This window comes from Callithrix jacchus, chromosome 10 (assembly GCF_049354715.1).
Source record: "Callithrix jacchus isolate 240 chromosome 10, calJac240_pri, whole genome shotgun sequence".
Taxonomy (NCBI): Eukaryota; Metazoa; Chordata; class Mammalia; order Primates; family Cebidae; genus Callithrix; species Callithrix jacchus.
In genome coordinates this window covers 122,255,198-122,317,129 of record NC_133511.1, presented here as the reverse complement: position 1 = coordinate 122,317,129, position 61,932 = coordinate 122,255,198, and the positions used below count along the sequence as shown (strand labels likewise).

The following is a 61,932-nucleotide window of genomic DNA, read 5'->3' as shown; positions in this document are numbered from 1 at the left end:
ACAGGGACACTTTGGTTTTAATTTTGTTACTCTGTAAGCCAGTCTTGGCACCTTAAACTTGTTTCTGTTTCTAACTTGGCTGAAGGGAAAAAAGTATAAGTGTGTAAAAGTGCACAAAAAATGTATTGCACGGTAGAGGGTGGGAGACTGAGGGTGGAGTGCAAAGGCCCGAGTTATTACATCAGGTAAAGTCAGTGAGCAGCCCCTCTACCTGTGGGAGTGCCGATCTTATCCTAACAGAGGGAGATGGGTAAAACGCAGAATAAACCCAGTCCGTTGAAAACTATGCTACCAGTTAAATGTACCAAGGGAAGCTCTTAAGGGCACCCAGGTCCATCTCAGATGCCTAAAAGCTTATGGTACTACAGTTCCTTGCCCAGTCTCCTTGGAACACGCCTCTCCTGTCTGTCCCCAAGCTGGAGACCAAGAACGATAAGCCAGTGCAGAATCTGCGCTTGGCCAACCAGGCAACTGTAACCTTGCACCCCACGGTGCCCAATCCGTATACGTTGCTAAAACTGTTGCCAGCTGCGGCCAGCTGTTCACTTGCTTAAACTTAAAGAATGCTTTCTTCAGTATCCGGTTAGCCCCTAAAAGCCAAAAACTGTTTGCCTTCCAGTGGGAAGATCCACAGTCAGGCGTAACAACACAGTACCCCTGGACTCGGTGTCCACAGGGTTCAAAAACTCCCCAATCATCTTCGGTGAGGCATTGTCCTGGGACCTCCAAAGCTTCCCCACCAAGGCCCTAGGTTGTGTGCTGCTTCAGTACATGAATAACCTTTGCTGGAACACCCGGTAGCAGCCATATGCGCCTGGGAAACTAACTTGTTGCTCAAATACCTGGAGACCTGTAAATACTAGGTCTCTAAACAAAAGGCCCAGATTTGCCAACAACAGGTGCGCTATCTGGGATTTACTATCCAGCGGGGCAGCAAAGCCTAAAAATAAAAAGAAAGCAGGTTATCAGTAACCTGCGGGTACCTAAGAATCAAAAGCAGGTACAAAAATTCTTGGGGGCAGTGGAATTCTGCAGGCTGTGGATTCCTAACTTAGCAGTTCTGTCTAGACCCTGTATAAAGCCACAAATCGGGGAAATAAAGAGCCGGTTAAGTAAAGCTCGGAGCAGCAGGGGGCCTTCTCACAGTTAAAAAAAACGAATGTCAGGCCAGGTGCAGTGGCTCACGCCTGTAATCCCAGCACTTTGGGAGGCCGAGGCGGGTGGATCACGAGGTCAAGAGATCGAGACCATCCTGGTCAACAAGGTGAAACCCCGTCTGTACTAAAAATACAAAAATTAGCTGGGCATGGTGATGTGTGCCTGTAATCCCAGCTACTCGGGAGACTGAGGCAGGAGAATTGCTTGAACCCAGGAGGCAGAGGTTGTGGTGAACCGAGATTGCGCCACTGCACTCCAGTCTGGGTAACAACAGTGAAACTCTGTCTCAAAAAAAAAAAAAAAAAAACACAAAAGAACACCAAAAACATGAATGTCTGCCCTGGCTCTGGGGCTGCTGAACTTAACAAAACTCTTTACCTGCTTCAGCACCTTCCCCTTCACTTTCCCTCTCTTGCCAGCCATGGGAAGATGTGCCTGCTTCCCCTTTGCCTTCTGCCATGATTGTGACTTTCCTGAGGCCTCCAGCCATGCTTCCCGTACAGTCTGCAGAACTGTGAGTCAATTAAACCTCTTTTCCTCATAAATTACCCAGTCTCAGGTAGTTCTTTATAGCAGTGCCAGAATGGACTAATACAGAGACATTTTAAGGGGCAGAATGGGGATGGGAAAGGAAAACAGTCTCTCCTTTGGTCCCTGGGACTGGCTTCTCCTGGTTTTCTATGCGTTTGTAATGCAGATTGGCTGTTGCTGGTGGGGTTTCACTCCAAGCAGCCCTGGCTTGTGTGTGGCTCTCTATGGGAGCCAGGATGCTTTCAGCGACCTTTCCTCCAGCTCAGCACCCGTGTCCCCAGGGGCTCCTGTCTGCACATGGCTCAGGTGCTGCGAGCAAGCCCCAGGTTCCAGGCAGCTTAGATGGTTTCTTTGAGGGGAGATGCTCTCAGCTGCTGAAGAGATATTTCTTCACTCTTCTCTTCTGCATGTTTCTTGGAAGAGCCTTCTTTGACCCTGTAGAAATGAAAAGGCAGAAGGCAGTGGTGAGGGGCAGGTGGCATGCATGTCGGGGGGGGGTGCCATATGCATAGGGTGCAGCTCCACTCTCCTGAAGCCAAAAAGGAGGTGGACACTGCAGCGGCCCCTTCTCTGGATTCTCTTGGGCACCCCGGTGGGCACCCTCCAGCTCCCTCCTTGCCCCATCACTGGGATCTCACAGCTGGCAGAAGCTGGCCTGGCTGGAAACACTTAGAAGAGCTGCAGGGTCAAGGGATCCAACAGTCTTACAGATGAGGACCTAGAGGCTGGACATGTGCCCGAGTTCACTTGGCTGGAAAACTGGGGCCAGCAGACACCCCCGGGGACTGGGACTACTAACACCCTCCTTCTCCCACTGGAGGAGGCTGGGAGGGACAAAGTCTGGGGCTCTGAGCCACTCCTGCCCTGCCCTGGTTGGCTCTTCAAGGAGTCAGGGGAGATTGAGGGTGGGGGGCTTGCCTGGACTTTGAGGCTCCCTCAATCCCAAATAACCTGAGGCTACCCCACTAGCTTTCTATCTTTTGACCAGGTCCAATTTTGTCTTTTTTTTTTTTGGGGGGGTAGAAATGGGGGTCTTGCAATGTTGCCCAGACTGCTCTTGAACTCTGGGCTCAAGCGACCTCCCACCTTGGTCTCTCAAAGTGCTGGGATTACAGGTATGAGCCACCATGCCCAGCGTACTGCCTTAAAAAAGAATCCTCTGTGCTTTTAAATGGTTTATGTTCATTTATTTTTATCGTTGTGCTGTGGACACTGGTAAGTGTTTTCCCACTTAGCAGTTTGTGGAGTTGGGTTTGGCCATGTTGCCCGGGCTGCCTTTCTGGCCGTTCTGCTGCCTACGTACGTCCCTCCCCACATCTCTCTTTTTCTGCCTGGGAAGCTGTTTCATCTTTTTGATTTCTGTCTCTTGGACACATTCAGCTTGTTGGTTTTGACTGTTGTGTGCCAGGGGGATGTGCTGCTAATGGTTACCGCCTGGGGCCTTGGAAGTTCCCACAGGTGAGGCTGCTTCCCCTCTGGGTCTTCCTGCCATAATAGGCTTCGAGAAGCTTCCGAGTTTCCCTAGCTCCTTCCCCAGCTTCTAGAACTGAGTGGGGGCAGGGGCTGGACACTGAAAAACTGCCTTGTTAAACTCTTTTTTTTTTTTAATTTAGAGACAGGGTCTCACTCTGTCACCCAGGCTGAAGTGCAATGGTACAATCATAGCTCACTGCAGGTTGGAACTCCTGGGCTCAAGTGATCCTCCCACCTCAGCCTCCCAAAGTGCCGAGATTATAGGTGTGAGCCACTGCACCTAGCCCCTGCTTCACCTTCGGCCACAAGTAAAAGCTCTCTGAGGCCTCCCCAGAAGCAGATGACACCGTGCTTCCTGTACGGCCTGCAGAACCAATTAAACCTCTTCTCTTATAAATTACCCAGTTTCAAAAGAAAAGAAAAGAAAAAATCATTCAGGTAGGCTTGTATATGAAAAAAAAAAAGAAAAAGATAAATTACCCAGTCTCAAGTATTTCTTTAAAGCAATGCAAGAACGTCCTAATACACCTACCAAACTGTTGGCTCTTCAGCTGGATAGGAACCATCGAATGGAACCTTGGCCAAGTTACTAAAGAAGCCTGTGGACCAGAAGGCTTACTGTGTCCTCATGTGACTTCTCGGGTGTCACATGAGGACACACTAAATGTGTACCTGATGATAAGGAGTCCTCGTGGCTGCTGGAATATATAATTTCAGAGCATGCATCTTTTGTTGCTGTTCAGAGGGGAGTCTCGCTCTGTCGCCCAGGCTGGAGTGCAGTGGCATGATTTTAGCTCACAGCAACCTCTGCCTCTTGGGTTCAAGTGATTCTCGCACCTCAGCCTCCCAAGTAGCTGGGATTACAGGTGCACGCCTGGCTATTTTTTGTATTTTTAGTAGAAATGGGGTTTCACCACATTGGCCAGGCTGGTCTCAAACTCCTGACCTCAGGTGATTTGCCCGCCTCAGCCTCCCAAAGTTCTGGGATTACAGGCATGAGCCACCATTCTTTTTGAGAGTGATATTGTCCCAAAAGGGCAAATACTGTTTCTTGGAGGGCAAAAAAAACATCTCAGATATTACAATGGTTTTTGGCCTTACGGAAGATTCCAGTGCATGGACAGATACATAGATCTTTGGTATTAAAATTTTATTGAGGTTGGGGAGTGTGATTAGAGAAAAAAATGTCTAAAAAGGGTTTGGGGGTGAGAATCAGAAAAGGTTCAGAAATACTGTTTTAGAAGAACTGCCTCAAATGCCCAGAACCCTAGGCTGAGACTCCACTTAGGCTCAGGTCGAATGATGCTAAGGAGACAGAACTTTTAAAACTGTAAGTCAGACCATATTAATCCCTTCCTCTCAGCCCTGCAGTGGGTTCTCCACTGACTAAGAATTCAGGTGTAAATTCTTGGCTGGGTGTGGTGGCTCACGCCTGTACAGGTGTGGTGGCACAGGCCTGTAATCCCAGCTACTTGGGAGGCTGAGGTAAGAGAATCACTTGAACTGGGGAGGCGGAGGCTGTGGTGAGCCAAGATCCAGCCTGGGCGAGAGAGTGAGACTGCGTCCCCCACAAAAAGAATTAAAGTGTAGATTCTCACCTTGGCCTCTAAGACTGCCACTGCCCACTCTCCAGCCTCATCTTGCAAGTCCATGTCTGGCTGGCACTCAGCTCCTCCCAGCTCTCTGGGAGCTCAGAGGGCTTCATAGGCTGTTTCCTCCCCCAAGGTGTCCTTCCCGCTTCTCAGCCTGCCTAGCCCTTCTTCCTCCTCCTCCTTTACATTTAGACTAAAGTCCAGAGGCATCCCCAACCACCCACACCTTCTCTCCTAATCCACACTTATCTGTGTGTATTTTTCTCTATGTGTCTCCTCTACTCCATAAGCTCCAAGACGGCAGAGATCACATCTGTGTTATTCATTCCACACCCCGCACTTAGCACTGTGTCTGCAGTACAGTAGGAATTCAATGACTGATAGTGGAATAAAGGAATTACATTTCAGAATGCCTACATCAAACACCAGGTAAAATCCTTAGCCTCCAGAATCTTGCAAAGGTCACTGGTCGCCCTCTTCCTCAGGGCACGGCTGCATCTGGATGTGCTCCTGCTGGTGTCTACCCAAGGGTAGGGCTTTGCTTCTTTAAGACCTCAGCTTATTTGTGTGTTCTAGTTGCTACATAAGCACCATGCCTGTTTACTCTTCAATAAACTGCAAGTTTAAGTTTCTTTTCTTTTCGTTTTTTTTTTTTTTGAGATGGAGTCTCGCTCTGAAGTGCAGTGACCTGATCTCAGCTCACTGCAACCTCCACCTCCCAGGTTCAAGCGATTCTCATGCTTCAGCCTCCTGAGTAGCTGGGATTACAGACACATGCTACCTCCATGCCTGGCTAATTTTTGTATTTTTAGTAGAGAAGGTGTTTCACTAGGTTGGCCAAGCTTGAACCCAGGAGGTGGAGGTTGCAGCAAGCAGAGATCATGCCACTGCACTCCAGAGTGCAGAAGAAAAGCCTTCCATATCTACGTATATATGGAAATATATTCCATAAACATACATATTTTGAAACAGAGTCTCTCTCTGGGCAACAAAGACTCTGTTTCAAAAAAATTATATATATATGGAAAGCTTTTCTTCTCTTCTGTTTCTGAACAATTAAATCCCAAAGCCATTGCATGGGGCAGAGCAAGGTAGGTGTCCACGTTGAGGGGTGTCAAGGCCTGGGGTGTTGGAGCCCAAGTGAGGTAAGCAGGGTGTCTGCACAGGGAGGTGTCCTCTACAGGGACGCAGAGATTGAGCCAGTGAGGGAGTGTCCGTGTGTGAGGGTGTAGCCAAGCACAGGTATCAGAGCTGGGGTGCAGTGAGGAGGGCATCTGCATGTAGTTGGCCCAGCCTGGGGTGGTGGGGCCCCAGAGCAGTGGAGAAGATGCCCAGGCAGGGGAGGGTGAGATGCGGAGGCGACTCCAGAGACTGAACCTTGGGCAGGCAGAGTGACAGCTGCAGCAATGAGGGGCGGTCTACATACAGGGGAATTGATCCAATAACTAAATATAGTAAGAATGAGGGGAGGCAGACTTTTTGTTATCAGATAAGGAAATTAACGAATAGGAAAAGAGAAACTGGGATGAACCCTGTGCTGTTGGACAGAACTGGAGATGTTGGTGTGAACTCACAGATCCAAAGACATAAAGGTGTGTGTTTCTGTGTGTAGACACACATATTCTGCACCTCTGTCCACTGAGAGGGCTTGGGAGCAGAGAGACTCCAAAAACAATAACCATCTTGCACCCAGATCTTGGTTTCTAAATAGCACTCTCCGCTAAGATGAACCATACTCAGAGGAATGCTCCTCTAGAACTACTGGCAGGATGAGCTAGAAAGCATGCTAGAAAGCAAGGACATGCTTAAATCATTTTAAAGGACACAGAAGCCAGAAGATCCCCACTGACCAAACCTAGGGCAAACTGAGCATCCAAATGGGGTATAATCATTGAATAAGTGAGAATTGATAAATCAATAATGATATAAAGAAATAAGGAACTGAAGGTTTGACGAGAAACGGAATATGTACCTGGTTTCAAAGTACATCCCCAAGCCCAGGCACGGGCTCACACCTATAGCCCTGGCACTTTGGAAGGCTGAAATGGGGGATTCCTTGAGGCCAGGAGTTCAAGACCAGCCTGGGAAATAAAGCAAGACCCTCATCTCTACAAAAAGCTAAAAAAAATCAGTCAGGTGTAATGGTAGGAGCTGGCAGTCCCAGCTACTGAGGAGGCTGAAATGGGAGGATCTCCTGAACTCAGGAGTTCAAGGCTGCAGCGGGCTATGATCATGCCACTGCACTGCAGCCTGGACAGAGCAAGACCCCATCCCAAAAAGAAAAAAACAAAAGAAAGAACACTCCCACAAAATACTTAATAATTACAAAGAGGAAAAGATTAACTTTACTGTGGGTAAGTCTGGCAGACACCATCCGAATCCAGGGAATAAAAGAGGCATTCCCAGTCATGGAACAAATCCAAATTGTGGGCTGGGTACAGTGGCTCATACCTGCAATCCCAGCACTTTGGGAGGTTAAGGCAGGCAGATCACCTGATGTCAGGAGTTCGAGACCAGCCTGGCCAATGTGGTGAAACCCTGCCTCTACTAAAAATACAAAAATTAGCCAGGCGTGGTGACAGGTGGTTGTAGTCCCAGCTACACAGGCTGAGGCAAGAGAATTGCTTGAACCCGGGAGATGGAGGTTGCAGTCAGCTGAGATCACGCCACTGCACTCCAGCCTGGGCAACAAGAGCAAGACTCCATTAAAAAAAATCCAAATTGCGTATGGTCTGCTAGGATGAAATGAGAAGGACACAGCATTGTTTCTGGGATGCTCCTGCCAGAGATCCGTAAGCTACAACCGATATAATCAGCAAACCCAAACCAAGGGGAAACGTATCAAGAACTAGTCTGCAATCTTCAAAGCTGTCGAGATCACTGTTGGTCTGTGTTAGCTTCGTGCTCGTCTCCAAAGACGCCTGGAGCCATGACACTGAGTGCTGGCTCAGACAAGGATGAGCTGTGCTGGCTAGCAACTTATGTGCTGTTAAAGCCCAACTCTCCCCTGGAGGTCCCCTCTATCAACTAGTCTGCATTGTTTACTGAAAATGTATGGATTTAGGATCCGCACCTGTTTTACCTGGTGATACAGCCTGGCTTTGGCTGTGTGCAATGGGATAGAAAACATGCCCTCAGCTAACAGGTGCCTTGGCTTCCCTGGGATTGAGATACTTCATGTTCATCTTGATGGCTTGTGATACAGAAACAAAATGTATATCCTGGGCCTAAACGAGGACCCTGGGAGGTGCCCCTGGGTGCACTAGGTCTCCCAGTGCTTCCCTGTATTTTCTTCCTCCTGCCGTATTTCGTCCTTTGTCTTATGAGGGCCTTATCTAAGTGTCTTTTGTGGAGTCTTGTTAGTCCTTCCAAAGATAGAACTTTGTTGACTTGGAGTCATGAAGGTCGAAGGACACCTGAGGACACAGTCAAGCCTTTAGCCATGTGACAACTCAATGCTATACGTGACTCAGAAACAAATCCTCCAAATTATAGGACATCGTTGCAGGGATTGCAGAACTTGAATGAGGTCTGAGGCTTAAGTGCTTGTCATGCATCAGTACTAATGTTCTGACTTAGATGTCGCAGTTGTGGTTATGCAGGAAAATGTATTTGTTTGGAGGAAATACACATCAAAGCATTTGGAATCCACATCAACGACTTTCAAATGCTTCAGAGAAGAAGGTTATTTGTCTTGCAGCAGCACTTCTGTAAATCTGAGATAGTTCCGAATTGCATATGTGTACACACGCACGCACGCACACACTCGAACGCACACACACACACACACACACAATTTTAAAATAAACAATAAAAGCCATACAAACTATGAGCCTACTTTGCAACGTTTCTTGACCTCAAGAGCGCATCCCACATCTGGAACCAATTCATTTTCCAGCTTGCGCAAGCTCACTCTCACCCCTGGGGAGGAATGGACTCCTAATAGGACCAGCTAGATCAGACCCAATCAGAAGATCATCGTGAGAAACAATTGCTCATTAGCAGCTACTCCAGAAAGTAAAATCATTTTCAGCAAATGCTCTTCAACACTGAATTGTTAATATCCAGTAACAATACTTTCTTTTTTGACAATAATTTTTTTTTTGAGACGGAGTCTCCTGTCCCCCAGGCTGGAGTAGAGTGGCACTATCTCGGCTTACCACAATCTCTACCTCCCGGGTTCAAGCATTCTCCTGCCTCAGCCTCCTGAGTAGCTGGGACTACAGGCATGCGCCATCACCCATGGCTAATTTTTGCATTTTTAGCACAGACAGGATTTCACCATGTTGGTCAGGTTGGTCTTGATCTCCTGACCTTGTGATCTGTCTGCCTTGGCCTCCCAAAGTGCTGGGAATACAGGCCTGAGCCACCCTGCCTGGCCAACACACAATAATTTTTATATTGAATTGTCCCCGGCATAGTCAGAGGAAGCTGCATCACGTAAACTAGACTTTCATTTGGCGTTACTGAGATTTTTCTAAGGCCAGGGTAAGCAAAATTTGATTTTTAAAATGCCCAGGCCAGAATCCCCTCGACTGTTCTCTCTGTAATGGTGGTGGGGGGGGGACATTTGGACATTTCTCCACTTGTTTTTTCATGTACTTGAGGCAACATCTCAAAGAACCTCCAAACCAGGCTCTGGAATGGGAATGGGTTATCAACAAGTACTTCCCTAACATCTGGGACACCTGCATCTAGATCTGTGGGATAAGCAGGGGTCACACAGGTAAAGAGCAAATGGAAGAGCATTCTAGACAGAGAGTGCAGCCCAGGCAGTAGCCAAGCTGGGGGGTGAGCTGAGCAGGTGCCAGATCACGAGGACCTTGTCAGACTTGATTTTATCCTCGTGATCTGGCAGAGACGGGATCCTGTTTACGTCACCAGCCTGCCACACTGCTTGGCCTTCAGGGAATAAAGTGGACAGGGACAGGGGAGGATATGGGGCTCTCATAGTTGTCCAGACAAGTGACAGTGGTGGCTTGATGTAGAGCCATGGACACAGGGCTGGAGAGAGAACAGATTCAAGTCTATTCTGGAGGCAGAAATGATAGGACTTCCCAAAGAATATATCCTTGATGGCCCTTGCAGTGCAGCTTTGGTCCATGGCCCAGGTTAGAGATGGGATATCTATGGGGGTTCTTTTTTTAAGATGGAGTTTCACTCTTGTTGCCCAGGCTGGAGTACAGCGGCATGATCTTGGCTCACCACCACCTCCGCCTCCCAGGTTCAAGCAATTTTCCTACCTCAGCCTCCCAAGTAGCTGGGATTATAGGCATGCACCACCATGCCCAGTTAATTTTTTGTATTTTTAGTAGAAAGGGGGTTTCTCCATGTTAGTCAGGCTGGTCTCAAACTTGCGACTTCAGGTGATCTGCCCCCCTTGGCCTCCCAAAGTGCTGGGATTACAGGCATGAGCCACCACGCCGAGCCAATGTGGGTTATTTCAGGGTTGCAAACACAGCACCCATACAGGCCACTGGGTACAGATGGGTCCACCTTTGGGATCAAGCTGATCTTCAGAGAGGGTGACACATGGGCTCTGCTACTGTCCCTGTCCCCATTCCCCGAAACTAAGGGTCTTCCCTGAGCCCACTGTTGCTGAGAAATGCTGCAAGAAGCAGCCAGATCTAATCCCCTCTTGCGTTTGTTTTAGAAACATTGTCCAGGCGTTGCTGTCACCTTAGCGACCTTTCTAATGAGACCCACATTTGAAGCCAAGATGATCTTTAAAAAAGAAGAGGCCAAGAAGAGAAGAGAAGCCTCTCCTAGTGCTAAATGCTAAGGAAAGTGTCACTTGCGAGGAAGCCCAGAACCAAATCTGAAGCCTGCACGGCAACCACAGGGGCCTGTCTTTGCTCAGTTTTCCCCGATCTCCTCTCCCCACTTCTCTGCCAGGCCTCACTTCCAACCCACGAGTTTCCTGGCTCACGGTTTATTCTTTTTTACCTTCGTGATCAGGTCTGTTCTTGTGGAAAGCTAAGCCGGTGTAGATGGAGGTGCGGAGGCATCTCACAGCTCTGGTGCGTCCAGCTAGGACGTTTCAGATGCGCAGGAGTGGGGAGAACACCCCACTTGCCCCTCAGTTATTTCCTGGAACTCTCGGCCTATTAGCGCTGGAGGCCCCTCACCTCCTCTCCATCGCCGTGATGGTCTCCATCAGGGGCTCGTTACGGGTCTCGGTCAGGAAGCAGACAGCCAGCCCAGCCAGGATTGCGGTGGCCCCGAAGCACACGGGTGGCAGGATGGCACTGAACTCCCCAAGTGTGGTAACCAGGGACGCTGCCAGGCCCCCGAGGCGGGCATGGGCTGAGGCGAAGCCCATCCCCATCTGCCTGTGGGAGGTGTGTGGATGGGTCAGTGTAGCGACCTGCACCCCTCAGGGCCTGGGAGGGCCACACCCTGAGTGTCAGGGGGCAGGGCAGGAGGGACCAGGGGTCCTGCCTCGGTGACCCAGCAGGTCTCACCCTGCAGTGTCTCCCCCCATGCACCCACCTGATCTCCGTGGGGTACAGCTCGCCCGTAAACAGGTACACACAGATGAAGGAGCTGGCCAGGCAGCCTTTGCCCAGCGCTGCCTGAGCCGTGCGCAGGTTCTGCAGACCTAGACCGGGGAGCAGGATGGAGCTGAGGTGGGAGGGGAGGAGGAGGGGAGGGGGAGACCCAGGGTGCAGTGGAGAGGGTGGAGGCTCAGGAGGGGATGAGGCCGGGGAAAGAGGCAGAACCTAGAGGAGAACCAGGATTTTCACCACCTCCCCTTCCCAAGTGTTCCCTGAGATTCAGAAGTCCCCCGACTGCCCTGCTCTGACTTCTCCTCTTTGCTCCCTTATTTGCATCTGTCACCAAGTCCTACTGGGTAGGTAGGTGCTTTAGAGTCAGGCCTGGGTTCAGCTGGGCACGGTGGCTCATGTCTGTAATCCCAGCACTTTGGGAGGCCAAGGTGGGCAGATCATGGGGCCAGAAGATCCTGGCTAACACGGTGAAACTCTCTCTCTACTAAAAATGCAAAAAATTAGCTGGGCATGGTGGCGGGCGCCTGTAATCCCAGCTACTCAGGAGGCTGAGGCAGGAGAATTGCTTGAACCCGGGAGGCGGAGGTTGCAGTGAGCCGATATCACACCACTGCACTCCAGTCTGGGGGACAGAGTGAGTCTCCATCTCAAAAAAATAAAAAAGAAGTCAGGCCTGGATTCAAATTGCAGCTGTCACCCCGCTGGCTGACCTCGGCCACTGTTTCTTACCCCCTCTGCACTGCCATGTCCTCTTCTGTAAAATGAGCAAAATAGCACCTGCTTTATGGGATCGGAGTAAGCTGATGCCGTGGGTGAGCAAAGTGCTCGTTAAATGTTTGCCATTGTCCTCATTTTCTTTCTCTTTCTTTTCTTTTATTTATTTATTTATTTATTTATTTTTTGAGACAAAGTCTCACTCTGTTGCCCAGGCTGGAGTGCAGTGTCATGATCTTGGTTCACTGCAATCTCCGCCTCCCAGGTTCAAGTGATTCTCCTGCCTCAGCCTCCTGAGTAGTTGGGATTACAGGTGCGCACCACCATGACCAGCTGATTTTTGGATTTTTAGTAGAGACAGGATTTGGCCAGGCTGGTCTCGAACCCCTGACCACAGGTGATCCACCTGCCTCGGCTTCCCAAAGTACTGGGATTACAGGCATGCGCTACCATGCCTGGCCCATTGCCCTCATTTTTAATATGCTTCTCCTGCTGTTGTTTATAAATAGCAAAACCCCTATTCAAACATCCAACATTAGGACAGTGGTCAAGAAAATGATGGTGCCTTCTCCGGCTGGTGGCAGCCGTGGCTGCAAACTGGAATCAGGTGGGGAGATTTTATAAAACACTCACACTCGGGTCTTACTCAATATCCACTCTAGCAAGACCTATTGGGGATAGGCTCAAATTTGGGTATTTTTAAAAGGTCCCCAGGAGATTGTATTATGAAGCCAGAGTTGAGAAACACCAATCTAGATGAAATATTATCTAGGCTGGGTGCAGTGGCTCACGTCTATAACTCCAGCACACTGGGAGACCAAGGCAGGCAGATTACTTGAGCCCAGGAGTTTGAGACCAGCCTAGGCAGCACGGCAAAACCCTGTCTCTACACAAAAATACAAACAATGAGCCAGGTGTAGTGGAATGCACCTGTAGTCCCAGCCGGAGGCTAAGGTGGGAGGATTGCTTGACCTTAGGAGGTTGTGAGCCACGACTGTGCCACTGCACTCCAGCCTGGGCCGCAGAGTGAGACTCTGTCTCAAAAAAGAAGAGAGGCTAAGTGGGGCAGGGCAAGGCGGGGCAGGGCGGGGTGGAGGGAGAAGAGAAGGAAGGGAGGAAGGAAGGAAGGAAGGAAGGAAGGAAGGAAGGAAGGAAGGAAGGAAGGAAGGAAGGAAACTGTTATATAATAATAAAAGATCAGGTCCATGAGGCCGAGCGCAGTGGCTCACACCTGTAATCTCAGCACTTTGGGAGGCCGAGGTGGGCAGATCACTTGAAGTCAGGAGTTTGAGACTTGAGCCTGACTAACATGGTGAAACCACATCTTTACTAAAAATACAAATATTAGCCAGGCGTGGTGGGCACACCTCTAATCCCAGCTACTTGAAGGCTAAGGCAGGAGAATCACTTGAACCTGGGAGACAGAGGTTGCAGTGAGCACCGCAGCACTCCAGCCTGGGCGACAGAGTGAGAATTCTCAAAAAAAAAAAAAAAATCAGGTCCGTGAAACATTTGTGCTAACATAGAAAAGCATGTTGGGCCGGGCGCGGTGGCTCAAGCCTGTAATCCCAGCACTTTGGGAGGCCGAGGCGGGTGGATCACGAGGTCAAGAGATCGAGACCATCCTGGTCAACATGGTGAAACCCCGTCTCTACTAAAAATACAAAAATTTAGCTGGACATGGTGGTGTGCGCCTGTAATCCCAGCTACTCAGGAGGCTGAGGCAGGAGAATTGCCTGAACCTAGGAGGCAGAGGTTGTGGTGAGCCAAGATTGTGCCATTGCACTCCAGCCTGGGTAACAAGAGCAAAACTCCGTCTCAAAAAAAAAAAGAAAAGCATGTGTATGTTTCAACATATACATGTTGAAATAAGGGCATATTATATATATGTACACATGTACACATATACATATAATCCTATTTACATTTTTATATGTATAAACAAAATAGGATCTCAGCTATGCTAAATACAAATCTATAAATAAGAAAAATAGGTCAAGATACCCATAATAACATTCATCCATTTTACAGGTGAAGCACAGAGAAGCTGGACGCCCTGCCCAAGGCCAAGGCTGCAGTCACCAGGGGCACAAGGTTGAGCACATGCTCTATGTCGCTGCTGTTCAACCCTGGCATCTTGTTGGACTCACTGGACAGTTTGTAAAATACTGAGGGTTGAGTTCCACTCCTTGAGATTCCCAGTGCACTGGCCAGGAGCACCTGGGCACAGGGAGTCATCAAGGTGCTCCAGGTGAAGGTCATTCTAGCCAGGTTTGCAAACCACTGTTCCAGGGCCAGTCCAGCTGAAGTTCGAACTCTAACTTCTCAACCCTTGGACATGCTGCCTGCTCAGACTCCGGGGAGCCGCACACTCCGCTGGCCACACTGAGTGAGCCCTGTGCTCTCCAGCTTCTTAGATGCACCTGTCTAACCTCCCTGACCACACGGTAGAAGCTCTGAGAGCCAAGGCTCAAGGCCTCCACCACTAACTGCCACTGGGCACTAAGTGCTTAATACAAACTCTAGTAATCAACAGTCACTTTCTGTTTTTGGTTTTTGTTTTTTTTTTGAGATGGAGTCTCCCACTGTCGCCCAAGCTGGAGTGCAGTGGCTCAATCTTGGCTCACTACAACCTCTGCCTCCCTAGTTCAAGCAATTCTCCTGCCTCAGCCTCCTGAGTAGCTGGGACTACAGGTACCCATCACCATGCCCAGCTAATATTTTTGTATTTTTAGTAGAGATGGGGTTTCACCATGTTGGGCAGGCTGGTCTTGAACTCCTGACTTTGTGATTCGCCCACCTCTGCCTCTCAAAGTGCTGAGATTACACACGTGAGCCACTGTGCCTGGCCTGTTTTTGTTTTTTTGAGACAGAGTCTCACTCTGTCACCCAGGCTGGAGTGCAGTGGCACGATCTTGGCTCACTGCAACCTCCGTCTCCCATGTTCAAGTGATTCTACTGCCTCAGCCTCCTGAGTAGCTGGGATTACAGGTGTGTGCCACCATGCCTGACTAATTTCTTTGCATTTTTAGTAGAAACTGGGGTTCACCATGTTGGCCAGGCTGGTCTTGAACTCCTGATCTTATGTAGTCCACCCACCTTTGCCTCCCAAAATGCTGAGATTACAGGCGTGAGGCACCGTGCCCGGCCTAACAGTTTCTTTCTTTTCAGATCCAGAGAAATACCCCTGGGCCTTGTTGCCATGTGAAATTTGTTGTCTACCAGACCCCAGAGGCCCGCAGTTCTTAGTGGGCAGCAAGAGCAGAAGTGGGTGGCTCACCTTCCGGCACAAACATGTTGGCGATCACCATGAGCCCGGCTAGGATGAGGAAGGAGGCTACTGTGGCCCGGCGGCCCACGTAAATCATGGTGGCGGTGGCCACCAGCATGGCCGGGATGTCGATGATTGCAAACAGGGCCTGCACCAGGTAGAGGCTGAGCCCAAACTTCTGCAGGTCCATGGCCAGGCCGTAGTAAGCCACAGAGTTGGAGAACCTGGGAGAAGCAGTGGAACGGTCCTTGTTCATCCCGTGAGTCACTGTTCTGACCCCAGGGGAGGTGACACAAGGGTGGATGACAGAGGACTCCTCTCCTCGGCAAGGTAAAATTCCCTGACTTCCCATAAATGCCCCTTCCAGGTCTCCTAAGTCTCTGTCTTTGGCATTTGAGCTCGGACCCCTCCCTCCGAATTCCTTTCCACCACCCAATCCTGGGTCCAGTGCATGGATTCTGGAGCGCGTTTGCTTTTCTCTGCAGTCCACCTCAGTGCCGAAGTTAAGACAATACTAAAAAATAAAAAGAGAAGAAGATGGAGGAAGGCCAAAGGACACCGGAGCCAAAGCAGAGACTCCCAATGGCCAAAGCTGGGGCAATTTGGGAAATAAGGTCAAGACGTCGTATCTACTAAATAAGGGAAAAACACCATTGAATTATAACCCAAAGTATAAGCTACATGAGTATACGTGAGTCTCGATAAAGAAATGATTTTATAAAGAAGTCTTTCTGAAAAAAGAACTCCAAACAATATGTGTCAATACTCCACTCCTTCAGGAGGTGAAGCTTAGTTTCCCTCTCCTTGAGTGCAGGTCACTTCAAAATAGCAGAATATGGCTGGGTACAGTGGCTCATGCCTGTAATCCCAGCACTTTGGGAGGCGAGGCGGGCGGATCATGAGATTAGGAGATTGAGACCATCCCAGCCAACATGTGAAACCCTGTCTCTACTAAAATACAAAAAGTAGCCAGGTGTGGTGGCACGCACCTGTAGTCCCAGCTACTCGGCAGGGAATTGCTTGAACCCGGGAGGTGTAGGTTGCAGTGAGCCTAGATCATGCCACTGCACTCCAACCTGGTGACAGAGCAAGACTCCATCTCAAATAATAATAATAGAATATGGAAAGAGGCTGCGCACGGTGGCTTGCACCTGTAATCCCAGCACTTTGAGAGGCTGAGATGAGTGGATCATTTCAGCCCAGAAGTTCAAGACCAGCCTTGGCAACATGATGCAAACCCACTTCTACCAAAAGTACAAAAATTAGCTCGTGTCATAACCTGGTCTCAAAATAAATAAACAGATTAAAATTCAAAAGTAAAAACAAGAATATGGAAAGAAAACATAATTAACTTTACAGTGGAGAAACCTGGTAGACACTACCTTCATCAAGGGATCAACATTAACACCACCAGAGTCAGCCACGCTGATATCACATATGCCCGCATATGATATGATATGATGAGAGGGTCATATCACCTGCACGGTTCTCCTTTCCCAAATCCTGCAATCCCAGTCTAATCATGAGAAAACCATCAGACAAATCCAAATTGAGGCCGGGTGCAGTGGCTCACATCTGCAAACCCTGAACTTTGGGAGGCTGAGGCTGATGGATCACCTGAGGTCAGGAGTTCAAAACCAGCCTGACCAACATGGTGAAACCCCGTCTCTACTAAAAATACAAAATTAGTGGGGTGTGGTGGCACATGTCTGTAATCCCAGCTACTTAGGAGGCTGAGGTGGGAGAATCACTTGAACCCGGGACACGGAGGTTGCACTGAGCCAAGATCACGCCATTGCACTCCAGCCTGGGCAAAAAAAAAAAAAAAAAAAATCCAAATTCAGTGACATTCTAGAAAATACTTGACCAATACTTTTCAAAACTGTCAAGATCACGAAAAATAAAGAAAGACTAAGAAACTGTCACAGATCAAAGGAAACAGAGAAGACATAAGATATGACTAAATGTAATGGGATATACTAACTGGTAAAATCCAAAATCAGTCTCTAGTTTCATTAATAGTAAATTACCAACCGCAAATTATTACTTTTGACAAATGTACTATGGTAATTTAAGATGATAATATGAGGGGAACTGGGTGAAGTGGACACAGGAACCCTCTGTACTAATTTTGCAACTTTTCTATGATTATACATTTATTCCAACATTTTATGAAGGTAAGTTAACAGTAGGATATATCTGTGAAAAACAATATCCAGAAAAAAAAATTTATCCTGAAAAAATATATATTTATGTGTGTGTATATATGTATATTTTTTTTTGAGATGGAGTCTCAGTGTTTTTGCTGAGGCTGGAGTGCATGGTGCAATCTCTGCTCACTACAACCTCCGCTTCCTCGGTTCAAATGGTTCTTCTGCCTCAGCCTCCTTAGTAGCTGGGATGACAGGCACGCGCCACCACACCTGAATTATTTTTACGTTTTCAGTAAAGACAGCGTTTCACCATGTTGGACAGGCTGGTCTTGAACTCCTGACTCAAGTGATCCCCCCACCTCAGCCACCCAAAGTGCTAGGATTATAGGCATGAGCCACCACACCCAGTCCCTATTATATCCATTTCCATAAGAATATGTATGTGTGTATGTCCTAAGATCTGCCAGAATACAAACTCACGCCTGACAGTGATGGGAGATGGGAGTTCAGAGACGGGAGGAAGAGTAGGCTGAGAGGAGCATTCACTCGCGTATCCGATAACAGAGCACAACTCGCATTCAGGTACTGTCCTACCTGCTTTACAGACTACTTTTCACAACAACCTAATGCGGTAGGCACTATTATGATGCCCATGTTACAGATGGGGAAACTCAGGCACAGAGAGGTTAAGTAACTTGCCCAGGATCACAAAGCCAGTAAGTGGCAGAGCTGAGATTCAAACCCAAGTTCCAGAGTCCTGCTTCCTAACCCATACACTACACTGACTGTTTCTGGATTGTTTGGGGGCGGAGGGGGGGGGGGGACTTTTTAACAACGAGTATGCATGCTTTTAGAATTTAGAAAAAGAAAAACCACAAGGTGGCTCAGGCCTGTTATTCCAGCACTTTGGGAGACTGAGGCGAAGAACTGCTTCAGTCCAGGACTTCTAGACCAACCTGGGGGACATTGAAAGACCCCACCCCATCTCTATTTTAAAAAAATAGCCTGGGCTTGGTGGCAGGCACCTGTAGTCCTAGCTGCTCCAGAGGCTGGGGTGGGAGGATCGTTTGAGCCTGGGAGGTCAGGCTGCAGTGAGCTATGATTGTGCCACTGCACTCCAGCCTGGGTGCCAGGGCAAGACCTTGTCCCAACAAAATCAATCAACCAGTAAAGAAAAAAATCCCAGTTAATTGAAGGCATTTTCAATAGGGTTTGGTGGAAATTTGTGAAAGTTCACCAGCTCCTAACTCTTCCTCTTCCTCCTCCCCCATTTCTTTTCGAACCCCGGGACTCCCCATCCCCACCTCATCTCAGACACACTGGCAAGGAAGGGGTTGGGAGGGGAGCACGCTCGCCGCCTCCCACTCCCCAAAGCCAGGACTGCGCAATTAATCCCAGGCGCGAGCCTGGCGCGGCTCCCAGATGTCAGCGAAGCGAAACATTTGGAAACGGCCCCGATTTTCCGGACGCGGTTAAGTCCCGGCGTGCGAAGCCGAACCTGCGGTGCCCGGGGGAGCTTTGAGCGGGTCAGGTCGGGTCGGCTCCACGGGAGAATCACCCCACCTGCAGGCTGGGAGCTCCAAGGTTGGCTGCCGAGTCAGTTTCTCAACGAAAACGGGCCTTTGGTTTCTTTTTCCAGAAGGATCCAAGAGAGGACTTTCAGCTCTGGAATTTTGAACTCAGGATCTGTTTCTCCCTCGCAGAATGAGGAAGGTGGACGAAGGGAAGCCTAGGCCGGCGGGGCTACCGCAGGGAGACGGGAGCTCTCTCGCTCGCCAGAGCCAGAACTGCGCTGCCGACCACGCGGTCAGGGCAGAAGCCCTCACAGCCCCCAGAGTCGGGGCCTTCCCATCTTCCCAGTACACAGGGGTCACAGCCCCAAATCCAAACCAGAGACTCTTGACCCCAGAGCTTCCCAGGGGGCAACCTGCGGTTCAAGTGCTTTATGTGTCTTTTTTTTTTTTTTTTTTTTTTTTTTTGAGACGGAGTTTCACTCTCGTTACCCAGGCTGGAGTGCAATGGCGCGATCTCGGCTCACCGCACCCTCCGCCTCCTGGGTTCAGGCAATTCTCCTGCCTCAGCCTCCTGAGTAGCTGGGATTACAGGCACGTGCCACCATGCCCAGCTAATTTTTTTGTATTTTTAGTAGAGACGGGGTTTCACCATGTTGACCAGGATGGTCTCGATCTCTTGACCTCGTGATCCACCCGCCTCGGCCTCCCAAAGTGCTGGGATTACAGGCGTAAGCCACCGCGCCCGGCCCACTGTCTTAACTTTGTTTCGTTTTTTGAGACGGGGTCTGCCTCTGTCATCCAGGCTGGAGTGCAGTGGTGCGATCACAGAGCAGCTTCAAACTCCTAAGCTCAAGCAGTCCTCAGCGTCCCAAGTAGCTGGAACCACAGGTGGCCATACCTGGCTGGTAGGGGGTCTCCCTATTTTGCTCAGGCTGGTCTGGAACTCCTGGGCTCAAACGATCCTCTGCCTCTGCCTCCCATAGGGATTACCGCACACATGAATCACTGGGGCTGGCCTCATGTCTTAACTCTGGATCCTCACAAGGACCTTACAGCCATAGGAGAGACCCCAGGAGGCTGGGCTCCCTGACTTGCTCAGGTCACATGGGTAGTCCAGCCTCAGAGTCCAGCTGATACGTACTAAAAGGGATAGTACCCTGTCTCTACTAAGTATACAAAAATTAGCTGGGCGTGGCACCTGCCTGGAGTCCTAGCTACTAGGGAGGCTGAGGCAGGAAAATAGATTGAACCTAGGAGGCAGAGGTTGCAGTGAGCCAAGGTGGTGCCACTGCACTCCAGCCTGGTGACAGAGTGAGACTTCATCAAAAAAAAAAAAAAAAAAAGAGAGAGAGAGAGAGAGAAAAGGAAGGAAGGAAGGAAGGTAGGTAGGAAGGATGAGATTCAGATGCTTCAGGTAATGGAGAAAAAAAAGGAAGAAAGAAAAAGAAAACGAATAGTAATTCATTGCCTGCACTCCCTGCTTCATAAGTATCAATACCAATTATTTAAATGTGCAGAAAATCCAGTAGAATGAAATCAACACGGTTGCTTTTTATCAGCCCCTCCCCTTAGGATGTGTCAGCTTCCAGTTGGTGGTGCTGTTGCACGTGGGCTGCCTTGGTGTTTTTGCCCATTTCACATCTTCACGTCTGTGAACCTGTTAGGAATTCCTTCCTGCCCACCTTGCAGCCTTGATTAACCATCTTTTAAAAGCAGTTTAAATGCTATCTCCTACCTGAAGCCCTCAGCAGCCCCAACTAGCAGAAATGTTGTTAGGATGCTTGTCTCACTGTATGGAAATTAGAATTTTCCTGTCTATCCCCTTCTGGAGACAGAAATGTTTTTTCCAGAGTGGGACACTTCCCAGAATCCACTGGAAGCCAGCCCCAAGGGCATATCAGGATGGGACAAGGTACATTCTGGAAAAGCTGCCTTGGTGATTCCAATAGACCTCCCACCCAGGTGAGACCCACAGCCCAGAAGTGGGGTTCCTTGGTCAGCATGTTGTCTCATCTGTCACCACATCTCAGCATCCAGCAGAGGGTGAGTGCTGGAAAAGGGGTGTGGGAAGAGATTGCGTTCACAAGGCTCACCTGCTCATTGCATTAAGAGTATTTCAGAACAGTTTTTCGGTGGGAGCAGAGAGCACGCCCCTGCCTCGGGTGAAAGATTTGGGCATGAGCCCGTCACCTACCAGACCACCATGAGACAGCACGTGACCTTGCGGATGGCCGGAGTTCGGAAGAGATCCAAGATTGAGTTGGAGATGTGGACACTCGCAAACTCTCTCTGGATGTAGGAGCTCACCACCTGGGCAAGGAGAGTCAGCTCAAGGGAAGCGAGGGAGCTGGGACCCCACATCCCTGCTGGGAACCCCTTCATCTGTGTGGAGGAGAGCTGGGGTTGAGGTCTTTGGTGAGGTGGCTGGCCCTAGTCTCCCTTACATCCAAAGACTGATGGCACTTGAGGGGCTGTTTCCAGAGTGTTGAGAAGCTCCAACATGAGCCCGAACACTCCTGAAGTTCTGCGGTTCTGGAGGGCCCCCCGCCCCGTTCCTGGTATAAGCTTGGAGATTGGGTCAGATAAGAGCAGGGGTTCTAAGAGGTTCTGCCACATCCGACTGTGTGTTTCCAGGCAAGTTACCGGACCTGTCCACGCTTCAGTTTCCTCATTGGCAAAAGTGAGACATGAAATGAGATTATGTACATAAAACTCTTAGCCTCGTACCTGGTGTGGGGCTTGAGAAACGGTGCTTATTGATAATAAATGGGAACTATCGTCTAATAAATGGTATTTAAAATGGTACTTTTGTTATTGATTCCCTGATAATTTTACTTTGCGGTTGCCATTTTAATAATTTTAGTTTATTAAAATTTCAACTGGCTGTCAAAGGTAATGAGGTTACTTCCTCACTGCAAAGATAGACTGGTGAGCAAAGCAGTTAAATTATTTATCCCAAATCACACAATCATGCCACACCTAAACAACATACTTCACACACAGAACTCTGCCTGTCCTGTTTATTCCCAGCGTCTACCCCTGGATGGCACATGAGCCCTGGGAAGTTGCTTAATCCTAGTGTAACAGGCTGGAGACTGTCTCCGCCCTTCCTCCGAGCCCGCTTACCTCCTTGGTCAGCCTTTCCCCTTCTTCCTTCCTCCCGTTCATTGCAGCCACCTTCCGCAGGTTCTGGACAGCTAACTGGGACTTGCCATGCAGGAGGAGCCAGCGGGATGACTCTGGAAGCCACCTGGGATCGAGAGGAAGTAGAAGAATCTGGGGCTGGGCAGGGCTCATTCTGTTCCCCAAATCCAATACCCCCTTGTCCACCTTCTTTCAGCCCCCAAAAAAGGTGAACTGTCCTCCCTCCTGTTTGCAGCATCAGGAAGTCTGGGGGCTTGCCAGCTTCCCTCTTTTTACAGCACGTCATATGAAGACTCACTGGACAGTATTTAAACACTACAGAGGACTTGGCCAGGTGCGGTGGCCCATGCCTATAATCCCAGTACTTTGGGATGCTGAGGTGGGTGAATCACCTGAGGTCAGGAGTTCAAGACCAGCCTAGCCAACATAGTGAAACCCCATCTCTACTAAAAAGACAAAAAAAACTAGCCAGGCGTGGTGGTGTGTCCCTATAATCCCAGCTACTCAGGAGGCTGAGACAAGAGAATTTCTTGAACTTGGGAGGGGGAGGTTGCAGTGAGCTGACATTGTGCCACCTCACTCCAGCCTGGGCAACAGAGGGAGACTCCATCAAAAAAAAAAAAAAGATTACAGAGGATTTAGGACTTCAGCAGACCCATGGGTTTGTTTGTTTGCTTGTTTTTGAGACTGTGTCTTGCTCTGTCACCCAGGCTGGTGTACAGTGGCACAATCTCAGCTCACTGCACCTTCCACCCCCGAGTTCAAGTGATTCTCCTGCCTCGGCCTCCCAAGTAGCTGGGATTACAGGCGCCCATCACTACCCTGGTTAATTTTTTTTTTTTTTTTTTTTTTATTTTTAGTAGAGACAGGGTTTCACCATATTGGCCAGGCTGGTCTGGAACTCCTGACCTCAAGGGATCTGCCCATCTTGGCCTCCCAAAATGCTGGGATTACAGGTGTGAGCCATCCTACGTGTCCCAGACCTGGTTTTAAATCTGGTTCTGACCCTAGCTGTGTGGCCTTGAGCAAGTCATGGGCCCTCTCTGGGCTGCGCCTCATTACCTTCTTATAAATGTCCCAGTTCTATTCTTATAACTTTATGAGTACTCTAAGTTGAAGGATGCAAAGGAGCTGATGAAGGCAAAGGCCCTTGGGATGTTCCAGAGCCCCACACGAATGCAAGGGACGTTACCAGAGCGTCCCAGTGCCCTTCGTGAGGACCTGAGAGCTTGCAGCCTCCATGGACACCTGCCATCCTTTGTGTCCCTCGTTAGGTCCAGCAAGCCCTGGTCACTGACACCCCAACCTCTTATAGGACCATCCCACTTTGTTCAGGACATACCAAGAATAGAGGAAAAAGATCAGGAAAGGAGCCGAGACAGCAAACTGCAGGCACCGCCAAGGGCGAATCAGGTACGCGACCCCAGCCAGGAGGAGCTGGCCCAGGGTGAAGGAGTACCCCAGCAAGATGCCCGCCGCAGTCCGGCCCCGGGTGGGCATCCACTCCACAACTGAGGAGGAAACAGTCACGTGCAGTGGGGTTTGATGCACCACACCCGCCTTATCATTATTCTGACAGCTTAAACTCATTCCAGAGACCCGCTGAGATGCAGGCCAAGGTGTCCCTACTGCACTCCAGGTAGATTCTAAGTAGATCGAAGAGCTCAATAAACAGTAACCCTACAAGAATGCCAGAAGCCACGATCGATGATTTTACCATCGTAGGGCAGGGAAAGGCTTTTCCAAGAATGTCACAAAACCCAGGAGCAATAAAAGGGAAGGTTGACAAACTTGGAGTTGTAAAAATAAAAAATGTCTGCACTGGAATTAAACAAACAAAACACCATAAGCCAAGGCATTACGTCAACAAAAAAGCAAAAAACTTAGTTGTGACCTAACTAACAGATGAAGGACTAATTTCAGCCTGGCCGAGGTAGCTCACACCCATAATCTCGGCACTTTGGGAGCCTGAGGAGGGTGGATCACCTGAGATCAGGAGTTCGAGACCAGCCTGACCAACATGGTGCTAAAAATACAAAAATTAGCCAGGCAAGATGGCATGAGCCTGTAATCCCAGCTACATGGGTGGCTGAGGCACAAGAATCGCTTGAACCCGAGAGGTGAAGGTTGCAGTGAGCTGAAATGGCACCACTACACTCCAGCCTTGGTGACAGAGCTAGATTCTGTCTCAAAAAAAGAAAAAGAGAAAAAAAGACTAACTTCTCTAATACTGAAAGAGTTTTCACAAATCAATAGGAAAACAGCCAACAAGCTAAAAGGAAAATGGGCAATGGTGCAATTTTTGGCTAATTTTTGTAAACAGCAAAACCTGGAAAAACGTAGGTGTCCATCCATATCCATAGGGGACTGATTAAGTGAGGATGACACACCCTTATGAGGCAGCCCTAGTGAGGACACTTCCTCCCAATGGGCAGGAAGCCTGTGCGTCCAGTCCTTCAGCAAACCCTTCTGAATTTAGCCAGAATCTGCGCTCACTCCCTCTGCTGCTGCCACCGTGGCCGGGTTCAGCCTGGTCTCTTGCTCCGTGACAGCAGTAGCCCTTTAACCGGCCTGCCCGCTTCTCTCCTGGTGTCACATGGCAGCCAGAGAGATCTACTCAGATCTCAAATCCTAAATCAGATCAGGTCTCTCCCTGGTCAGAATCCTCCAGTGGCTCTTGTGTCACTCAGAGGCAAAGCCACAGTCCTTGAACGCTGGCCACAGGGTCCTGCGGAACCTGCCCTCTCCGACCTCATCTGCCGCCCGCCTCCCAACTCCGCGTCAGCCGCAGGGCCCTCCTTGCTCTTCGCCCTGGGCACACTTTCCCCTGCAGCGCCTCTGCTTGGCAGTTCCCTCTGCCTGGAATGTTCCACCCCAGAAAGCTGCAGGGCTCACTCCCTTAACTCCTTCCGGTTTTGCTCAAAATGGCCCCTTTTCAGTGCCGGCTTTTCCAAACCGCACTAATTAAAATTGCAGACCCCTCCTCTCCAATCCGGCCATTCTCTTTGTTTTTGTTGTTGTTTTGTTTTCTTGAGACAGTCTCACTCATTGTGTCACCCAGGCTGGAGTGCAGTGGCGCAATCTTGGCTCACTGCAACCTCTGCCTCCCAGATTCAAGTGATTCTCCTGCCTCAGCCTCCTGAGTATCTGAGATTACAGGCATCTGCCACCACACCCAGCTAGTTTCTTGATTTGTAGTAGACACGGGGTTTCACCATGCTGGCCAGGCTGGTCTCGAACTCTAGATCTCAGGTGATCTGCCTGCTCCGGCCTCCCAAAGTGCTGGGATTATAGGCGTGAGACACGGCGCCCAGCCAACCCCGGCCATTCTTACCCCCTTTCCAGGCTTCGGTTTTGCTCTGTAGCCCTTACTGTCTTCAGACATGCTGTGGGATTTGTGATGTGTGGAGGTGGTATCTCCCCTCGATAGAACATGGGCTCCAAGGAGCAGGGCTTAGCTCTGTTCACTGAAACACAGAGAGCCTCTCCTGCCGCAAGGAGGCCCTCTATCAGGCAGCGGAGCAGTGACAACTTGGTTAAGTGAATGAATCAAGTACAGAACAGTGGTACAGGAACAAACGGGAGGGGAGGCACATATATATACATGTTGGGGAGGGTCACTACATGTGTGCGGTGTGACCTGAGGCAGGGCATGGCCTACGGTGGGAGCTCCAGGGCACTAGATGGAATCTCTACAAAGTCATCTTTATAGGTTGAGCTGTCCCAAGACAGTGCTCGGCCTCTCCAGCCTCAGGAGGTGTTAAGAGCCTGGGCAGTCTCTGATGTGTGTGTGTGTGTGTGTGCGCGCGCGCGTGTGTGTGTGTGTGTGGGTGTGTGTGTCTGTGTAGGTGTTAGAGCTCATTCCAGCATGAGGTGGATGTCAGACATCTGTCTTAAGCCATGGCTGGATGCCCAGCCTCAGAGTGAGCCTCAGATCTCAGACCGAGATCCTGCTGTGTGCTGGGAGAGGGAGGGAGGTCAGGTGTGCTGGCCTGGTGCATCCTGGCTCTCCAGGTCCAAGATTTCTCCCTGACCCCTGCTATAAAAGATCCATCCTATCTTTGGACAGCTGACAGTGGCAGCAGTTTCCGTGCCCGGCAGTGCCCCCAGGAACAAGCTAAGTAGCTAAAGTGAAACACAGGTAGGTGGCAGGCCTGTATCCAAGTGGGCTTCCTACTGCCCTGCAATGCTTTCTCCTAGGACCACCCAGGGGCTGCTCAGAACCAGCCTAGAGGGAGGACTGAGCCTGTCACTTATCACTTGGGGGCACAACACTCCAGACTGGCATCCAGGAGCCAGGTCTCCACCATGAAGCTGAGGAATCACCAGCCTTCTTAGAGTCACAGAATTTCAGGGCTGACTGCGGCCCTGGGGATCATGATGGCTCACTCGCCTCCTGTGTCCCGGTGGCCTCCGTGTCCCCACACTAAGCCTGGCAGACAATAGGTGCTTAGTAAGTGGTTAATGTTGGCTAATTCACAAAAAAAACAAACCTAACCCTCTCAGTTTACAGATGAATACTCTGAAGCCCAGACCTGGGAAAGGCCGTCCAGGACTCCCCACCCACAGCCAGCAGGCCGCTACCCAGAGCCCGGTCTCCCAAGTCCAGAACTCTGCTGGGAGGGTTAGGGTTGAGGTTGCTGGATGAGAATCCCAACAAAACAACATGAGAAAAATGTCCATGACCCTGGACACTGCCACCCCCCTGCCCCCCACTCTTTCAGGAGCCCCAGCCCTTCCCGGCCTCCCCTCGGCTGGACTCACCCAGGGAGAGGGAGTTGAGGATGATGCCGGAAAAGGTCATGCCCATCAGGAACCGGAAGACGCAGTAGGCACTGAAGGAGCTGAAATACGCTGTGGCAGCCCCCGAAGCTGCCAGCTGCAGGTAGGACCAGACCAGGGGCACCTTGCGGCCCAGCCTGAGCCCAGAGAGTGAGCACAGGCGTTAGGGTTTTTGGAGGAGCAGTAGCATCCACCAAGGAGCAAATTGGCAGCCCATGCCTGCCCCTTCCACCTGAGCAGGGGGTTACCAAGGCAGTCAAGGGGAAGATGGGGTGCCCCGTGAAAGCCACCCCTCCAAAACAGAAACTTGAAACTGCTGGGACCCGGGCTTTGTGAGTCACAGAGGGAGGGGCATAGTGCAGAAGGAAGCTGCACTTCCAGGATTTGGTCCAGGCTTGAGGAAAGGCAGGGATTCTGCAAAGCCCCAGAGATGAGTGTGGCAGGTAGGGAGAGGTCACCTGAGCACTGTTCTGGCTGGAGGGAGGCCTCAAACCAGAACTCACAGCAGGTGAGCCCTTAGCCTGTCCTGGTGTGGGAGCAGAAGCCAGGGTTGAATCTTTACCTGGAGCAGAGGGTTGCCATGCCACAGAGGGGCCCAAGGCCAGGGTGGCAGAGTTAGCCCATTCCAGCCTTGGTACCACCCTATTTGCAATGAGGGTCCAGGCCCAGAGTGCACAGCCTCAGCTTGGCCAGGAGGGCAGCAGGCCAAAGAAGGGGGCAGCTTTTCTTCTCCACACACCCCATGACCTGTTCATTCATTCACTCACTCACTCATTCATTTATGCATTCATTCATTTATTCATTCATTGTGACGCAGTGTTCCTTGATCATTAATCACCTATAAGTGACAGGCCTGAGTTGAGGGCTGGTGACACATGAGACACTCTGGGTTAGACACAAGCTCACATGTAGGAAGACCAGATGTGTCATAACACAGTGTGATGAGGGCTTGAGGCACGTGGCACAGGGAGCCTCTACACTCCAGAGTGTGGGGTAGAGTCCGGGAGAGCCCCCCAAACCCAAACTGAGAGAAGAAGGGCAGAAGAGAAGGGAGAGGGGAGAGAGCAAAGAGGAGGAAGGGGAGAGAGGAGCAGAGAGGGAAGCGTGGGAACCAACTTCAGAGCCATGAGCTGGCCGCATGTCACCATCCATCAATAGGGTCAGTTAGGCCGGGCACAGTGCTCACACCTGTAATCCCAGCACTTTAGGAGGTAGAGGCAGGAGGACTGCTTGAACCCAGGAGTTTGAGACAAACCTGGGCAACATAGTGAGATCCCATCTCTACTAAAAAAAATTTTTTTTAATTAGCTGGGTGTGGTGGTGTGTGCCTCTAGTCCCAGCTACTTGGGAGGCTGAAGCGGGAGGATCGTTGGAGCACAGAAAGTCGAGGCTGCAGTGAGCGATGTTCGTACCACTGCACTCCAGCCTGGGTGACAGAGCGAGACCCCCATCTCTAAAAAATAAGGGGGAGCAAGTTAGGGTCTGTTGCGGCTCATTCATACAGTGGGATGTAGTGTGAACACTAGGAGGGCTGGGACCGCTCTTTGCGAAGAATAAGAGAGGCTCCAAAGTGAAGAGAAAGCTGGGTGCAGGACGATGTGTGGTGGATGCCAGCATCTGCATAAAAGAGGACGGCCAGGCCTGTAACCCCAGCTACATGGGAGACAGAGGGAGAAGTGCCTGAGCCTAGAAGTGTGAGACCAACCTGGGCAACATGCTGAGACCTCATCTCAAAGCAAAAAACGGGGGGACATAAAGAAGGACAAAATACAAAACAGGAAAAGAAAAATGGGGGGATGGAGCATATACACCCACTTTCTTGACTGCATAGAATCCTGTCTCCAGTAAGAGACACAGAAACCAGGCTGCCCTCTGGGAATTACTGCAGGGAGGGGCAGAGGCAGGAAAGAAATGTGGGCTCTTCTGTGCCTTTTGGGATCTGGAACCACATGAATGTACTATATGTATTATCTGTTTAAAATGCACGAGTCAACTTTCACAAAGAAAAATGAATGCAGAGGCCTGGGCTTTCCTCCCTGTGGTGGGTGGCTGGGGCCCTTATCCCCACAGGCTCACCTGTCTGCCAGGCTGCCAAACACAGCAGCCCCCACCAGCACCCCGGCCATGTAGACGGACTGAGCCAGGTCTCGGAGAGTGCGGGCCTCACACACCAGGTCCCACTGCAGGGAAGACATGGGAGCTTCAGACTGGGCCTCAGCAGCAGCACCCCCATGCACCCAGCCCCCTCTGACCTCCATCACGATGGTGGACGGGAAAACACTGCGGTTATAGACCCAGCCGTCCTTGCAGCCCTCCGTGGCTGCTCCCGGGAGAGAGGAGTTGGGGTTCGGCAGGGCCCACTGAGGTTTCGTGAAGCGCCGGCATGGCTCCGGGGCCCCAAGCTGGTCCAGGGGTACTGTGGCCCTCAGCCAGTTCTCCGAGTCGTTGGTGGCCTCAGTGTGGTTGGTGGGGCCCCGGCAGTGGTGGGGGGGCACAGCGGCTGTGAAGTTCTGCAGGAAGTTGTGGCAGGCCAGGAGGCTGCAGGGCAGCAGCAGCAGGGCCGTGTGGAGGAGCTGGAAGCGGCCCACGCCACCCAGGGCGTCCAGCAGGTCTGTGAAGGCCATGACCATGGGCCTGACCTGAGGCCCAGCCTGCCAGGCTTTATGTAAAGATGCCAGGAAGGGGCGCTGGGAGGGGGAGGGACAGGCCAGGGGTGAGGACTGCAGACATCCTATGCACCCTGTGTCCAAGGGCTCGGGTTACACCCCACAGGAGGGTTCGGGTGTCCCCACATCTGCAGGGCTCCCCTCCCCCATGCCTTTTTTCCAGGTCTCTCCATCTCTCACCCAGAGGGCCAAGTCACAGCCCATCACCCCGATCTGCAGGCCCAGCCGCCCTGCCTGCTGCCCTTACCAGCAGGACCCCAGCACCGTCATCTTCCCTTTCCTCCAGAGGACAAGGAGACATGTTTGGAAGCTCCGATCTCAGCCCTGGCACATGGAACACAGTCCCTAGGGTCACTAGGCTCCAAATTGCAGCTGGAAATTTTAGTGCCCAGAGTTCAGAATAATGTGATTACAGCTGCTTACCCTTCCCCACGTCCTGGGAAGGCAGGGACTTGGCTGCACAGGTGACACTAGGGAAAAAGCCCCTTTTAAAATGCCCAGATAGGCTGGGCACGGTGGCTCATGCCATGCCTGTAATCCCAGCACTTTGGGAGGCTGTGGTGAGCAGATCACCTGAGGTCAGGAGTTCGAAAGCAGCCTGGCCAACATGATGAAACCCTGTCTCTACTAAAATATAAAAGTTAGCCAGGTGTGGTGGCAGGCATCTGTAATCCCAGCTACTTAGGAGGCTGAGGCGGACTTGCTTAAACCCGGGAGGCAGAGGTTGCAGTGAGCCGAGACTGCACCATGGCACTTCAGCCTGGGTGACAAGAGGGAAACTCCAACTCAAAAATAAATAATAAATAAAAAGAAAATGCCCAAATTGGGCAGTCAGGAGGAATCCCCACCCTGCCCACCCCACCTCAGGGACTCTGAGTTTTTGAGAGGTTAGGGCCCCAGGTCATCCAGACCATGGTGTTCCCATCCCCTCATCAAGTAAAACCCAATCCAGAGAGCAAGTAAGGGTTTGAGCAAGATGGCCGGGCCCTGCACACCCTCCCTGCCCCCCAGCCCCTCACACACCGGCCCAGGCTCCAGGAAGAGCTGAGCCACTGCCCTCACTGCTGAAGACGCTGGGCCCAACAGGACCTGGGCTCCCAGCGAGGAGGTCAACAAGGGCAGCTTGCCGGCTCAAGACAGCAGCCTGCCCCATGGGGCACACGGGGGCCTCCACCTCCATCTGCCCCAACGCCAGGGGCCCACAGCAGTGGAGAGCAGCCCACCCACCCTCCACCACCTCAGCCTCTGCTCTGCATTTCAGCTTTGCCCCACCCGCCTTTCATTCCCCCAAACCACTCTTATCTCTGGTAAGAAAATCCCGGATCCCAGAGGTGCCTGGAGGGCTTATATAAGCACAGGTGTCCGGGTCACAGGGGCTCCCTCAAGAAGGACCTGAAGGAGGCTCTGTGCTCTGGGGAGCTCCCTGGGGGGCTGGGTGTGTGCTAAGTTGAGGTTTGGGTTTCATTCAGAACCTCACCTCACTGGGCAGGTGTGCAGGGAAGGTAGGGGTCAGGCCTCCTGGGTGAGGGAGGGCGTGTATCAGCAGGGCCACGTGGGACCTGTCCCAGCTGTGTGGCCCTGTCCCTCTAGCTAGGGCCCAACCTCCCAGGCCAGCCCTGGCCCTGGGAGGTTGGGCCCTAGCTCTTGCCCAGATCCCCAGTACTCCAGCAGGGGTTCAAGCCTCCAGGGTCAAGAGGAAGGAGATGGAGGGGTTGGAGGGGAAGGGTGTGCTGAGGCCACGAGCTGCCCCATGGGCTGGGGCCTGTAGGTGTCTTCCAGGCAGCAGGGTGGGGAGAAACACTTCACAGACAGATGCAGAGCCTTTTCCTTTATTATTTGGGGTTCCTCTGTATGGAACACGGGACCTCCCACCCCAAGCCTAGTGCCTCTGGCACCCCCAAAACCAGTACACTAGACTCTGCAGAGTCCCCTTTAAAATCACCAATATAAAAAAGGAGCAAAGGAGGGAAGGCCGCCAGCCCACAGGCTGGACAGCTCCTGGTTGGCAGCAGGGCCAGAGAGGGGCAGAGGGGGCGTTGGCTTCTGCGCAGGAAGGCACAGGCGTTCCCAGCCCTGGGGCCGAGCTGGGAGGCGGCTCCTCAAGCCTGGACTGCAGACTGTGGAGCTAGTGGTTATAGTTTATAGTCTGTAGGCGAGGCAAGGTCAGTGGCGCTGAGTGAGAAGCGGGGACACATCAGGATGCAGAGAAAACCTGGGGCTGTTCCGAGACGGGACAAGCGAAAGCTGCCTTCCTGGCTTGGCAATGGAGGACCTGAGTCCGTCCCGAGCCCATAGCGGGTGCAGGCGGGGCCACCCAGCTCTGCCCAGAGCAGATGAACAACGGCGGCTGAGAGGAGAGGGGACAGGAGGACGAGGCTGCCTCTCTGCTCCAAGGAAGGCACTTGCAGCTGGCGTGGCCTGGTGTGGCGTGGCAGGAGGCGTGGCTTGGCAGATGAGGAGGGACAGGAGCACAGCAAAGGGGACTGAGCCCCTGCCTCATGCAAACATGGTCAGCTGCAGCCACTGCGGGAGAGCGGGCAGGTCAGCCAGGGGCAGCCGGGACAGCTGCTTGGCTTCCTCCCCACCCAAACCCCGGGCCAACCCCCACTCCACGGCTCAGGAGCCACCTCAGGGACCTCATGGAGGGACTACTTTCCTCCACCCTCAGGAAACCAGACTGCTGCTCCCGCAGAGGCCTCCAAGGCCTGACCTCCCCTCCTGCTCCTTTCCCAGAACCAGGCACCCCAACCCCAGCCTTTCAGGACTCAGGTGGCCCAGCCTTTAGAGTTGCCTCTGAGGCCCAGGCTCACTTCCAGGAAAGGACAGGAGAACATTGGTCAGATAAAAAAACTCGATCACCTGGAAGTCTTCCCCCACCATGGACCCAGGGAGATTCCCACCTTAAACAAGTCAAAGGTCACGACTCCATCCAGATCTGTGTCCAGAGTTTTGAAAAATCCTGTATGTTCAAGAAAAGGTGATGCAGGGCTGAGAACTCAGTGCGACATTCATGCAGGGCCAGGCCTGGCCCCCTTCCTGCCTGGTCCCTCTCTACCTCCCCACAGTACCCCAAGCTGACACCCCTTGAAGCTCGAAAGCAGCTCTTCCTGCTGCTGAGAAGCCCCATCAACTCCCTCACCTCCCCCACTCTCCTGGCCCTCAATCAGGGCCCCTCAACCCCAGACCTAGGCCTCTCTGCACACGCCCACTGCACTGGCCTGTCTCTGCTAATGCAGCCATCTGTTATTCCCACCAGCTCCTGGAGGACGTGTTTGGGATGGAGCTGGAGGGTGGGAGGCGGCTGGGGACACTCACGGAACATGGTCTCCAGCCGCACCAGGCAGCACACGAAGTTGTCAAAGTCAACCGCCAGGTCGGGCTCTGAGTAGCGGGTGATGATGAGCTCGTAAAGCTTCTTGTTGAGCTTGAAGCCTGGTCCGGGAGAGTGAGTGAAGGTCAGGGAGGTGCAGCCCCTGCCCAACAGGATCGGGGAGGGGTTGGGTACCCAGGAGGGGACTGGGGCTAGGCAGGGTGCTTAGGGCCTTTTCTTCTCCAGGGTAAGGGGCATGAAGGCCTCCTGAGCAGGGCCAGTAGCTGTGAGGGGCTGGGCAAGTGAGTGCCTGGGTGGTGCCAGGGCATCGGGAGCTGGCAAGTGAGGGCTCAGGTCCGGCTTAGTTTGTCTTGAATACCCTGGCCTTATGCATAAGCGGGCTGGGGGTTGAGCCCTGCACCTCCCTCACTGGAGGCGCTGCAGCCTGGCTCTGCCCTCTTCTGGCTGTGAGGCCTGAGGTCACTTTCCTTCTCACAGCCTCTCTATTTTCACGTGCACAATGGGGCTGGTGAAAGACCCTAGCCTCGTTAGGCTGCAGACATGAAGAAAGGAAGGAAACCCAGTAATGCACTTAGCTCAGTAACCACAGGGAAAAGGGAAAGATGGCTGTTACCACGTCACCACCAGCACTCCAGACACAAGGGCCTGGGGCACGGGAGCAGTGGGGCTACCTGTCCCGGGTCCCACACATGCCATCGGCCTTGGGGTCTCACCTGCCGACTCAATGGCCATCCGCATCTCGTAGGCGCTCATGCTGCCCGATTTGTCCAGGTCAAACTTCCGGAAGATGGACTGGGGTGGGGTGCAGAGGGTGAGGGCCAGGCAAAGTCACCGGGCCCTTCCTGCCTGCCTGGCCCGTGCCTGCCGAAACAGGTGAGTGGGGACAACCTACCAGGTAATTCCGGATGCGGTTCCACAGGATGTTGAACTCCACCAGGCCCAGCTTCCCGTTGCCATCACGCTGGGTGGCCGTTAAGAAGGAAATTCCACCACTTAGACCAGGCATGGGAGGGTGGGCAACTGTGCAGAGGGGAGATGGCCGTGGAGCCGGCCAGCCGCCTCAGGGTAGGGTGGGGAGAGGCAGCAAAAGCCATGTGCAGTCAGCCCACAGCCGGGCTTGCCTCGTTCGCTGGGCTGGGGTGCAGTGGAGGGGGCAGGAGAGGGGTCAGAAACAGCACCAGCCTTAGAGTTAGTGGCGACCCAGGTCTTGCTCCACCTTTCATGTGACACAGGCCTGTGCCTCAGTTTCTCCCTCCCAACCAACAGGAAGACGTCCAGGGAAACACCGTGTGTCCACACTCCACATGGCTCCGTCCCATTCTCTGCGCCGTCCTGGGACAGTTCTCCCAGCACTGATTCCTCCACCCAAAACCCCACTCAGGAGACAGAAGCAAACGCAAGGATACATCCATGAGGTTCACCATGCTGCGGCACGACTCCAGGCTGAAGCCCTTGGTCCGCAGGTCTTTGTCTGCAAGAAAAACCAATTCCAACATCTCAACCTAGTGAACTTCCTGCCCCTGCCCCTGTGGGGAACACTGGGTGGGGGGTTGTCAGGGAGGCACAAATCCTGCCCAGTTGGTGTAGTATCTGGCAGAGGAAGTGGGCAGGATTATTATCATCAGGAAGTACAGGGCAAGTATTTTAGCAATCAAGCCAAAGTCCCAACAGCCACAATTAGTCCAAAGTATAAAGAAACCAGCGTGAAACAAAACAGCAGGAAATTGGGTAGAAAGATGGGGTGTGGTGGGATGGGAGGGGCTCGGCAGGGCTTGCTGCAGGTTATGGAGGATAAGCAGGGCCTCACTAGCAGAGGAGAGGAGAGGCTCTGCCATATGGAGGGAGGTCAGTGGCAGCAAAGCCCGTGGGCAGCTGCAGGCTGGAGGGACGGGGAGGGGAGGGAGTGCTTGCTGGCAATTGTATGCCAGGAGTGAAGCCAGTCATGTAATGTTTCCCAAGCCACAAGGCCTGGCCCAGGAGGCTAAGGGGAGACTTTTCCTTGGCACTAAGGTGTTGCTGTCTTTTTTTTTTTTTTTTTTTGAGGCAGGGTCTTGCTCTGCTGCCCAGGCTGGAGTGCATGGATGTGATCACCGCTCACGGCAGCCTCAACTTCCCTGGGCTCAAGTCATCCTCCCAACTCAGCTTCCTGGGGAGCTGGACGACAGGTGCACGCCACTACACCTGGCTAATATTTGTACTTTTTGGTAGAGACAGGGTCTCTCCATGTCATCCAGGTTGGTCTTAGACTCCTGGGCTGAAGGGATATACCAGCCTTGGCCTCCCAAAGTGTTAGGACTACAGGTGTGAGCCATTGTGCCCGGCCAGGCTGTGCTTCTAATCCCACAAAGGCACAGTGCCCAAGCACAGGGACTCTCAGGACAGCAGGTTGGGAGGAGGGGCATGGGCTGGAAATGGCAGGGAGCTACACTCAGAAAACTGGAGGGTTCCCCGACTTGTGCAGACCAGGGCATGGGGTTCAGTTCAATGTGTGAGCAGGGGCCTAGATTCTGATGTGGGGAGGTGGGGCGGCCCTGAGGGGACTCACGTTTGCTGATGATCCTGTTGAGGATTGTCCGCAGCTCCTTAACACTGATCTCCAAGTCCTGGGGAGAGAGAGCGAGTGGCACATGCCCCGGGGGAGGGCTGCCCCTCACAGGCCCCTCCCCACCCACGATGCCCCAACCTACCTCCCCTGCCAGCTGTCTGAAGAGGGCCTTGAAGTTCTCATCAATCTCTTCTTCTGAGAGCACTTGCTGGACCAAGAGGGGAGAAGGCAGGTAAGAGAGGCCCCAGGCCTGCCCGTGCAGAGGCAGCCGGAGGGAGGACTGAGACCACGTGTACTGCCACAAGTCACTTCACTTCTCTGAGCCTCACTTTTCTTTTTTTTGAGATGAAGTCTCACTGTTACCCAGGCTGGAGTGCAGTGGCACGATCTCAGCTCATTGCAGCCTCCGCTTCCTGGATTCAACCTCACTGCCTCAGCCTCCTAAGTAGCTAGGATTACAGGTGCCCACCACCATGCCCAGCTAAGTTTTGTATTTTTAGTAGAGATGGAGTTTTGCCATGTTGGCCAGGCTGGTGTTGAACTCCTGACCTCAGGTGATCTGTCCACCTCAGCCTCCCAAAGTGCTAGGATTACAGGTGTGAGCCACCACACCTGGTTTGAGTCTCACTTTTCTAATCTGTGAAAGGGGAATCCTGTACCTGCCCTGCCCTGCCTCATGCCCAGGGCTCATGTGACCTAAATGAAGTGGGCACTGTTGAGCTCAGATACTATCCAGCTCAGTGGTTAAAAGGCAAGAGTTTGGGCCAGGTACAGTGGCTCACACCTGTAATCCCAGCACTTTGGGAGGCCAAGGTGGATGGATCACCTGAGGTTAGGAGTCCGAGACCAGCCTGATCAACATGGTGAAATCCCATCTCTACTAAAAATACAAGATTTACCCAAGGTGGGTGGATCACGAGGTCAGGAGTTCGAGACCAGCCTGACCAACATGGCAAAATCCCATCTCTACTAAAAAAAAAAAATACAAAAAATTAGCTGGGCATGGTGGCACAAGCCTATAATCCCAGCTACTCAGGAGGCTGAGGCAGGATAATCGCTTGAACCCGGGGGCGGAGGTTACAGTGAGCCAAGATCACACCATTGCACTCCAGCCTGGGTGAAAGAGCAAGACTCTGTGTCAAAAAAAAAATTAGCCGGGTGGTGCATGTCTGTAATCCCAGCTACTCCGGAGGCTGAGGCAGGAGAATCAGTTGAACCTGGGAGGCAGAGGTTGCAGTGAGCTGAGATCGTGCTACTGCACTCCAGCCTGGGCGACAGAGCAAGACTCAGTCTCGAGAGTTTGGATCCCTACTACATGGCCTCAGGAGGTTCCCTAAGCTCTGTGAACCTGAATTTCCCATTCAGAGGAGGTACCATTACAAGACCCGGACATGGTTGATGTGGGGAGGAAATGAGGTGACACAGGTGAAGTGCTCAGCACGGACATGCCACAGGGTAAGCGCTCGGGGGCTGTGCCGTTAGTATCACAGGTCCTCTGCAAACTGTGAAGTGCTGGGCCAATTAGGGATTAGCATTACTCCCATGGCTCCTGCCAGGAGGGGATCTTCCCTACTAGCAGGAACTCAGGGGACAGGAAACCCAGGTCCTCATCACACACCCAGGGGTGAGGAGGAGAGGAGGACGGGGCCTGATGGGGTGGGACCACGCACCTCGTCGGGGAGATTAGCCTGGATCTGGTCGTCCAGCTCCCTGCAGAGTGGGGAGGAAAGGGGCGGGTCAGAGGGGACAGCAGAGAGTCTGAAGGGGGAGGCTGGGAGAGGGGAGAGTGGCAGGGGCCGGGCCAGTCCATGACTCACGTGGTCCCAGCACTCTTCTCTGAGAAGAAGCGCAGCACAAAGTCGCCTTCCTTGTTGGGCTCGAAGGTGGAGGGCACCACCACGTACTCCCCGGGTGGCAGGCGGAAGCGGGTGCTGACCTCTCGAAGGTTGATAAACTGCTCTGAGCGTGCCCGAGATGCATTGGCCAGGAAGAAGTCGCGCTTCAAGTGCACAGCCGGCTGGCCCACCAGCTGGAGGGAGGGAGGAGGGGGCAGGGCTATGGCTGCCCACTCAGCCCACCCTCAGGGGCCACCCCCAGACCCAGACTCCTTGTCCTGGCCAAGGGGCTGGAGAGCTGGGGCATGGCCTGTGTGACCCTAACAAGACATTTAGTCTCAGTTTCCTCATCTATAAAATGTAACAATACTACTCATTGCAGAGGGTGGAGAAGAGGAGCACCAGATTCCAGATAAGGCATATGCTTCAACAGCAGTCATTATTATCACTGGGAGTTTTCCCCAGACCGGGCACTATAGGGCACTCATTTGCTGTTCTGATGTTACGCCCATTTTACAGACACAAACACTGAGGCTCGGAGCTTAAGTAACTGCTCAAGGGTGCAAAACTCTCAGCCTGTCTAATGCCCTGCCCTAACATTGCTGGACTGCCCTTACTTGGTGTAGACCACAAGGCAGGAAGAGCCTCGTGTGTACATGTCAGACAGGGGCTCTGAAGACCAGGGTTCAAATCCAGCTCCCTCACTGACTACCTGTGCTGACCCTCAGGAGAGCAGTGTTTGCTCTGCCCACGGAACAGGTGGGGAGCAGCATTTTTCAAGCAGTGAAATAAGGTGACTTCTTAGCTCTCTAGGCCAGGGTGGGTTTGCCACTGGGCTGCTCCCCTCTGGCACCATCAGGGGCGTGTGACTGCAGGTGGCTCAGGTGTCACACGTACCTCCGGAGGGACCTGCAATAGAGAGACAGGGGAGGTCAGAGAATGTGTTCGTCCCTGGGTGGGGTCACGGTGTATGCTGTTCAGAGGTCCTGAGTGCTTAGGTGGGACTGTTGGGATGAGGAGGCAGAAGGCAGGGCCCTGGGGACCCAGATCTGTCCCTACACCAGAGCAGCACCCCAGGAGGGAGGGCCCAGGCAGGGTCCTCTTGGTCTGGGATGCCTGCCCTAGAACTCGCTGAGTCAGAGGCTCCAGGCCAGGCAATTGCAATATTCCGAAGCCCAGGGACAGGAAAGGGCCACTGTGGGGTGCTGCCAGGGGGTCTGGGTGTGAGCCAAGACTGCAGCCAGGGAGGCCCAGAAGTTTCTGTCCCTGTCTTGAAGGCAGTGTGTGAAACAGGGCAGATACAAGGCAAGAGCAAGGAATTCTAATCACAGAGCAACTGGCACAGCCTCGCCTTGGCGGGCAGGCCCTCCCTAACCCCTGTCCTGCCCCTGCCAGCTTCTGCTCACAGCCTCCAAGACAGGGAGTCAGTACTCCCAGGCATCAGCTGAGCCAGCTCCCTCCTCCAAGACCAGCAGGCCTCCCTCCTCCAAGACCAGCAGGCCTCCCTCCTCCAAGACCAGCAGGCCTCCCTCCTCCAAGACCAGCAGGCCTCCCTCTCAGCGTGCGGTGAATCCCAGAATTCCCTTCCCTGAGTCAACTCCCTTCCTCTCTTTTCGCTCCCTGTCAGCCAGAGGGCCTCAGCAGGTGCCTCCTGGAGGGTGAGACCTCCCAGCCATCAGGATGGGGGGAGGGGTGGAGAGTGGGGGTGGGAGGTGGAATTTGGGGGAAAGGCATGGCTTCCGGCGCCCCCTGGCGGAAGCCCCCCTGCGCTGCGGATGGCGAGTAGGGGCACCAGGTCCTCTGCCTGCTCAATGAGATCCACCAGGCATCCACCCTGCTCACCTCATACACTGCGAAGCCAATGGTCTCCATGTCGCGGCCATAGCGGCGCTCGCGGCGGCGATGCTTCTGCATAAGGGCAAGCACGAAGCTGCAGCCTGACTCGCGGTCCCCGTAGTCATCCGGGTCATCCACCTCATCTAGCCGGATCTTGAACTGAGGGTTCACCCAGAAGGTGGCTGCGGGCAGGTGGGGAGGCGGGGATCAGAGGCGGGGCGGAGCGACGCGGCCCCCAAGCCTCCCCAGCACCGCCCCCTCTCCCCCCACCAGCTTGGCGCATTCATTCATTCAACAAATATTACTGAGCTCCCAGAGTGCACAGGGTGATGGGCATGCCCCATGCCCTCACGACCTGCATTCTGAAAGTGAAGGCTTAAGTCTGAGCAAGTCCTTTAGGTTGGCGAGCAGAGCAATTGCAACGAAAAGCAAGCAGTAGGTCAGAATAGGCCTGTGCGCAGAGTCCCGAAGGGGCTGCCCTGGGAAGCTGCTGGGAAGCAGAAGCCAGGCAGAGGACATCCCAGAGCAGAGGTGGGGAAGGGCCCCACCCATCTGCGGACAGGGAGCACCTACGGAGGCTTCAGGGAGCACGGGGATCAGGGAGACCGCAGAGCCTGAATGAGAGGCCAGGGGCTGGGGCGTGTAGACTGAAGCAGAGAAAGGACCCTCCCACAGCTTGCAGCAGAGGGGGATGTGACTGCATTAGGAATCAAAGATGACTTGAGTGCCGTGTGGATAACGACTTAGAAGAGGGCAAGAGAAAAAGCAAGGGTCCGACAGGAGGCCACAGCCAGCCAACAAGGGGCTGGCACTTCTGGCAGTTGGGTGGTTTTGCTGCCTAAAGAACCCTCTTGACCAAAACAACCCAGTGCTGGACAGAAAGGTAAACTGCAAAACTTCTTTTTAGAGGCACTGACAAGCCACCCCCTCCATTGAAAATAATAATAAAAATAAAGATATTAACAATTTCGGTGAAGATGTGGAAGCATCAGAACCTCACACGATGCTAGCCTAGCAGAATGTGAAATGCTGCAGCTACTTTGAAGAACATTCTGGCAGTTTCTCAGAAGGTTAAATACAGAGCTTCATATGACCCAGAAATTCCACTCGTAGGTCTATACCCAAGAGAAATGAAAACGTGTCCATGCAAAGACTTGTTCTTAAGAGTGTGGCAGGGCGCAGTGGCTCACACCTGTAATCCCAGCACTTCGGAAGGCTGAGGCAGGAGGATCACCTGAGATCAGGAGTTTTGAGACCAGCCTGGTCAATATGGTGAAACCCCATCTCTACTAAAAATACAAAAATTAGCTGGGCGTGGTGGCCCATGCCTGTAGTCCCAGCTACTCAGGAGGCTGAGGCAGGAGAATCACTTGAACCCGGGAGGTGGAGGTTGCAGTGAGCCGAGATCATGTCACTGCACTCCAGACTGGCAACAGATCAAAATTCCATCTGGGGGGGTGAGGGGGGAAAAGCATGTTTATGACTGCATCATTTATAACAGCTGAGTGGATGAAACAACCCAATTATCCATGCACTGAAGAGTGAATATACAAATTATAGAGCCAAACAGTAAGATACTATTTGGCAACAAAGAGGAACATACGGATCCATGCTGCAGCATGGAGGATCCTCGGAAACGTGATGCTAAGTGGAAAAGCCAGACACAGAGGACCCCGTATTATATGATTCTGTTCACATGAAATGTCCCGAATAGGCAAATCCATAGCGATAAGGTAAGTAGATTCGTGGTGACCAGGGCTGCGGGAGGGCTGCGGCATGATGGCTAAGGAGCACCTCATTTGCTTTTGGGATAATAAAATGTCATAAAATTGATGTGATGGCTGCACAACTCTCTGATATACTTTCAATAGTATATTTAAATTGTAACTTTAGGTGACTTGCATGGTATGTGAATTAAATATCAATGACTTTTTTTTTTTTTTGATACAAAGTCTCACTCTTGTCCCCTAGGCTGGAGTACAATGGCACGATCTCTGCTCACTGCAACCTCTGCCTCCTGGGTTCAAGCAATTTGCCTGCCTCAGCCTCCCGAGTAGCTGAGACTACAGGTGCATGCCACCACGCCTGGCTAATTTTTTTTTTTTGTAGAGACGAGGTTTTACCACGTTGACCAGGCTGGTCTTGAACTCCTGACCTCAGGTGATCTGCCTCCCAAAGCGCTGGGATTACAGGTGTGAGCCACCGTACCAGCCTAATAAAGATGTTTTAAAAAAATAGAAAGTAGGAGTCCTGCAAGGGAAATAATGGCAAAGGGCTTCTCTAGACCCCTGACCCCCAGGAATAGAAGCAGATGATCAAGTCTAAGATCTACCTGAGGTAGAGAATCCAATTCCTGCAATTAAACTGGAAGCTCCATCAGGAATGTCAGCAATTAAGTATCAGAGAAAATTAAGCTGGGTACAGTAGCTCACACCTGTAATCCCAGCACTGTGGGAGGCTGAGGTGGGTCGATCACTTGAGGTCAGGAGTTTGAGACTAGCCTGGCCAACATGGTGAAACCCAATCTCTACTGAAAAACTACAAAAATTAGCCAGGCATGGTGGTGGGCACATGGTTCCACTTACTTGGGAGGATGAGGCAGGACAGTCCCTTGAACCTGGGAGGTGGAGGTTGCATTAAGAAAATTAAACCTTCCTGGGGGGAAGGAAAAAATAACCTCACACCAGCTTCACAAGACCTTTCAGTTTTAATTCACACTGCTTGTGAAACCTTAAGAAGATAATTTAGTTTTAAAAGTGTTCTGCACCAGGCACAGTGGCTGATGGACTATAATCCCAGTGCTTTGGGAGACCAAGGTGGGAGGACTGCTTGAGCCCAGAAGTTTGAGACCAGCCTGGACAACATAGGGAAAACCTCAACACTACAAAAGTTAAAAACAAAAAAATGAGCCAGGCATGGTGGCATGGATCTGCAGTCGCAGGTAAACCAGGAGACTGAGGTGGGAGGATTGCTTGAGCCCAGGAGTTCAATACCAGCCTAGGCAACATAGCAAGACTTCATCTCTACAAAAAATTTAAGAAATCAGCTGGGCGTGTGGGGTGTGTCTATATCATAGTCACGGCTACTTGGGAGGATCATTTAAGCCTAGAAGGTTGAGGCTGCAGTGAGCTATGATTGCACCACTGCTCTCCAGCATAGGTGACAGAGTCAGATCCTGTCTCAAAAAAAGAACAAGGCTGGGTGTGGTGACTCATGCCTGTAATCCCAGCACTTTGGGAGGCCAAAGCAAGCAGACTGCATGAAGACAGGAGCTCGAAACCAGCTTGGGCAAGGTGGTGAAACCCTATCTCTACAAAAATACAAAAATTAGCAGGGTGTGGTGGTGCATGCCTATAGTCCCAGCTACTGGGGAGGATGAGGTGGAAGGATTGCTTGAGCCTGAGAGGTCGAGGCTGAAGTGAGCTGAGATTGTGCCATTGCACTCCAGCCAGAGAAAGACTGTGTCTCTAATTAAGTAAGTAAGTAAGAATGAAAAAGGTGTTCTGGATTGGTAGCATTCCAGGTGACTAGCAGAAACACCACGGAGCAATTTTACTGTATCTGAGGACTCAAAGAACTCTCTCACAGGTGAACTTCTAGGCCAAACAAGGCAGAGCTCTCACAAGGAAACAAGGCATGGTAGCTGAGCAGGAGCAGCAGTCACAGTGAACAAAACCTGACTACTAAGACTTCAGATACTGACCCTATCGGACACAGAGTATAAGACTATGCTTACTATATTTAAAGGAATAAATGAAAAGTTTGAAAATTTGAGCAAACATGAACAGATTTGAAAAGATCCATTAAATCATCTAGAGCCAGGCACGGTGGCTCACACCTGTAATCCCAGCACTTTGGGAGGCCAAGGAGGGCAGATCACCTGAGGTTGGGAGTTCAAGACCAGCCTGGCCAACATGGTGAAACCCCGTTTCTACTGAAAATACAAAAATTAGCTGGGTGTGGTGGTGTATACCTGTAGTCCCAGCTAGGGACAGAGGGAGACTGAGGCAGGAGAATCACTTGAACCTGGGAGGCAGAGGTTGCAGTGAGCCAGGATGTCACTGCACTCCAGCAAGACCCCATCTCAAAAAAAAGAAAACCCAAAAACGTCAATGACACCACTTCACACCCACCAGGATGGCTATAATCAAAAAGAAGAGCAGTAACAAGAGTTGAAGAGGATGTGGAGAAATCGGAACCCTCATACATTGCTGGTGGGGGTGTAACATGGTACCGCTGCTTTGGAAAACAATTGGCAGTTCCTCAGAAAATTAAACACGGAATTACCTTATCGCCCAACAATTTCACTCCTAGTTACAGGCCCCACAGAAGCGAAAACATATGCTCAAACACATGCACACGAATGTTCACAGGGACATTCTTCACACAGCCAAAAACTGGAAATAACACCTATGTCCATCACCTGACGAATGAATAAGCAAAATGTGACATATCCATAGCATGAAAGATTAACCTGCCATAAAGATGGGATGAAGTACTTACTTCTACACCATAAATGAACGCTGAAACATTATGCTAAAGCAGAAAAGTCCAGAATAGTAAATTTATAGAGACAAAAAGTAGATTCATGGTTGATGGGGAGAAAAACTAGAGTGATTGCCAGTGATCACCGGATTTTCGGGGGCGGGGTGAAGAAAAAGCCCCGGGTAACAGTAATGCTTACACAACACTGTGGCTACACTAAAAGCCACTAAATTTCACACATTAGAAGTACAAATTTTCTGGTGTGTGAATTATATCACAATTGTCAAAAACACTATGCATCAATATCATGTAACTCAATTAAGGACGTACTTAAAAGGAGAATTATCACTGTAGTTGCTTAAACTATAAAACTCTAAATTAACAAAAGAAGCATCTCATTTAAGAAGTCATAAAATAAAGTCTGAAAATCAACCCAGGCCCATCACAGTGGCTCAAGCCTATAATCCCTTTGGGAGGCCAAGGCAGGCAGATCACTTGAGGTCAGGAGTTTAGGACCAGCCTGGCCAACATGATGAAACCCCATCTCTATGAAAATTACAAAAAAAAAAAAAAAAAAAATTAGCCAGGTGTGGTGGCACATGCCTGTAATTCCAGTTACTCGGGAGTCTGTGGCAGGAGAATCACTTAAACCCAGGAGACGGGAGTTGCAGCAAGCCAGGATTGCACCACTCCAACCTGGGTAACAGAGTGAGACTCTGTCTCAAAAAAAAAAAAATCAATACAAAGAAAGTAGAAGGAATGAGATAATAAACAGTAAAGATTAATGGTATAGGAGAAAATACTGCCAGGCACAGTGGAACACACATATAATCCCAACTACTTGGGAGGCTGAAGTGGGAGGATTGCCTGAGCCCAGAAACTTGAGACTGCAGTGACCTAGAATCAGAGAGCTAGGATCGTGCCACTGCACTCCAGCCTGGGCAAGAGAACATGCCCCTATCTCTAAAGAAGTAAATAAGTAAAAATAATAAAAGAAAAGGAAATACCATACAAAGGACCAAGGACCAACAAAGTCAAAACTCATTTCTTTGTAAATATTGACAAACTTCTTGCAGGATTAATAAAAACAAAAGGGACAGTGCAAATGAGCAACACCATGCTTAAAAAGGGGACACTATTACACAGGAGACATAAGAGTATATTAAGGATAATTTTGTGCTAATAACTTTAAAAATAGATGCAAAGAATCAATAATTAGAAAATACAACTCAAGGCTGGCTACAGTGGCTCTTGCCCGTAACCTCAGCACTTTGGGGGGCCAAGGTGGGAGGATCACTTGAGCCCAGGGATTCGAGATAAGCCTGGGCAACATACCACCCCCATCTCTATAATAAAAAATTAGCTGGGCATGATGGCTCACACCTGTGTAGTCCCAGCAACTCAGGAAGCTGAGGCAGGATTCGAACTCAGGAGTTCAAGGCTACAGTGAGTAACCTGAGTAAACACCCTGTCTCTCTTAAAAAAGAAAAAGAAAAAAAAGAAAATACAACTCATCAAAATCGGCTCAAGAAACAGAAAATATGAACAATTCTATAAACTTTAACTTTCTTTTTTTTTTTTTTTTTGGAGCCAGAGTTTCGCTCTTGTTACCCAGGCTGGAGTGCAATGATGCGATCTCGGCTCACCGCAACCTCCGCCTCCTGGGTTCAGACAATTCTCCTGCCTCAGCCTCCCGAGTACCTGGGATTACAGGCGCGCACCACCATGCCCAGCTAACTTTTTGTATTTTTAGTAGAGACAGGGTTTCACCTTGTTGACCAGGATGATCTCGATCTCCTGACCTCATGATCCACCCGCCTCGGCCTCCCAAAGTGCTGGGATTACAGGCGCGAGCCACCGCGCCCGGCCGACCTTTAACTTTCAATACTGAATATCATTAATCTTCATAAGAAAAAAACAAGCATGACAGCTTTACAGACAAGTTCTACCAACCATTCAAGCAACAAATCACTCCCATCTTACTTCAACTCTTCCAGGAAACAGAAAGAGAGGCTACTTCCCAACTCACAGTACAGGATGAACATAGCACTGAAACCAGTGTGGTCAGTACGAGAAAGGAAAATCACAGGCAAATCTCACTCATGACCGTGTTGCTTTTATCTCAAGAATGTAAAGTTGATTTAACATTAGGAAAGCGAGAAATGCAATTTTCAATTTAATTTTTTTTAAACGGGGTCATGTTCTGTTGCCCAGGCTGGATTGCAGTGGCGCAAACACGACTCACTGCAGCCTCCACCTCCCTGGCTCAAGTGATCCTCCCTCCTCAGCCTCCTGAGTGGTTGGGACTACAGGCGTGTGCCATCATACCAGGCTAAATTTTTATAAATGTTTTGTAGAGACGAGGCCTCACTGTGTTGCCCAAGCTGTCCTCAAATTCCTAGGATCATTTTAATAAATAAAAAGAAAAAAGCAAACTATCATCATAATATAGACAATTAAAAGTGTTTAACAGGCCAGGCGCAGTGGCTCACGCCTGTAATCCCAGCACTTTGGGAGGCCGAGGCGGGTGGATCACGAGGTCAGGAGATCGAGACCATCCTGGTCAACAAGGTGAAACCCTGTCTCTACTAAAAATACAAAAATTAGCTGGGCATGGTGGTGTGCGCCTGTAATCCCAGCTACTCAGGAGGCTGAGGCAGGAGAATCGCCTGAACCCAGGAGGCGGAGGTTGCGGTGAGCCGAGATCATGCGATTGCACTCCAGCCTGGGTAACAAGAGCGAAACTCCGTCTCAAAAAAAAAAACAGTGTTTAACAGTATTAAACTTCATTAGTCTGACAAAAGGTGTCCTCAAAAAAACCCTAGATTAAAAGGATACTTAGTGGTGAAAACTTCCCCTTTAAGGGTAGGGCTTAGTTAATAGGGTTGCTCCTAAAAATAAAAATAAAAAAAAGAGAGGAACAAGAGCAGGAAGCTCTACAGTTCTAGGCAGCAGTATTAGACAAGAAAAACTAACAAAAGCTATAAGAAATAGAAAAGAAGAAACAACTTGTCATCATTTGCAGATGCCATATTCTCAATTAGAAAACCGAAAAGGGCTGGGTGCAGTGGCTCACGACTATAATCCCAGCACTGTGGGAGGCCTAAGGCAGGCAGATCACCTGAGGTCAGGAGTTCAAGACCACCCTGGCCAACATGGTAAAACCTTGTCTCTACTAAAATACAAAAATCAGCCAGGTACGGTGGTGCACGCCTGTAATCCCAGCTACTTGGGAGGCTGAGGCAGGAGTATCACTTGAACCAGGGAAGTGGAGGTTGCAGTGAGTCAAAATTGTGCCAAAAAATACATACAGATAATTCAGTAAGATTAATTACATTTTTAAAACTTTGCTGGATATAAAAAAACACATTAAAAAGGTCAAATGAGGCTGGGGGCGGTGGCTCACACCTGTAATCCCAGCACTTTGGGAGGCTGAGGCAGGTGGATCACTTGAGGTCAGGAGTTCAAGAGCAGCCTGGCCAAGATGGTGAAACCCTATCTCTACTAAAAATACAAATATTAGGCCAGGTGCAGTGGCTCCTGCTTGTAATCCTCACACTTTGGGAGGCTGAGGTGGGCAGATCACAAGGTCAAGAGTTCAAGACCAGTCTGACCAACACAGTGAAAGCTCGTCTCTACTAAAAATATAAAAATTAGTTACGCGTAGTGGCAGACACCTGTAATCCCAGCTACTCAGTAGGCTGAGGCAAGAGAATCACTTGAACATGGGAGGCGGAGTTTGCAGTGAGCCGAGATCACGCCACTGTACTCCAGCCTGGGTAACAGAACTAGACTCTGTCTCAAAAAAAAAAAAAAAAATACAAGCATTAGCTGGGTATGGTGGCATGCGTCTGTAATCCCAGTTACTCGGGAGGCTGAGGCAGAAGAATTGCTTGTACCCAGGAGGCGGAGGTTGCAGTAAACTGAGATTGCACCACTGCACTCCAGCCTAGGCAAGAGCGAGACTCCATCTCAAATTAAAAAAAGAAAAAAAAAACCAGAATAGCTAAGAGACCCTTGAAGAAGGAATTCACCCTGTCCAACAGCAGAACTTATACATCTATAGTAATGAATTCAATGTGTTATTGGCAGAGGGATAGACCAAGGGACAGAATGCTGAGTTCAGAAACAGACGGACACATACCTGGGGACTACATGAGGCCACTAGTGCTGCTGGGGAGTGAGGGGGTGATGTGTTCCTCAATAAACTGTTACAGTGAACCCCAAGTTTCTCTTCAAAGAATCAGTATGTCGATATGTTTGGCTCTTATTGTTTAATTCTCTATTTTATTATTATTATTATTATTTGTTTTTTTTGAGACGGAGTTTCGCTCTTGTTACCCAGGCTGGAGTGCAATGGCGCGATCTCGGCTCACCGCAACCTCCGCCTCCTGGGTTCAGACAATTCTCCTGCCTCAGCCTCCCGAGTAGCTGGGATTACAGGCACGCGCCACCATGCCCAGCTAATTTTTTGTATTTTTAGTAGAGATGGGGTTTCACCTTGTTGACCAGGATGGTCTCGATCTCCTGACCTCGTGATCCACCCGCCTCGGCCTCCCAAAGTGCTGGGATTATAGGTGTGAGCCCTAATTCTCTATTTTAAAGTTTAACTTCCTTGTAGTTCCAATAAACAACCTTCTCCACTGGCTCTAATCAGTAGTTCACATCTGTTTCCCCAGCCCCCCCGGCTCCATCCTGACTCATCCTGGTCACCTGCTCCAGTCACCTTCTTTGACCTAGGTCACCCCTGGCTACCTGCTCTGACCCGCCTATAACCGTCCTTCCTGCCAAACCACCCACCCTGCCACTCCAGATCAGACCACTGCTCTCTTTAAAATAGCCAATCGGGACTAGTCTAGCTTGTGAGGTCTAAACCTAGCCAATAAGGGAACGACACAGCAGTGGGGATGAGCCCATCAGGCATAAGTATCCCTTCCTGCCTTGTCCATGCGTGTGGCTGCCATTCCTCCATCTGTGCACAGCACCCTTCTATAGTTGTAAACAGCCTTGCTGAGAGGATTTATCTTTGAGTGCTATTTCTTTTGCAGCATCAAAATTTTACTTATAACAAAATGGTACAGGGAACAGTGGTTATCTATTGGGGAAAGACTCAAATGGGATCCCTAGAAGGGAGAAGCATGCTTCAAAACAGAGGGCAAGGAGCAGCGCTGAGAGCAGCACAGGAGACCGGAGCAGCGGCAGATCTGGCAAGGCCAAAGTTATAGGTAACCTTCGAAAGAGCAGTTTTAGCAGCATGGTAGGGATGAAGCTGGACCGGGAAGGGTTGAGCAATCAAGCAGAAGTGAGAAAGGAAACAGGGAGTATGGTAATTCCCAAGAAATTGTGCTTTGAAGGAGGGCAGAGAAATGAATAGGGAAGTGGGGTGGAGAGGGTTGCTTCATTTTAAGGCAGAGGATTCTCTGTAATGACACTGGAGAGAGGTGAGAGATAAAGGAGAAAATGCTTTCAGAGGTCGGGGAGGATGGGCTCTGGAGCAGGGTGGACGTCCCCATGAGTGGGGACAGTTCTGCCACTGTCGTAGGGAGGGAGGCAGTGAGGACACAGGCACAGGTGCAGAAGGCTGGGGGATTTGGAGGCGGGAACACGAGGTGTCCTGCAGGACGAAGTCTATCTTTTCAACGAAGTGCAAAGCCAGGACCAAAGATGAGAGTAACAGTGGGGAGAGGTCAAGTGGGAGTGGAAACCTTACTAACCAGTAGTGGGATTGCTGGGAATCATTTAAAATGCTCAACTGAGGTTTGTGGCTATGAGTTTATGGGAACACATGGCATTGGTTATGTGATTTCTCTCCTGCCACACTCATGGCTCCCAAGCCAGTGGAGAGCTGAGTTCCACTAGGATGGTTTTTGTGCCAGATGAACGGAGAGAAAGGCCAGGAGACTGGAAGCATTTGCAGAAACAAAATTAAAATGATAGCTCTAACCTAGGTCAGGAGAGAAGGCAAGATGGGAGAGGCCGGTGGTACAGAAGCAGTGGGTTTGACAGACTGGCTCAGGCCATCGGGCCAAGAGTTGAAGACGAAGGGAGTGGAATGAGTCGAAGGTAGAGACAGGTGTTTGCAAGGCAAGGAAGCTCTGGTGCCCTCGTGGTGGGGGCTGAGCTAAGGTAGAGGAAAAGCATGCTGCAGGTGAGAGTGACAAGGAACTGAGAGGCCAGGCTGTGGCCCAAGTTGGCCACATGGATCTAGAAGCCCAAGGAAAGATGGCGGGAGAAGGCAGGAGGGGACTGGTGCAGTGACTCACAGCTGTAATCCCAGCACTTTGGGAAGCCAAGGCAGGTGGATCACCTGAGGTCAGGAGTTCGAGACCAGCCTGGCCAACATGGAGAAAATCCGGTTCTACTAGAAATACAAAAATTGACAGGGTACAGTGACTCACGCCTGTAATCCCAGCACTTTGGGAGGCAGAGGCAGGGGGATCACAAGGTCAGGGGATCGAGACCATCCTCACCAACATGGTGAAACCCTGTCTCTACTAAAAATACAAAAATTAGCTAGGCGTGGTGGCATGTGCCTGTAGTCGCAGCCACTCAGGAGACTGAGGCAGGAGAATCGCTTGAACCGGGAGGCGGAGGTTGTAGTAAGCTGAGATCGTGCCATTGCACTCCAGCCTGGAGACAGTGCAAGACTCCATAAAAAAAAAAAAAATTAGCTGGGTGTGGTGGTGGGTGCCTGTAATCCCAGCTATTTGGGAGGCTGAGGCAGGAGAATCACTTGAGTCCAGAAGGTGGAGATTGGAGTGAGCTGAGGTCATGCCAGTGCACTCCAGCCTGGGCAAGAGAGAGAGACTCTGTCTCATGAAAAAAAAAAAAGAAGGCAGGAGGCAGGAGGGAAGGGCCCAGGAAAGGAGTGACAGGCAGGTGGCTGGATGGCAACAGGTCTCCTCCCCTCATTAGCAGCCTGGGCTCGGGCCCCAGGACGGTAATGCCTCTTTAGAATTTACCAGGACATTTAATATTTTACCCTCCAAACAAATTCAAGAGATCAGCCTATATCTTTCAAGTGAGGAAACAGAGGCTCAGTGAGATGACATGATTTTTGGAGCCCCTAAGGTAGGAAGCAGGAAGACCCAGAGCCCGCCCTGTGCAGCCCGCGCGCCCGCCAGCTCGGGTCACCTGGGTAGTTCCGGCAGCCCCCCGCGGTGCTCCCCCGCCGCCAGGTGCCCTCGTAGAGCGTGGTGTTCCATTTGCGGATGGTCCGGCTCTTGAGGGCGTCGGGCGTGAGGTTGCAGATCTCCAGGCGGGTGAACTCGCGCATGAAGTCTCGGAATGACATCCTGAGGGCGGAGGTCACGGGTGACGGGTGAGGCGCAGCCCCGGCAGGGCACAGAACTGGAGGCGTGGGGTAGAGAGGCGGCGCAGAGGGGAAGCGGGCGCTCACCAGAACTCCCCATCCTCCATCTTGACCCGGAGCTGCTCCCGTTCATATGGGTCCACGTTGTTCCACTCTGAGGAGCTGTGAGGAGCAGGGCTCTGCCAGGGCTGGTGGGCACTGACCTGCCTGGCCTCTGTCCCTGGGGCCTGTCCACCCTGGCCCGTCTTCCCTCTGCCCAGCCCAAGTGGCCTCCTCAAGGTCAAGCCCAAAGGTTCTGGTTTAGGGGGTGGTCTCATCAGGGGCAGTCAGATGCCCTGTGCACACCCAGTGGCTGGGCACAGGGGACCGAACAGCCTGAGCTTTGTCAGGCCAGTCCCCCAGACCCAGTCGCATGAAGATGGGCCCTTCTGCTCAATCCTGAGTCCAGCCTGGCCTAGTAGAGCCCGGAGCAGAAATGTCGGGGCACCTAACAGCTTCCCCAAGGAGCCCCAGACAGTGCCCACTGCCCCTCACCTGTCGCTCCAGGCTCCTGTCCACTCCACCTCGCCCCAGGGGTTCCGCATCCGGATCAGGTTCACCATCTGGCCTCGGTAGTTCACCTGTTTCCCAGAGCTCCCATCAGTGCTAGCTTCCGGCACACACTTTTTATTTTTTATTTTTTGAGACCGTCTTACTACTTGCTGGAGTGCATTAGTGCAATCTCGACTCACTGCGACCTCCAACTCCCAGGTTCAAGTGATTCTCCTGCCTCAGCCTCCTGAGTAGCTGGGATTATAGGTGCCCACTACAACGGCCAGCTAATTTTTGTATTTTCAGTAGAGACAGAGTTTCACCGTGTTGGCCAGGCTAGTCTCGACCTCAGGTGATCCACCTGCCTTAGCCTTCCAAAGTGTTGAGATTATCAGGTGTGAGTTACTGTACCTGGCCCATGCACGCACTTTAACACTCCACCTCCCATACCCTCATCCTCTCCAAGCCCTGCTCAGCACCCAGATGAAGCCTGTGCTGGAATTCACAGCCCAGGCAGGCAGCTGTGCACAGTCAGTCAGGGCAGGACATGATAGGCATCTCAGATGGCTGTCCCTGAGAGATAAGGTGCTGGAGGAGGGGAAAGGAGGAGCCAGCACCTTCCACAGTCCTGGTAGGGTGCTAGAGAGGCAAGGACAGGCCGGGGGCAGAAGCTGCCCTGCAGGGAAGGCCCCACCCAGGGCAGTACCTGCTTGGCCCCGGTCACAGAGTAGGCGTGGCCCTTCACCAACTTCTTAAAGGTGATGGCTTCCATGTCTAGAACGCTGGAGATCTGCAGAAAGACACACGCATTGTGGTCAGTGGCTAGGTCCCCCAGCCCTGCCACATGAGCCCCCAGCACTCAGGGCCTTATGTTCCCACCTGCACATACAATAGTTGCTGGGAGCAGCAAGCAGGGACCCCAATCCCACCTAGTTCATCACCCACACCTATAGACACCCCCACATATAGGTGCTACTCTTTTGGAGCATCTGGGATGGGGGAGCCCAGGCACCCCACTGACACCGCTACTGGCTAGGGCTGACCAGAACCTGTGCAAACATGCATTTGCGCGCACACAGCCGTGCACGGCCCACCAGAGCTACATGGTCCTCAGTGGGCCTCACAGAGAAGGACGTGAGGACAGGAGAGTTGGTTAGGGATGGGGAACGGGAGCTGGGGTTAGAGCTGTGGATGGCAGTGATGTTGGGGTCAAGTCTGGCATCAAGGATTGGGGAGTGGAGTAGAGAGTGGGAACAGAGGAGCAGGAAGATGGGACTGGAGTGAGTGTGGGATTGAGACCAGGGATGGGTGGGAACTGAGACCAGGAGATGAAATCTGAGGCTGGTGAACCGGACAGGGGATGGCATGGATCGAGATGACAGCAGTGAGGGAAACAGCAGGAGAAATGGTCGGAAAAGCAAGCCCAGGAAATAGCTGATGTGAAGTTTTGGGGGAGGAGTGGGGAGGTGAGGACAGGAACGACACCAGGCATGGAGGTGGAAGTGACGGATGGGTCTGGCTATGCATCCAGAGATGGAGCTTAGGTGCAGAACAGGGGTCTGGAGCGGAGCCACGGACGTTTGGAAAATGTGACAGGTCAGGATACCAGGGTTCCAGGGTACCAGGGTGCCAAAGCATCAGGCAGGGCGCACTCACATCTATGGAGCAGCCCAGCAGGGAGCCCCGCTCCAGGGCCTTGAGGATGATCTGGTAGAGGTCGCTGGGAGCCTTGCGCAACTCGTACCACTCGGTGACCCCGCCTGTGAAGTCCTCAAAGCCCTCCGAGGTGCTGCCCCCTGACAGGGCCTCGTAGCTGCCATTTACCCTGTGGGCAGCTCCAGGTCAGCGCTCTGGCATCAAGCAGGACCCTCTGGGAAGAGAGTCAGGAGCCCCCACCCCCTGGAGGCTGGAGCTGCCCCCTCGGCCCTTACTCACTTGGCATAGGCCTTCTCGAGCAGGGCACTCCAGAACTCATTGCCTTCAGCAGAATGCACAAACACCAGCTTCCCGTCCTTGATGGGCAGCAGGTCATCCACGACCACATCCACCCACTCCCCAAATTGCCATAGCTGTGGGGGAAGGGCACAGTGAGTACCTGCTTTGGAATCTCCCAGATCTGAGCTCCATTCTTACCTCTAGATTCTAGATCATGTGTACAGATACATACTAGATACCTGCAGGTAAAATCACACATACTAGATACATACTAGATGTATACTAGATCAGGTATAGCAGATACATACTAGATGCGTGTTAACTAGATCAGATATACTAGATATACACTAGATGCATGCATACCAAATCACATATACTAGACACAGATGCATGTGCACGAGATCACATATACTAGATACATACTAGAGGCATATATACTAGATTAGGTATACTAGATACATGTATGCTTGATATATACTAAATATGTGTGTATTTAACACATACTATAATGGATACATTAAATAAACACTAGATACATGTGTGCTACGTATATACTAGATACTCAGATCTAGGTACTGAAGGAAATAAAAACATTTCACTAGCTGTTCAGATAGCTGTTCAGAGGGTCTGCAAACAGAAACAGCCCCGAAATACTGTATTTTGTGGGAGAGATTTGCATCTGTCCAGAAAATCTGAGGTAGCCAGGCTTTCTCTAAGGCCTTTCCTTGTCAGACTGAGAGCCTGACACCCTTTAAAGGTCTGAAAGAAACAATTACCGTTTATTCTCTCTGAGGGCTGCCACCTCTGAGTTTCATCTACAAAACAAGACGGCCTTTGCCATCCAGGCCCCCTTTTCTCCCCCTTCCATAGCCAGTCTTGCCATTATAACCTGATTTACCACGAGAACCTGGTTTTGGCTGTGTTTGAGCCTCCATTCTTCGTGTAGCCTCAGGATGGTATATAAGCTTTGTACCATTGCTGGGCTGGCGTGATCACTCTGTGGTTCCCAACCCCACCCTGCAGGCTAGTCAATTTGTATGCCATTTCTCCTACTAACCTCCTTTTGGGAGTTGATTTTTCAGTGAACCTTCAGAGGGCTAAGAGATGCTTTCCCTTGCCTGTATAGTATATACTAGATATACACATATATGCTATATACTAATACATGCATACCACATATAGATTAGAGATGTGTATACCTGATATGTACATGTATGGTCGAGATATACTAGATACATGATCCTGGGAAAGGTATCACCTCTGAGCCTCAGTTTCCCTATCCATAAAAAGGAGCAGCAGCACCTTCTTCAAAGAAGACTTAAACAAGAGCACACCAGCAAAGCCTTTCGTGAGTCACTGAACAAACAGGGTGGGAAAGCTCTCAGGCCTGGGCTTTCTGGAACTATCTCCCTTTTAGGCCATGGCCTCCTAGCTCTTCCCTCCCTATTCTAGGGGGTTAGGGGACACCCATGTCATTGGATGAGGAGTGAAAATGTGGCATCCAGACCCTACAGCCACAAGGTGAGCAGGACTAGTTCTCGCAATCACAGGCTTTGTTTCAGAGATGCCACAAGAGGCAGGTTTCCTAGGGCAGGGGCAGGGCCCAAGGCATCTGGGGTCAGAAGCAACTAAGGACTCCAGGTACTATCTGAGGGGTCAGGGCCAGGACAACAGGGGAGGAGAGGAGGCAGCCGGGAGCCCAGGTAGCAGGAACCCAGGTTGCAAAGTGGGTGGGTGGCAGGTACAGAACTGGCCAATCAGAGACTAGGGAGAAGTGAACTGGAGGAGCGAGGGAAGGGGGCAGGGAAGGGGGCAAGGCTGCGCCCCAGCAGACCACAGACCACAGCAGGTGGGTGTGGTGCTGGGCCAAAGTGGGTCCACACTGTGGGTTCTGCACCTTGGGTTCTGAGGGCCACCTCCACCCACACGTCAGGCAAGGACGGAATAGGATAAGGGGCTCTCTAACCAGGCAGAAGGAGGGGACACCCAGGACACCTTCGGGCAGGGCTGGGGCCTCCAAGGCCTGAGGGTCTCATCAGGGGTTGCTGGGCATGTCCCTCCCAATGGCAGCTCATTGAGAATTGATTGGTGTGACTTGAAAAATGGGCCCTGGGCACACCATCAGAAGAAGCTGGTTTCCATAGACTTAATCCCAAGTCTTTCTTTTCTGCTGAGGTCAGCCAGACCTTGCCAAAGTGCAGGAGGATTGGGGGATGGGGGGATGGGAGGCTTGACAGGTGCAGAAGGCCACACGTGCTGATGTTTTCCCCAGGGAGCACTCCTTTCTCAGATGGGGCAACTGAGACCGGCCCCGGAGAGGAGCGAAATTTGTCCCACAGAATGTAACACAAAAGTCTTTCTGTTCTTTCAAGCACTTTCCACCTGATACATACCATCACCAAGGAAAACTGCCAGCCCAAATACCTGCCCAGCCCAGTTACTTCACACATGACAGACCCCAGATGGCACTGAGAGGTCAAATACCTGTTGGAGGGAGGGCTGGCCCCAAAGGGTGTGGCCCTAACTCCGGTCCACATCTCCCCTAGTGCCTGCTGCCCCCCCTCCCCAGGTGGGCGCTCACCTGGAAATGGAAGATGCCGGCATAGCCATCCTGGAAGCTCTGGCCATGCGGAACCACTCGGTGTAGGAGGTTGTCGTTGAGAGTGAGGGAGGCGATGGCCGCCAGGAGCCAGCAGTCCCCTGGGGCAGGATGAACGCATATCAGTCTGCTCTACCCACCTGCCACAGGGGGGAAGTGGGTGCTCATGCTGGGGAGAATCTGGGGTTCCTTGGCCAGAGTGCCATTTAACTCCGCTAAGCTTGCAGAAAAGAATCTAGGCAAACCAGCCCAGCACTGATAGCCAGAGCCTGCCTGGGCTTGCAGGAGGGAGGAGTTGGGGCAGAGCCTGAAGGAGCGGGAATGGGGAACTACTGTGGAAAAAACACCCGGGACCCCACCCCCCCCTGGGGGCTTACCCAGTGCTCCCTGGCAGATGTCTGTGCGGGTGGCTCCATCCACGATGAACTGGGGGTTTGACAGCAGCTCCTACGAGAGAGCCAGAGTCCTGTCCCTGGCCCAGCACCTCCCAGAAACTGGCACCCGGCCACCCCAGACCCCATTCCCCACCAGGGATATGGACTGTCATTCCTACTCCTCATCCAGGATCTGGGCTCAGCTGAGTCCCACCCCAGATGGCCCCTCTCACCGTGGGCCGCTTCCACTTGATGCCATAGGTCTTGGAGGAATTGGGACCCAGCTCCTTGAAACCCAGGCTCTGGGGCACAGGAGGGAAGGCCTCATCACGGAAGAGGGTCCCACTCTGCAGGCATCGTGCCCGCAGCTGCTCATAATCCTGGCCCAGGTACTTGATGGCATTCTCATGGCGGCCCAGGCCCAGCTCCTTGGCCCGCTGCTTCTGCACTTGGGCTGACACCCCGGTGCAGTACACGGGCGTGATGATCTCCTCCGCCATCCTGCGGGAGAGATGGGCCTGCTCAGAACCCAGGCCTTCCCAAGTCTAGAACCTGGGCTCCTGCCTGCAAGCGTGGCTGTCCTGCCCCTGCTTATCAATCCCCAGACCTGGAGTTTCCTGCCTTACTGATCCCCTCACAAATGCAGGGTTTCCAGCCACCTCTCGGTACTCCCAGTGAATCCAGGAAAGGGGTTTCCCAGTACCCTGGCGAGCCAGCCACCACCTCTCCTTGCCTAGATCCCATTGTCAGGGGCTTGCAGCTCTGTGGTGAGCCAGCAGCAGGTCAGATGGGGCAGGGCGGAGCCTCCAGACAGCACAGGAACTGGGCAGGTGGGACACGGCAGGGCAGGCCTCTTTGATCCTGTTCACAGGCCTGCAACCCCCTCCCCAAACTAGCCACGCTCCTTGTGCACCGGACCCTTGCCGTGGGCTGAAAACCCCACAGTTGGGGTCCCCCCTCCTCAGGCCCTCGCAGCAGGCTCCATTATCAGAGCTAGAGGGACCCAGCCCAGCCCCTGGGGACAGCGGTGAGCCAGGCTGGGACTGGCGCCTGAACTGTGCCGCTCGACAGCCCCCGCCCCTGCCCCAAGCACGCAGAGGGCCCCGAGAAGGGGCCGAGCTGGGGCAGCCCCTCAGCCCGGGAGCAGTGGCCGGGGTCAAGGAATCCCGGCTCGGCACCCAGCTTCTTACCTGGAGGAGTACTGTTTGGGGGTCGCTGCGGTCCCTAGGGCTGGCTTCCCGGTGGCAGCTCAGGGCAGGGCCCAACCAGGAAGAGGGCTCCTCCCCGCCCTCCGCCCTCCCTCTCTCCTTCTCCTCCTCCTTCTCCTCCCGGGGATCCCACCCCGCTTCCTCTCGGCTCCCCCTAATCTCTCCGGCACCGTCTCTGACTATCTCTTACGGTGTCTTCCCGCCCCTCCCTCCGCAGGCCGGGGGCCAATTCCGCGAGAGGACAAATTAGTAAAAGGCAGCGCAGTCCCCGGGGAGGGGCCAGCGCGGGTGGGGCCAGGGCGCGGACGGAAGGGCGCCGCGGGACGGGGAGGGGGTGGGGGAGGGCCTGGCAGGGGGTATTTTTAACCAGGGGCAGCAGCTCGAGTTGCAGGGCCGGGCTGCCACACCCCACGCGAGCCCCGCCGGGCATTCCCCGGTGATCAGACGGCGGCGCCGCCTCCCGCAGCCCCGGGCCCTCCCCGTCCCCCACGCCGTCCCCTGCGCCCCTCGCTCCGCGCTGCCGCAGCTGTTCCCGCCGCTCCCAGCCAGCCCCGGCGCGAGGCCGAGATTACCTCGGGCTGCGGCAGCTGCTCCAAGGAGGGGCCGGGCTGGCGGCGAGCAGACCCCTGCCGGACACTCCGCAAACGGCAACCCAACCCGCGGGGCCGCGCCTCTCCCCGCCCCCACCCCAGGGGAAACGCGAGGGGACCGGGCTCGCTGCGTGACCTTGGGTAAGTCCCTGCCGCTCTCCCCCAAGCTCTCAGCCCACCCACCAGCAAGCGCCCATATGTCACCTTACCCAATAGAGGGCGGCAGAGGCTGTGAGCAGGACGGCCGCCCCCGTCCCTATCCAACCCCAGTTCCCAAAGATCCTGCTTCACGGGCTGCAAGAACTTGGGGGGCCAGGGTTCTGCGCGGAGGCCGGGGATGAAGGTGGGGAGATTGCAGAGAACCCTCAGGTCAGGGCTTTTCTCTGGTCTCGGAGCCCCAGCCCAGCAGCTGCTGCAGGCTTGCGAGTTGTGGACACAAGCCTTTTGCTGAGGAAACTGCATAGTATTCCCAGGATTCTAGGGCCCATGACCCCTCAAAGGTTAAGAGCCACTGATCTAATCTAACTCCATTTTCACCCCCAGTTAACAAAAGAGGGAAACTGAGGCCTGAGAGGGTGTGACTTGCCTGAACTCCCTAACCTGGTGAGTGAGGGGTGGAACCAGCTCCTAGGCTTTCTGTGCGGGTGTCCAGGGACAGAGAAGGCAGGTGTCCAGGGACAGACGGTGGCTCAAACTAGGGAGGTGGCAGGCAGAAGTCGATGGATTTGATAACTATTCAGGATGCACCATCAGATGTAACTCAAACACCCAAATATCAACGACCAAGCCATAAAACATTTTCTAAAGAATGGAGACAATCTTAACAATATTGGGTTTAGAAAAGATTTCTTTTTTCTTTTCTTTTTATTTTATTTTATTTTTTTGAGATGGAGTTTCGCTCTTGTTACCTAGGCTGGAGTGCAATGGCGCAATCTCGGCTCACCGCAACCTCCGCCTCCTGGGCTTGGGCAATTCTCCTGCCTCAGCCTCCTGAGTAGCTGGGATTACAGGCACACGCCACCATGCCCTGCTAATTTTTTGTATTTTTAGTAGAGACGGGGTTTCACCATGTTGACCTGGATGGTCTCAATCTCTTGACCTTGTGATTCACCACCTGGGCGTCCCAAAGTGCTGGGATTACAGGCGTGAGCCACCGCGCCCGGCCCTTTTTTATTTTCTAAAGGCAGGGTCTTGCTTCATTTACCAGGCAGGAGTGCAGTGGCCTGATCACAGCTCACTGTAACCTTAAACTCCTGGGTTCAAGAGATCCTTTCACCTCAGCCTCCTGAGTAGCTGAGACTACAGGCACGCTCCAGGACACCCAGCTAATTTTTTAATTTTTTGTAGAAATGGGGTCCTGCTGTGTTACTCAGGCTGGTCATGAACTCCTGGGCTCAAGCAATCCTCCTGCTTGAGCCTCCAAAAGCACTGGGATTACAGGTGTGAGCCATGGCACCTGGCCAGATTTCTTAAACATGACACAAAAAGTATAAATGATAGAGGAAATCAATAAATTGAACTTTCCAAATAAAACACTTTTGTTCTTCAAAATGCACTAGAACTATTAAAAACAAAAAGATAAGCCATAAACTAGGACAAATAATGGTAAAAATTCTATCTGATGTAGGACTTGTATAAAGAACTTTTACAAGTTAATAAAAATGGACAAAACTTTTGTTTTTGTTTTTGAGATGGAATCTTGCTCTCATCACCCAGGCTGGAGTGTAGTGGCGTGATCTCGGCTCACCGCGACTTTTGTCTCCCGGGTTCAAGAGATTCTCCCGCCTCAGCCTCTGAAGTAGCTGGGATTACAGGCATGTGCAACCAGCCTGGCTATTTTTTTGTATTTTTAGTAGGGATGTGGAATGGGTCTTACCATGTTGACCAGGCTGGTCTCAAACTCCCGACCTCAGGTGATCCACCTGTGTCGGCCTCCCAAAGTAGCTGAGATTACGGGTGTGAGGCCCCATGTCTGTCAAAAAATGGACAAGGCTGGGCACAGTGGCTTATGCCTATAATCCCAGTACTTTGGGAGGCCGAGGCAGGTGGATCACTTGAGGTCAGGAGTTGGAGACCAGCCTAGCCAACATGGTGAGACGCACCCCCACGATCCCTACTAAAACTACAAAAAAATATACAGGTGTGGTCCCACATGCCTGTAATCCTAGCTACTTACAAGGCTGAGGCAGGAGAATCACTTGAACCCGTGAGGTGGAAGTTGAGGTGAGCCGAGATTGCACTACTGCACTCCAGCCTGAGCAACAAGAGTGAAACTCCATTTCAAAAAAAATTGAACAGATGCTTTATCCAAAAAGATCTCTGGATAGCAAAGAAGCACATAAAGAAACACTGAGCACATTACTCCTAGGGAAATGGAATTAAAGCCACTGGAAGGACTGCTTTTAGAAGAACACCTACTAGAATGGCTAAAATTTAAAAGATGGACCATACCAAGTGTTGTCATGTTGTCAGGGATATGGAAGAACCATAGCTCTCACACACTGAGAGGGTAAAATGATCACCACCACCTTGGAAGACAGTTGGCAATTTCTTTAAAATTTAGTGATACAAAATCAGCCATCAAGGTACAAAAAGACATAACATAACCTTAAATGCATATTGCTAAGTTAAAGAAGGCAGAATTAAAAAGCCACATACAGGCCGGGCACGGTGGCTCACAAGTTCAAGACCAGTCTAGCCAACATAGTGAAACCTCCTCTTTACTCAAAATACAAAAAATTAGCCAGGTGTGGTGGTGTGCACCTGTAATCCCAGCTACTCAGGAGGCTGAGGCAGAAGAATTGCTTGAACCCAGGAGACGGAGGTTGCAGTGAGCCAATATCGTGTCACTGCACTCCAGCCTGGGCGACAGAGTGAGACTCCGTCTCAAAAAAAAAAAAAGGTCACATACTAGGCCAAGGGGGGTGGATCACGAGGCCAGGCGTTCAAGATCACCCTGGCCAACACGGTGAAACCCTGTCTCTACTAATATTACAAAATAAAATTAGCTGGGGGTAGTGGCAAGTGCCTGTAATCCCAGCTACTCAGGAGACTGAGGCAGGAGAATCCCTTAAACCCAGGAGGCAGAGGTTGCAGTCAGCTGAGATTACGCCACTGCACTCCAGTCTGGGTGACGAAATGAGATCCTTTATGACATTCTAGAAGAGGCAAAACTAGCAATAGTAAAAGATCAGCGTTTGCCAGGGATTTGGAGGGGTAGAAGAGGGATGGAGCACAGGGCATTTTTAGGGCAGTGAAACTATTCTGTATGATGCTATATGACATGCATTTATCCAAACCCGCAGAATGGACAATACTAACAGTGAACCCTAATGTAAACTATGGACTTGAATTAATAATATTGTGTCAATATTGGTTCATTAGTGATTACAAATATACCACAGGCCAAGCACAGTGGCTCACGCCTGTAATCCCAGCACTTTGGGAGGCTGAAGTGGGCAGATCACATGAGGTCAGGAGTTTGAGACCAGCCTGGCCAACATGGTGACACCCTGTCTCTACTAAAAATGCAAAAATTAGCAGGATGTGGTGGCAGGCTCCTGTAATCCCAGCTACTAGGGAGGCTGAGACAGGAGAATCACTTGAACCCAGGAGGGGGAGGTTGCAGTGAGCCATGATCACACCATTGCACTCCAGCCTGGGCAATGAGAGCAAAACTCCATCTCAAAACAAACAAAAACCACAATAGAACTTAGTCACTGGTTAGATATGGCTCTTGGAGACCAGGAGGGACCAAAGATAACTTCAAACCCTGGGTCTGGGTTGAGCACCTGAATAAATAAAAGGGGGAATGCACTAAGCTGGGGGACAGTGCAGGATCAGG

General features: G+C 51.7%; 2 protein-coding genes and 1 pseudogene across 15 annotated transcripts; 1 reads left to right on the top strand and 2 right to left on the bottom strand.

Annotated features, from left to right (window-relative positions):
• Positions 1 to 1,703: 1,703 nt before the first annotated feature.
• On the bottom strand, positions 1,704 to 29,487 carry SLC22A20 (solute carrier family 22 member 20). Of its 10 annotated transcripts, none has more exons than XM_017978273.4 (10): positions 29,094 to 29,486; positions 28,918 to 29,021; positions 26,824 to 26,978; positions 23,402 to 23,570; positions 22,042 to 22,165; positions 21,110 to 21,225; positions 15,258 to 15,472; positions 11,247 to 11,355; positions 10,883 to 11,086; positions 1,704 to 2,124 (listed from the first exon to the last, which is right to left on the bottom strand). In XM_017978273.4, the coding sequence occupies exons 1-10, from the start codon at positions 29,469 to 29,471 to the stop codon at positions 2,028 to 2,030; spliced, it is 1,671 nt and encodes a 556-aa protein (XP_017833762.4). In that variant the 5' UTR covers positions 29,472 to 29,486; the 3' UTR covers positions 1,704 to 2,027. The 10 variants fall into 10 exon arrangements, 9 of the variants coding, with proteins under 9 accessions (XP_017833762.4, XP_054097031.2, XP_054097032.2 ...); XM_054241056.2 differs by lacking the exon at positions 21,110 to 21,225 and adding an exon at positions 12,908 to 13,033 and having other exon boundaries at positions 10,883 to 11,082; XR_001914526.4 differs by having other exon boundaries at positions 10,883 to 11,082; positions 28,918 to 29,484.
• On the top strand, positions 15,551 to 20,570 carry LOC144578015 (uncharacterized; annotated as a pseudogene).
• Positions 29,488 to 31,320: 1,833 nt separating the features above from the next.
• CAPN1 (calpain 1) lies at positions 31,321 to 58,529 on the bottom strand. 5 transcript variants are annotated; one of them, XM_035263265.3, is made up of 22 exons: positions 58,298 to 58,529; positions 56,524 to 56,791; positions 56,294 to 56,363; positions 55,899 to 56,017; positions 53,318 to 53,451; positions 53,039 to 53,207; positions 52,089 to 52,172; positions 51,386 to 51,471; positions 50,939 to 51,013; positions 50,674 to 50,834; positions 39,061 to 39,236; positions 38,116 to 38,127; positions 37,201 to 37,412; positions 37,054 to 37,093; positions 35,526 to 35,591; positions 35,384 to 35,441; positions 34,245 to 34,309; positions 33,731 to 33,799; positions 33,552 to 33,630; positions 32,823 to 32,939; positions 32,408 to 32,466; positions 31,321 to 32,030 (listed from the first exon to the last, which is right to left on the bottom strand). In XM_035263265.3, exons 2-22 carry the CDS (start codon positions 56,788 to 56,790, stop codon positions 32,004 to 32,006), a joined length of 2,145 nt encoding a protein of 714 aa, XP_035119156.1. In that variant the 5' UTR covers position 56,791; positions 58,298 to 58,529; the 3' UTR covers positions 31,321 to 32,003. The 5 variants fall into 5 exon arrangements, with proteins under 5 accessions (XP_035119156.1, XP_035119155.1, XP_035119154.1 ...); XM_035263264.3 differs by lacking the exon at positions 58,298 to 58,529 and adding an exon at positions 58,071 to 58,260; XM_035263263.3 differs by lacking the exon at positions 58,298 to 58,529 and adding an exon at positions 57,481 to 57,565.
• Positions 58,530 to 61,932: the final 3,403 nt, after the last annotated feature.

Coding starts and splice junctions, on each gene's coding strand:
- SLC22A20 (XM_054241054.2), bottom strand. CDS start 29,471: ATGGTCATGGCCTTCACAGACCTGCTGGACGCCCTGGGTGGCGTGGGC. Junction 26,979..28,917: donor TTTGGCAGCCTGGCAGACAG/GTGAGCCTGTGG, acceptor CTCTGGGCTCAG/GCTGGGCCGCAAGGTGCCCC. Junction 11,083..11,246: donor CTGTACCCCACGGAGATCAG/GTGGGTGCATGG, acceptor TCCCACAGGCAG/ATGGGGATGGGCTTCGCCTC.
- CAPN1 (XM_078341404.1), bottom strand. CDS start 57,034: ATGGGATCTAGGCAAGGAGAGGTGGTGGCTGGCTCGCCAGG. Junction 33,631..33,730: donor ACCGCATCCGGAATTACCTG/GTAGGTTGTCCC, acceptor ACCCCACCCCAG/TCCATCTTCCGGAAGTTTGA. Junction 32,940..33,551: donor GATGGCCATTGAGTCGGCAG/GTGAGACCCCAA, acceptor CTCCCGGACCAG/GCTTCAAGCTCAACAAGAAG.